General features: G+C 40.7%; 1 protein-coding gene across 4 annotated transcripts; it reads right to left on the bottom strand.

Moving 5' to 3' along the window:
- Positions 1–5,562: 5,562 nt before the first annotated feature.
- TRAF3IP1 (TRAF3 interacting protein 1) lies at positions 5,563–52,323 on the bottom strand. 4 transcript variants are annotated; one of them, XM_075710702.1, is made up of 15 exons: positions 52,186–52,323; positions 51,260–51,328; positions 47,259–47,420; positions 45,253–45,393; positions 44,629–45,099; positions 43,357–43,434; positions 36,423–36,498; positions 30,913–31,011; positions 24,961–25,051; positions 24,134–24,217; positions 23,371–23,491; positions 23,185–23,221; positions 22,261–22,337; positions 11,052–11,275; positions 5,563–5,960 (listed from the first exon to the last, which is right to left on the bottom strand). In XM_075710702.1, exons 1-15 carry the CDS (start codon positions 52,306–52,308, stop codon positions 5,795–5,797), a joined length of 2,019 nt encoding a protein of 672 aa, XP_075566817.1. In that variant the 5' UTR covers positions 52,309–52,323; the 3' UTR covers positions 5,563–5,794. The 4 variants fall into 4 exon arrangements, with proteins under 4 accessions (XP_075566817.1, XP_075566813.1, XP_075566815.1 ...); XM_075710698.1 differs by lacking the exon at positions 43,357–43,434 and having other exon boundaries at positions 52,186–52,308; XM_075710700.1 differs by lacking the exon at positions 11,052–11,275 and having other exon boundaries at positions 5,888–5,960; positions 52,186–52,308.
- Between the last annotated feature and the right edge of the window lie 898 nt (positions 52,324–53,221).

The following is a 53,221-nucleotide window of genomic DNA, read 5'->3' as shown; positions in this document are numbered from 1 at the left end:
TTGGCACAACTATGACGTTATCCAGTGCTGTAAGTCTTCCTGGTTCTGCTGAAGTCCTGAGATGTCCAAGGATTCCCCAGAGGTCATTTCAGGGCAAAAACACCAGGGCTGGGAGGGTGCAGAAAGCTACCTTGCATCAGGCTGCACCATGAGCCTGACAGATCCTGAAGGAAGAAGCCACATCTGGGTTCTTCCTCTGAACAGCAGATGTTTGCTTTGGAAAGTCTATGATAGAGAAGGGCTGGAGCAGGGGTCACCAGGCAGAGCATTTCTCCTGTGCACCAGAACTTGCCACCCAACTGGCTTGAGCACAGTGCAGGGGAAACCCTTTGATGACAAAGTCCCTGGGGGCAAACCCCTCCCATTCATTTCTGCCTGATGCCCCTAATTACTGTCACTAGCCAAAAAAAATGCCCAAAAGGGGAAACTGCCTGGGAGGGTAAAAACCCACCTTGCAGGGACAAGCGCATGCTCCCCACATATCAGAACACACACTTAGCCATGTACACACAACCAAGAGCCTCAGTGGCCCAAAATAGCACCTGAGCACACAAATGACCTGCAAAAGCAGCCAAAAAAACCCAGTTTTCAGCCTATGCCTGGGTACACAACAAAGTCGAGTCTGTGGGACCCAGCGCGACATAAAATAAGGCTAACCCATGCAACCTCTGCTTCGCAAGTCGTAAATCTGGGGTAGAATTTCTCTCCCTTTTCTTTTTGGTAAGCATTTCCCTTCTGTGGCTGTCAGATGCAAGTGGAGGCCAGGCTGCCATCAACTTAGGCTGGGATTTGGGTAGGAGGGGGAGGGAGCTAATCCTTTTTTCATCACATTAAATTAAACTATAAACTATACCTTTTAATTCCTTCTAATTAAATTTCTCACTGGAAAACAGAAATATTATTTCTTAATATTTTTTCACAAAGCTTGGTAGGAAGCGTTTCAGAAGAGACGTGCCTCAGCATTGCAGGCAGCTATTCGGGGTGTCATGGGACAGACCTGGGGCTCTCCAAGAGATGAAGATCACTCCATGGCTGGCAGCTAGTGAGTCCACCACGTGTACTAGACTGGCTCTTCTCCACACATGCATTCAGACTCTGGGAAGAGTGCAAATTCAGCTGAGACAGGGTCCAGCCATCCAAGATATGCAAGGTCCCAGAGCTAGCCCACCCCCTTGGACTCTTCTGGCAGAGAAGGATGCATTCCCAAAAGCCCTTGATACACCCAAGCAGCCCTACACTTGCTGGGCTTTTCACAGCCATGGTCCTGCCCTCTTTTGCAACCACAGCAGCAATATCAGGCTGCATGGTTGCCTCCTTAGTGGATGCTTTGGGGAAAAAAAATAAAAAAAATCACTGGGGCTTTTTAATTTTTAAAGCAAAGCTGTTTGGAAGCCCAGTTTCTATTAGCTTTCAATGGGCTGCATCCCCTAAATCACCAAGGGGCTGGCTGGCTTACCAATGCCAGGCTTTTCTCTACCAAGACAGAAATATAGCTAGAGCTTTGCAATTCTAAAGCATTTAAAAGTAATTGGCATTTTCCCCTTTATGTTCCAAGATGTGCTCTAGGGAAGTAACCCAATAGGCAGAAGACTGTCTCTGAGGCCTCTGAACTATTCTGGCTTCATGAAGGAAATCGAATACAGCAAATTGCAGCGAGGAATCAGCTGAAAGCAAGGGCAGGCCATGAAGGAAGCAACGTGTCCCTCTCAGTCCTTGCTGGCTTAGCAAGCAGAAGGAATTTCCATCTGCTCTTCAGATCTGCAGCAGCACAGCAACCCAGTATCGCTGAGCCAGATCAGAGGGAGCTACAGCAAGATCAGGCACCAGCTCAACGGAGTGGAGAAACCCAATCTGACTTGGGGACATGTGCATCACGGCTGTGTTGGAGGTGGTATGTCCTGGGTTGCACACACGTGATCAGGAATTTCAGATTTCAAGGTAAAAATAACGATGCTGGTGTTCCTTTTGCCCAGCTGGTGAGGATAATGAGATGTGAACACCAGTGGTAGCGCTGTCGTCCCAGGTCAGCAGGCAGCCTGGAGCCACAGTTTGGGAAGAGACTAACCACACAGCATGTACCCCCAAGGCTGAAACACAAACACTCAAGTGCCAGCTCTGGCAAGAGCTGCTCTTTTGCAAAACCGTTAATTCCACATCTACATGCCTCCAAGCAGGACCATGTCCCATCAGGACCAAAACAAGAGTGAGCTCTGCCCCTGAGAAATCTTGTTGAATTAGAGAAGCTGTCTCCATCTGGAGGGTACCAGTGGGAAGTGAGAATTGGGAGGAGAAGGGGTGTGCAGAGCCTGCTACCCCAGAGCATCTACCTTTGTGATAGGTGAGGAACCCTGGCAGATATCCTCCATGAGATGGGAAGAGACACCTGATCTTGTAGCTAAGGTGTGGGGTCTGAGACTGAAAGACTCATAAACTCATAGATGGGTGAGACAAAATCTCACAACTTCAGACACTGGCAAAGTAAACAGCCTTACCTGAGCTTTCTTGCCCAAGGCTACTCTTGCAGACAAGGCAGAGAAATGGGCTTTTCTAGGGAGACCTATTTTTGAGTTCAGGCTGGCAATGAGGTGAACTGAAGAATGCTCAAGAAATGGGCTCAATCTAGAAGCAACCTACACAGGCAGCGCATCTGGACTTGGGACACGCTGGCACTGGTGTCTCTGAAATGGAGGGTTGAGGTTCCAGGTGAGCGGAGGTCCCTCACAACCACAGTTGGACTGTCTGGTACCTAAACTCCATCTGAGTCCCATTACACACACCTCAACCCTTCAGGCTTCTTTCAGTGCACCACTGAACACAGAATTAAGTCTCTTCCATTTCCACCCTAGGGAACCATCTCCAACACCCAGAGCACTCACTGATATCCACAGATGGAGACCTCTGAGCTCACTCCACTGTCCCCTTCCAGCTTCCTCTGCCCCTGGACCTGAGTCCTCCTGATCTGGGGAGGTCCCGTCATCCCACGGGTGTCCCTCACTGGCTAACCACTGCGTTTCAAGATCCTGCCAGCAGCTCTACCTTTTCAGCTGAGAAATATTCCCCAGCCCTAACCCAGAAGGGCTGGCAGCCACCTCCTGACCTGCACAAGAGAGGAATGTCAGGCATGTCGTGAAATACAAGTCCTGCTTCCCGGAACTGTCAGGCTCCATTAGCGCCAGAGGGGCCTGACAATGTAAGGGTTTTAAACCCCAAACCACCGCACTAGCAAAGTTCCCCTTGCTAATGAACCACCCACAAGGTGAAACACAAGCCCAAGGCACGAGCAAGGCGTGTGCAAGGGAGACACAGGCAGACGTGCGCACACAGACGTTCTTCTCTATCTATTTTCAGAGAGGCTCCTTCCCCCTTTGTGAGGCACAGCTCTTTGTTTGCTTTTTCGGTGCTGCATCCTCAGCCTGCCTTTAAAATTAAACCAAGCCTCAACTCCAAGGCACTACCTTTGTTCCATCATACTGGAAAACAAAGCAAACCTAGTCAGAGAGCCAACTAAGACTGTGGGAGATGTTAGATGTTATTAAACCCTAACACTAACCGATTCTTGTTTAAAGTGGTATTTGATGCAGAAAGCATAAGAAAATGAGTGCATAAAGATGCAAGAAGTCATCCCTAAGGTCTCCCAGGAACTAAGTCAGTGCCTCCAAGCCCCAGGTTTATGAGAGCCCTAGGCTTTCCACCCCAACTCAGGGGTCAGTCACTTATAACGCAAGGACAGATGAATGCATGGGTCATATCACCACATGAAGTGCACGCAGTGCACATGAGCAGGGGGAAGACAAGGAGAGAGGGTCTGGTGAAGAGGACTTTGTGGAGTAGCTGAGGGAAAGGAAAAGTCATGATTTAAATCCTCTTTAACCTAGGGCAGAGCTGAAATCACTTCATATCCCTGGAGAACACTTGAAAGACCCTGCTACTGGTCTCCTCTTACTGCTTTCCTGCCAGCCCTGTGCTCCAGCAGCACCACGTTGGTCTTATCTGTGGATGCAGAATGGGTGTGGGAGAGGGGTGACAAAGGTTGGGGGACTGGTAACAAATCTCTCCATGCATTTAAAGGGTGGCTTCTAGCAGTGGCAACAGAAGCACTGAGGGACCAGGGGCTCACGGGGTCAAACACCATTGAAGCAGGGGTCTAAGCTATCTGACCAAACCCCGTATTTTTTGATGCAAGTATTTAAAGGGAGAAGGAAAGGAGCATTCAAACCACTGTGAAGTTATATATTGACCATGCAGGCTTTCACCATCAGTTCTGGGCTCTGGGGATTCTGGTGACCATCCTGAACCCCTTCTTTTCCTTTGTGTGATGAGACCCAGGATGCAGTGGACAGGCTCCAACCCTGGGTGAGAAGCAATGCACAATAGGAGAGGGCAGCAATGCAGGGCTGGGTCACTGCAGGAGTCCTGCCTCTCTGGACCCTACCCACAGCATTGCTTCACCATGTAAGTTCACGTATTGAAATAAAAAAAATGAAGTGGCAATTCAAAAGCAAACACCATAGTGTCATATGCTGTTAAGAACGTATCAGAATATTTCTCCTATTCCTTCACCAGTCCCCTACTTCCTCTCCACCCCCACCAAAACCCCATGCAGCAAAGCATCCTGCCCTTTAAAATGTCTGTATTTATCTTACTAAATACTCACACTATTTGGTGATAATCCATTTGGTAGCTTTTTCGAGGTCCAGATACCAGAAAAAGAAACCAAGAAGAAAAAAAATACCCACAGATTTACCAATCAAAGATGGGAAAAAAAAGGACACTAGCACTTCATATACAATCCAAACAACATGGGAGGAGATGTGCTCACACATTACACAAATCTTGAGAGAACAGCCTTGCAGGAGACTAAAGCTTTCTGTGCTCAGTGTAGTGTCATATAGTTGTGTCTACACTAATACGCTTTGCAGATTTAGGAATAAGCAAAGCTGGACTCTAATGTGCAGTACACTCAAGAGGTCATTAGGAAAACAGTACAGGCATCTGCAGTTAACTAAAAAAATCAGTGGAATTATTCATGTACAAAAAGTTTCAGGAATGTGCATTTGGGAGGAAACAGGTACTTAAATTAATCCTTTCCAAATGAACATATGCAATAAAAATGGAATTAACACCTGTGAAGATAAAATACTTCTGCTCCCTTACATGATGATGCTTGTATTGCATTTTCAGTTGTTCCTAATAAGATTCCTGATAGCTCTGAAAACATGACATCATTTCTGTAATGGTGCAAAGAACTGCAAGTTAGACAAGGCTTTACTTCTTGATCTTGTGGCATTGTTTTGTACATCATTTTCCCAGTTAATAACAAACAGGATTCAGGAACCTTCTGACCTCCAGGAGTTTGGAACACTTTTTTAAGGAGGCAAAAGAAATATCTAATACCCATTTTTCATGACAGCATGTTCAAAAGTAACCTTAGTAGAAATGAGGAGAAGAAGGAGATGTAGAGAGAAGTGGCTCAGAAATTGTGTGCTCAACAGGCCAGGGAGGGAAAGAGGGCTGTGAAGACCTGGTAAGTGAGTAACAGCAGTTCACATCTAAACAAACAAGTTATTTTAATAGCTCTGCAACTTGAGCATTCACATTAATATAATTTTATCCTGGATAATATCAACATCTAAAGATCAATGCAATAATGGGATTTTATATAATTTTTAGACTTCTGGTCCCTACACATTTTATATCTAAACGAGGCATATCTTATTTTTTTCTGCTATTTTGCTTTTATTTGGTAGGAATGTCAGTCAGTCCTAAGGCTTTTTTTCCCTGCATCCCCTCCTCTTCACCTTCTTGAAGACAGGTTTATGCTAAGAACCATCCTCCGGATTTTTTCTTCGTTCTTTAAAATATTAGCTTTTACAGCACAGATCTTGTCTTGCTGGTCTTTAATCAACTGTTCCAGTTCAGCCAGATCAGCTTTTAATGGTTCTACAGCACTGTCTGTGATGCTGAAAGAGACACAAAGAGCATAACGTTATTGAAAACATTATGCTGCTTCAGGTTACTTAAGCCTCCAAGAAAGTATATTCAATACTTGAAAGTTTGCAAAGAATTTAATTGCAACCACCCTTCCTGAAAGAAAGTTTAGAATAAGAAGCACAAAGGGAAAGCTAACAACATGGACAGAGTAGAATATTGTGCAAGAGAGATCACCCACAATTCAACAGTAAACAGTCACTTCTTGTCTAATCTAGTTTTTCTGCTAAAATCCTGCTTTCTGCTAAAATTCTGCTAAAAACTGCTTTGTGGTTATTTCACCCCACACTATGCATACATGAAGCACTTCTTTCACTTTACCCAGCTAAAAGCTGCAACCACCTGGCACAGGGATGAAGCAGCACCTGACTCTGTGGGACATAACAAGGACCAGAGATGATGTGGATGCCCCATCTTTGGAAGTGTTCAAAGTCAGGTTGGGTGGGGCTCTGAGCAACCTGATCTAATTCAAGATGTCCCTGCCTATGGCAGGAGGTTTGGACTAGATGATCTTTAAAGGTCCCTTCCAACCCAAACCATTCTATGATTTTAAGGACATGCACCTTTTACAGGGGCCCCTGGGTCCTACCATGATACACATGGTAACAGCCATCCCTGTGGGCCTCACCACAAGAGCTTAAATTAGAGAAGCACGTGGCAGAGAGGGACAAATACCACTGCTGTGGAGATTGCTGGTCTGCTACCAGCTATTTTCTACAATAAACCAGCAAGCCAGTAGCAAGACACCAGCAGCACCAAGCTACAGCAGGTAGACATCTGAGAAGAGGCAAGGTATATGAAAACTGGCCCATCACTAGCTGCTGACAAGGGCAGGCAATCCCACACTAATAGGAAGTTTAATAAATCCTATGCTAATAAACCACAAGTACATTGACACATCTTAAGCGAATGGGGCTGTTTGGCTTTAAAACAAATGTGCCCCTTTCTGTAATGCTTTGCTGATCTTCAGAAACACTGATCAGCCAGGGAAATGACAGACTGAACTAGCCTGCTGTCATTCTGAATTTACCCAGTCACTTTGAGAACTCATTAACTAAAGTCCGCATCTCAAAATCATTTAGTTTTCCCCTCCTTTCTACCACATTAGCATAAATCACAAAAAGCATCGCTACAAATTGCACTAACATTTCCCCAATGGGATCCTTCAATTGTCTTTCACAGAAGCAAAGAAAGCAAAGACATGCATCCAAATTTGAGTACATATGGGAAGCATTGTCTTCTTGATGCCTGATACTCTGTAATTCTTTCCTGAAGGATTGGACATGCCTTAGCACTACACTGATCTGATCAGCATCTCATACGAAACCTTGTGAAGTGCTGTGGCAATCTTAGCTCATGAAAGGGAACCGAGTGGCTCTGCTGAGGGGATGCTAGCCTGCCCACAGTCTTGCACGAACAGCTGGCCATTGTAAAGCTTGGTTTGACATAAATCTGCAAACAAAATCAGCTGAGCCGCTCCTTCTTCCCGCTCCCTCTCTCCTTCTGCACCAACATCAAGGAGACTGTCTTATCCTCAGTACACTTTGCCTGGAAACTCAGAGGACATACGAGTCCAGTGAAGCATGTACAGTCACTGTGCTGGGAAAACAGCTGAAGTACAAATGACTTGTTTGGCAAGGCCCAAGTGGACCCACTGAGTAAACACATGCATGGAGAAAGGCCTGAGACTTGCTCCCTATCGCTAGGTGTGGTGGAAAGATGAGTGAGTCAATGCCTCAGTTTCTCCAGGCATAAAATAAAGCCAAACACCATTTCCTTTCTCTTTACAGGTGTGGTGCATTCTGAGGCCAATCACAGTTTTAAAGCTTGTCAAGGTTTTGGGATAGAAGGTGCTATGTAAGTGCAAGGAATTAACATCATTCCACTTTATATGCAAACCAAAGCCTTAATTCCCACTCCAGCCAGTGGACTAAGCCAGCAGCTGTAAATTTCCAACATTTAACACATTGCTACCTACCTAGGTAGGACTTAGCTAAGAATACCACACATACTTGCTTCTGCATGACTGAAGCATGTGGATTCAGAGAGCAGCAAATCTATCTGGGCTGACTGTGAATCCAAGAAGATCGATATATAGATATGACAGAGTTCTCAATTCTTGGCCAAGTAAGGAGGGGGGCCAGCAAAACCACTACCATGGACTTCCGGAGGGCAGACTTTGGCCTGTTCAGGACACTGGTTGGGAGAGTCCCTTGGGAGGCAGTCCTGAGGGGCAAAGGGGTCCAGGAAGGCTGGGCCTTCTTCAAGAAGGAAGTCTTAAAGGCGCGGGAGCAGGCTGTCCTCATGTGCCATAAGATGAACACCAGGGAAGATGACCGGCCTGCCTGAACAGGGAGCTTTTGCTGGGACTCAGGGAAAAGAGGAGAGTCTACCACTTTTGGAAGAAGGGGCAGGCAACTCAGGAAGAGTACAGGGATCTCGTTAGGTCATGTAGAGAGAAAATTAGAAAGGCAAAAGCCCAGCTAGAACTCAATCTGGCCACTGTTGTGAGAGAGAATAAAAAATGTTTTTACAAGTACATCAACAACAAAAAGAGAGCCAAGGAGAATCTCCATCCTTTGCTGGATGCAGGGGGGAACATTACCACCAAGGATGAAGAAAAGGCTGAGGTACTTAATGACTTCTTTGCCTCAGTCTTTAATAGCCAGACCAGTTATCCCCAGGGTTTTCAGCCCCCTGAGCTGGAAGACAGGGACGGGGAGCAGAATGAAGCCCCCATAATCCAGGAGGAAGCAGTTAACGACCTGCTACACCACCTGGACACTCACAAGTCTATGGGGCTGGATGGGATCCACCCAAGAGTACTGAGGGAGCTGGCAGAGGAGCTTGCCAAGCCACTCTCCATCATCTATCAGCAGTCCTGGTTAACAGACGACTGGAGGCTTGTCAATGTGATGCCCATCTACACGAAGGGCTGGAAGGAGGATCCGGGGAACTACAGGCCTGTCAGCCTGACCTCGGTACCGGGGAAGATTATGGAGCAGTTCCTCTTGAGTGCGCTCAACAGGCATGTGCAGGTCAACCAGGGGATCAGGCCCAGCCAGCATGGGTTCATGAAAGGCAGGTCCTGCTTGACCAACCTGATCTCCTTCTATGACCTGGTGACCCACCTAGAGGATGAGGGAAAGGCTGTGGATGTCATCTACCTGGACTTCAGTAAAGCCTTTGACACCATCCCCCACAGCATTCTCCTAAAGAAGCTGGCGGCTCATGGCTTAGGCACGTGTACTCTTCACTGGGTTAAAAACCGGCTGGATGGCCGAGCCCAGAGAATGGAGTTAAATCCAGTTGGCGACCGGTCACAAGCCGTGTTCCCCAGGGCTCTGTTTTAGGGCCAGTCTTGTTCAATATCTTTATCAATGATCTGGATGAGGTAATTGGGGGAAAAGTGCCCTCAGTAAGTTTGCAGATGACACCAAGTTGGGCGGGAGTGTCGATGTGCTCGAGGGTAGGATGGCCCTGCAGAGGGACCTGGACAGGCTGGACCGATGGGCTGAGGCCAATTGTATGAGGTTCAACAAGACCAAGTGCCGGGTCCTGCACTTGGGTCACAACAACCCCAAGCAACCTACAGGCTTGGGGAAGAGTGGCTGGAAAGCTGCCCGGCAGAAAAGGACCTGGGGGTGTTGGTTGACAGCCGGCTGAACATGAGCCAGCAGTGTGCCCAGGTGGCCAAGAAGGCCAACAGCATCCTGGCTTGTATCAGGAATAGTGTGGCCAGCAGGAGCTGGGAAGGGATTGTCCCCCTGTACTCAGCGCTGGTGAGGCTGCACCTGGAATACTGTGTCCAGTTTTGGGCCCGTCAATACAAGAAAGACATTGAGGTGCTGGAGTGTGTCCAGAGAAGGCCAACAAAGCTGGTGAAGGGTCTAGAGCACAAGTCTTATGAGGAGCAGCTGAGGGAACTGGGGTTGTTTAGCCTGGAGAAGAGGAGGCTGAGGGGAGACCTTATTGCTCTCTACAACTACCTGAAAGGAGTTGTAGTGAGGTGGGTGTTGGTCTCTTCTCCCAAGTAACTAGTGATAGGACGAGAGGAAATGGGCTCAAGTTGCGTCAGGGGAGGTTTAGATTGGATATTAGGAAAAAAATTCTTTACGGAAAGAGTGGTCAAGCATTGGAACAGGCTGCCCAGAGAGGTGGTGGAGTCACCATCCCTGGAAGCGTTCAAAAAATGGGTAGACGTGGCACTTTGGGATATGGTTTAGTAGGCATTGTGCTGTCAGGTTGATGGTTGGACTGATGATCTTAGAGATCCTTTCCAACCTTAATGATTCCTAGTTTTACTTTCATTAAAAAAAAAATCCAGCTACCAAGCCAGGAAACATGAAATTAATTATTAGTCTACCCTTAACTGGTTTAGTGGTGGACTTGGTAGTGTTAGGTTAATGGTTGGACTGGATGATCTTAAACGTCTTTTCCAACCTAAATGATTCTATGATTCTATGATATCTAGTTCATGTTTAAGATCAGAGACACAACTGGAAGGGAAGTTCAGTTTTTAAGGAGCATAAAGACACATTGGTGAGACAAGTAAGGCCAAAGAAACTGTTTCTAGGCTTGACCTCCTTGTTTCTATTATGCACACCACCTTCACCCTCATGGCTTTCCAATGTTGTTTTTTAACCTTGCACAGACAACTGTCATTAACACCACTGCAGAACACACTGAATTCAATGGCACAAAGAGAGCAGGTTGTGATTCAGGAATCCACTCCTAGTCCCAATTCAAAAATCTACTTTGTTTACTAAGCATTTCCCCCATTGCTCCTTATATATTTGTGAGAACAAGAAAACAAAACATCAAGCCCTCTCACCTCACATAAACATTTGCATCTCTGCTGTCATGTACATCATATGAAATTGAGCTGAAAAGACCTTAAGACTTTAACACTTCAAAAAACAATTCAGACTGCAAAAAAATTCCCCAAACCACAAAAATGACTGATGACAAATTTGCTTTGAAAATTAAGCAAAACTCTCCTCTCTCCTAAAAACAGAAATCTGTCTTGAGAGATAAATCAAACTTTCCCTGACCACACTCACCTTTGCTCTTTCTGTAGAGCTTCTGCATGCTGTTTGTTCTCGTGCCGCCACATCTGCAACTCGTTCTTCATGGCATCCATGTCTTCTTGAATGTAATCCATGATCCTGCCAAGTGTAAGGGCACTCCGGCACAGAGTCTGAATAGAGACCTGAAACTTCTCAATTTCTTTGGCTACCAAGTCTCTCTCTTTCTTCCTAGCTGCTTCTGATACAAACGGCTTCTCCTAATACAAAGGATGAAGAAGGAAAGCATGAAAACTAGGAAAAATGTTCGTTGCACATGAGGTATTGAATGAAGAATGTTTTAGAGACCATTAACTGTGAAGTATCTGGAGAAATGTTTATGACAGTCTGCAATGAAAGAGAAGAAACAAAGCAATAGTCTAGAAACAGATAAGCAGAAAGCATGCCATACCAAAGTCACCACTGCTACAGAGGACTGCTACAGAACTGTGCAATAGCATCAGCAATATTAAATTGCTTTTCAGACGACAAGTGCACAGAAGTAAAATTAGTATTTGATCCCATAAATGATCTCATTGATGTTCTCATTCTTGACATGATCTTTCCCAAAGCAGTGGGAAAACCTCCTTTGCATTCAGTCATGGTTTACTTCAACCTATTTCTATATATCGAAAGGGAAATTTCTGTGGCTTTAATGTGGTATCATTGAACAGAAGCTCTCAACAGATACGTAATCCTCAACAACACTTTTGTTATCAATCTGCTGCTGCCACTGGCTGCCATGCATTTGCCGTGTAAATCACACATACATACATACATCCTCCCCCTGCGCACTCTATGGGGCAAGGCTGGACTGTCACCGTGTCACTCCAGAGCCCTGCACCAGGACTTGGTGGATTGGCATTTACTCAATATTGGTGCAACTCACAGTGCATAACAACACTAAAAAAAAGGCCATGTTAAACTCTGGAGGAAGATGATTACAAAATCTGAAAGGCAGTAATTTGGAGAAGCAGGCATCCCCGCTCATGATGTTATAGGCTACTACACCATAAACATTCATTGGACCTGCTTGCCACAGTGTTTTGCTGCTACTTAGGAGCTACAGTGGATGCTGAAGGGCACAGCCTCCTTCTAATTCTCTACATCAGTCCCTTCAAGATGCCTCTCTCCTTCCACTGTCTGTATCTGGATTTCCAGCTCCTAATGCTGGCCCTAATAATAGCACTTCATGCTGCACAGCTAAAATAGATGGCGGTTATTCCATGCCTTGTACTTCTGTTAACAGTGGTTGTAAAATCATGCAGGCTGCAGATGTGGCCTCAATAAACTCCACTACTCAAAAATAATTTGGTCTTGTGCACACTTCCCTCATGTGCAGCCAGCAGAGTCTCTGCGGTCAATCTCCTGAAGCCTCCTAGCTTACTGCAAGTTAAATACAGAGAAAGTGTTTGCTAAAGCAGCGAAGTCACAAAGAGCAAAAGGATGCCATAAAAAGAGCAAAGTGATGCCACATTGATAACAGTGTAATAATCTTATTCCAGGAAAGCCTTCCCTGAAAACAACAATCATCATTAAAGAAAAGTCTGCTGGGTTTTTTCTCCCCCATCAAGAAAAACAACCTAATTTTTCTTTCTTTCCAAGAGCCCTACAGGTCGAATTCCCAAACCGAGTTTTTTCTTTAAGACACACAAAGCTTTAAGTAAAGTTTATTTAAAGTCATTTTGGTCATTTAATGTATGCTGGAAAACTAGAAAGGTCTTTCTCTACCACCCCAACCGCAGGATCAACCAATTCCTAAGCACAGTTCCTAGCGGCTATATAAACACAGAGGTGGCAGCGTGCTTCTCTCTCATGCTGGGACACCAAATCTACCATGCTGTCCCCTCCTGCCCTCCTACCCAATTGGCCTGTCTTCCTGTGTGAGCTGTGGGCTGTTTGTTCAGCTGCATTTGGAGGCAGCAGGGACTACTGCCAAACACATTTCAGCAGCCCTTGGCTTACTGATGAACTCATATATATATATATTTTAGAAAAATACTTCTAAAGATTTGAAGGCTGAGATTTACTTACGTCTGATGCTTGTGTTTTACCACACACGCAGCGCATGAAAACTGTGGGACTTCTGAGTTTACTGCGATTTTATAATGTTAAAATTGTTTAATTAGGAACTGAGCTGAAGTGACAAATGCTGCTGAACTTGTGACCTTTGCTTCCTAAGTCAATCCATGAGTGCTGGCTAAACTGTTAAAAATAACACTCATCTTAATTCCTTCTCACTCGACCCATACCTCTCTCACAGAAGCAGGTGTTTCATTATACTACATTACACAAAACACGTTATTTAGATACTTTCTGGAACCATCCATGTGTTTGCTATCCTTTATGATGCAAAGATGAAAGAGCTGCTTCTTGACCCATTTCATCCCCCAAGAGCTGGTGAGCACCCCCATTCCAAGCACAGCTGCTTAAGGTTGAGCAGATCTTCTCCCCTGGGTCTCCTCCTTGGCCAGCCTCTGAGCACAATGGCCAACAGTGTTCCCATCAGTGTCATCCAGCTTCTTTCCCTGTTGATCTTGCAGCTCCCCAGAGAAAAGAGCTTTTGTCTGAGTGCCCCTGAAGGCACAGATCACAGGACTGGGTCCTGCACACCATCCATTTCCTAGGGCTCAGCACACATCTCAGGTTGACAAGAGTTTCTCTCCTGGAAATATTTTTTTGCCCCACTGCCTTGCTGCAGCTAGTAAAGATGTATGAACAGATCTGCACTCTCACAGTGTTTCAAAACCCTTGGGCTCTCTATTCTAACTGTTTTCCTAGTCCTTGCTACATGTTGTGCTCCACCAAAGCCACAGGCAAGGCTTAATCCATGGCACCATACTTTCCACATGTAATTGGGAAGTTACCTATAAAGACATCACCCTCAGTTCAGCAGCAGAGCAGACTTGTATCAGATCCAACAGCTTCCCAGGAAGAAGTCCCATTGCCTTGTTTTCCCTCTCCTCCTAAGTGCACCAAACCCTTACCACTTTCCTCCCCGCCATCCATTATAAGAAACCACAGCCAAGAGATAAGAAATTTGTTTCAAATACAGCTATCTCAGAAGCGAGAAGACTCAGCCAGTCTATTATCTGAGGATATAGTTGGGTGTGTGAAAATCTGAAGAATGGTTCATTTTTGTTTTCCAAATGCCAGGTTCAATGTTTTACGTTCTTGTAATGCTGGCATGACCTCTCTGATACCTAGACAGTCCAAGCAGTCACACTTCTCAACATCAGCACGTATGGTATGAAAATAAAAAATAAAAAAGAAGTGAAAATCCCACAATTCAGTAAACAAGCAAACCAGAATTGTATACTTTAAAACATAGATCGAGCTAACAATTTGAAATATTCCATGCTAAAATACACAGCTGCTTGAAAAGCTCAGGTGGAAATAAAACACTGTGGAATATTTTCTATGAATCAGGAACATGCCCTTAAAGTGTATTAGTAAATATTCAAAAATAATTTTAGTGTCCCTGTAACTCCAGCAGACTCTTTGTGTAGTTCTGTTCTTCAAACCTGACGTAAAAAGGACAAAATATTATCCCATCCAAAGTTATTTCAAGTACTGAAACATACTACCACTAAAAATCTATTAAATACTATTCAGACTTAAACAGGTACATCAACAGGCTTGTTAAAAAACCCCATGTCTTTGAAACACATCCTATATATCTAAGCAGTGTAAGAACATGCAAGAGTTTTTCAGTATCTCTCTGTTTAAAAGAGAAGCACTTAAATTTCAAGCTTCCAAGAAAAATTTCCCAACACCTGAAGGTGCAGTAGCTCAGCTGGCACATTGTTGTCCCTCCTCACACAAGTTAAAAAATAACTATCAATTCTTTCTTTCCTTTCACTGACACTTGTGCTGCCAAGATGCCATGTTACATTTCCTGCAGTCTACAGAATGCCGAGGTCAGGACAGAGAATTATCACCATGAAGCACTCAAGCTTTGCCAGCTATTGCTGATTATAAGTAATTAAAGGGGAGTAAAAAGCCATACTGTCTGTTCTCAGTTTCATAGTTACAGTTATGGGTTAACATCTATGTGGGACACTCTTTTAAATCACTAAGAATTATGGCAGATGCTTTATTACAACACGCAACATGGGTGGTAAGAGTCCTGAATGCCACCTTTGCTCACTTTGCACAAACATGTAACAGGATATATTCAGTTTTAAGAAAAATGCCAGAATCAGAATTGTTCCAGTCTATTTAATTAGGCCGTACACCTCAATGAAGTCTCCTTTCACAAAAGCCCAAGAATCAATAAATTATCCCCATATAAAATCCTATATCACTTCTGTAGGCCCAACAAGCTTCCTTTCCTTCGTGTTTTTCATAAGGCACCAAGATAAACATTTATTTTGGATTCCTGGGAAAAAGTCTGCCTTTCCCATTACCTCAATGCGAACAGAACACAACACGGACTTGGATGCAGGGACCTGAGAAATTAAAAAACTGGAATTTTCTTTTTCTTCAATGAAGGAGAAATTATCAACAGGGCTCCAGAACCCACCAGAATTTACTTGTGTTTAATTTACCCTCACTAAAGCAATTAGTATAAATATTGCAGCATGCACAGCTCCATAAAATGGATCATTCACAAGACATCCATTTCTGATAGCTGGGCTGTTGAGGGCATTTGAAATGCCTAAGCTAAAGAGGTGGCATTTTTTTCCTCACTGTTTGAAAAGTTTATTTCTAGAAACAGTATTTGATTAGTTTTATATAGCTTCTCCTTTGTTTCCAATATTTAAATTAACAGTTTTTAAATATGAATCAAATTAGAACAAACATCCATCAAGCACTTAATAGTTTCTACAGCCCCTTTTAACTATTGTATTATGTCCCATTATGAACACAGACCCAAGTAATCATAGTTTTATTGAGCTATACCATTTCCCCCCTACCTCTTTCTATAGGACAGGACAGAAACTTCATTTTGGACAAGTAATTTTGATACATTCAATGCAAAAACAACAAGGTGGGTTTTTTTATTGTACAAAATATTTTTTGATCATAAAGGCTGTTTTCTTTTCCTGGTTTTTACAGAGTCTGCATTTTAAGTAGATTGTAACTATCCACTAGGGATCACCATAAGAAACTCTTTCACAGAAACACAGGGAAAACAGTAAATGTTAAATCATTTCAAATGAACAGGATGCTTTTTCTCCTTATGCCAGGTACCGAGTTCAGTAACAGGCCAAGGAATCAGAGACACAATGTTCTTTACCATTAGATTTACCAGAGTTAGTCTGACCTGCTTCTGAGTTGGAAGGCACCAAAAGAACATAAAAGGATAGCTCTCTAAAGGGGCTTTTTTATCTTTTTTTTTGGGGGGGGGGGGGGCGGGGGGGGGGTCCTCCCAGTTCACATCTGATACCTATAAAAAGAGCTGGACTTTTCAGACATACGTACACACCCCACCTCAGCCCCCAGAGCCAGTCTGCCTTACTTCACATTCAGTCCATGTTGGGGAGAAGTCAGTTCATAAAGCCTCGCATATTTGGTGCAGTATTCAGCATGCTAAGCAGAATCCTATGAGTCTGGCCACACACATGCCAAGAGACAACTCCAGCGGTAATTAACTATAGCAGATAGTATTAATTCAGCCATAATGGCATATTGGGTGCCAGTCCTGCCCAGCTTTCCTTTTCTGCTCACACTGCTGAAACTCTGGGTCTACAACCTCCTTCTCTTGAAACAGCAGCCTCTTCCCTGTTCAAAAAGAATTTGCAATAAAACATGTTCAGGTAGATGTGGCACTTCGGGACATGGTTTAGTCTAGTCTACCCTTGATTGGTTTAGTGTGGACTTGGTAGTGTAGGTTAATGGTTGGACTGGATGATATTAAAGGTCTTTCCCAACCTAAATGATTCTGTGATTCTATGTTCCTTGTGTTAACCAACTGCTTTCACACCAGTCTATGCCCCAGAAGAATATCCCAGGCAAACCCATTGATAAGCTTCTTGAAATACGTGAAAGTCACCTGTACCGTGTCCTACAACACAGTGCTGCTACACAGGTTATGCACTGCATCCTCTCCTAGGGATGGAAATCACAGCTGTCCCACTGCGCTTTTATATATCCTTTCTGTTTAACATAGCCATCCGCTGTCTCATGTTGTATTTATACTGTACCCACAGGAGAAAACATTCTGTGTTTTCATGTGCAAAGGCCACAGCAAAGGAACCATGATACCAGGAATATCACAGGAGTGACACAAATCCTGTTCCTGTGTTCACAGCTTGTAACACCATTACTTGGGGACCACAGTTTTTTTCTGAGAGTTGGTAGCAGTGTAACAAGGACATTCAAGCATATACTCATTCAATTTAAGCTCCTATGGTGCTTGTCCATAACCAGACTGCTGGGTACAGTTGTTCTTTTTTAGAAATTGCATTCTTGCACCAAAAATTTCTCACTGCGGCTTTATTCAGATCACTGCGTTAACGTCACATCATCATGAACAGAGCTGTCACACAAAGATGAAAGCCCTTCTGCAGGTAACTCCTATTCAACTTTACTGTCAAAATTACTTATGACATATTAAGCTGGCAGGATGCTGAGAAGCTGTGGTCTTGAATGGTGAGCCTCTTCAAAATACTTAAATGGTGGGACATATGAATACATCTGGTTAACATGACAAGTTACTAATTGCATTGACTAGAGGGGACACCCAATGTCGTGCAGCTGATGGATTAATGTAAAAATCAATGACCTGAAGAACTTTAATCAAACAGAATCAGCAATGATTGTATTTGTTCTAAGCTTAGAAGTACATACTTAATTTATCACATTTGTAATTAAAGTTAATATTATCCAGGTGCTAAGCTATTTAATATCACTCGTTCCTAGCACAAACCTCAAAGCTGTTTCTTTTCTGAAGCCTGTGAACTGTATTTGGTAGTGCAAAGATGGGAATTCTGTGATCCCACTTGCTTAAACTATTTAATAACCTGCCTACATTTTCCACACATCAAATAAATGAAGTGGAATACAAAATGTAACATCTGTTTCTTTCTCTGTTTAACATTAGACAGTTAGATTCTAAACAAATACATTTAGGAAGTCTTTTTAGGAATTTGTTAGGCTGAACACAGCTAATCAAGGCAGCAAAAATCTTGTGTATTTCCAGAATGACCTCTTTGTTTGACCTGAAAATTGTGTATATTATTTTAAGTTTCTGCACATGCAAAACCTAGATGATGAAAGTCCCAGTCTTCTTTCCTTTTCTCTTCCTTTTCTTTATTAGAACTTCTTAAAAAGCAAATGCATGTTTGGGAAATGCAGCACATAAAAGGTTTCAGAGCATTGCTTTTAACACAAATAAATGCTCATCAGCAATCAGCAGTTAGAAGTAAAGGTGTGAAACATCCCCAAGAGTTCACCAGTGTTACATTTGGATTAAGTATTAATTCACCAGCCTCACCTAATTTCTAGTTGATTAATCCACAATAAATCAGGTAGACCCATTGATCATTTCTTTTCTGAATATTGGACTTAATAAAGTATTAGCCAAAAGTTCCAGCAATCAGACTACAAATATATTTTTTTCTCCCTTCATTTTCCCAACTGGCAGAAGAACAAAGCTTTAAAGACTAATGAATATAACTGGGAAAATATTTAATTTATTTTGTATGTATTGAATAGTTTAACAAGACCAGGTAAGATGAACATTCTTACTGACAGACACAAGGATAACCTTCATTTCATCAGATTTGATTTCCCAAAGCAAGTATTCTTTCAAATTTTCACTGGACTTTTGGTTACCTTACTCCAAAATACAGAAGTACAACTACATTTTACTCTCCAATGCATAATACATTTTGGAATACAGTTGCATACTGATGTAGAAGATATTTCTTCTGGAGAGTTTGATGGAAAACAAATTAAACAAAAGAGCTGACAGTCTGGGGAGAAATGGTCAAATCCCAGACTGATACTGCTTCCCAGCAGACTGCAGAGCTAGACCTGGCACAAAACCTATGGCCATTTGAACACAGCACACTGGCCAGACTTCATTGACCCATTCTTGCAGTCCCATCAACATAACAGGACGTGGTTCCACTTGCCTGCCTAGACCACTTGGCAGGAATAAACCACTTGAAACTCTTCCTTCTTTTTAATTACTTTTGCTGCCTCTCTCCAAAGAGATTCCACAGACCAGCAACTATTCCTCCCAAAACTGCTGGTCTGCAGTCTCACAAGAATAAATCTTGCTACTGCCTTCCTCGTGATGTTAGGAACATCCCTCGGAGATGAGACATGCTTGTGATGCTAGGGCCACACAAGCATGCCAGACCCCCACCTGCTAACCTCTGCATATCTGGTCCCTGAAATATTCCCAGAGGGAGCGCCACGTTGGAAATTTACTTTTTACTTTTACTGTCTCCTGCGTCACAGTGTCTCTGTCCTCTAAAATAAATTCCCAGGATTCAGTAATGCCTCCAGCTCATGTTTTCTGAACTACATCTGTCAAATCCCAGTCACTAACTGAGCATTTTTAATCGTCTTTTCCATTGATTTTTTCCTCTGCTGTCAGAACTACGCTACTCCTCTCTGGATCGCAATGACTTCAACAACATAATTCGAAAAGCAGTAGCAGCAAAGAAACCTACTGCAGTAGCAGCCAGCTGCTTGGATATGAGATCAGATGATATTCCAGAAGCTTAGCGTTGTATGCAAGTTTTCACGTGATGGACTAGGAAGTCAGCACGTTTTTTTCCAGAATTAGTTGTCTATTATCAGCCCTGCTAACAGAGATCAGTGCTTCAAAAGATGTAACAAAAGACAAACAAGGACTGAATGAATGTTTTAGAGGCTGAAAACAGGCAATGGGACTAAATGGTTATTGTAGAAGGACACAATTGTCCACGTGCATTTAAAAAAATCTAAGGGGTTAAAAGGGAATCGTTTTACTTAGTTAGTTACTCTTATTCAGAAAAAAACCCAGAAAATTTAGCACAAACACCAGGGGAAGCTTCCTGAGTATGAAATCCATGAGGTTTTGTAAACCCTCCCCCATTGTCCCTTTCTATGTCCAGTGCTTAAGTTGACAGGACACAAGACCGAACAGTACAGCTTACAACACAATTATGTACTGGTAGAAGACACTATTAAATGTACTACTGAAACTTAGTCTCTAGACTCATGATTCAACAGCACCACCTAGTTACAAAACCAGGAACAGGAACAGCTGTCTCTCTTGTTCTTGCAAGTGCCAGCTCAACATGCACTCCAGTAATGAGCTTTGGAGCTACTGCATAAACAGAGCAGTATCAACTTTTACTCCTTCTTTTCTCCAAACAGTTATATAAAGACAGAACTTATTCAAGCAGGCAAATTTTCTCATCAGACATTTTCATTAGAAACAGCCAACAGTGTTTCAATTATCAGTACACAGACACTACAAGCTGCACATTTACAATAAATGGTATGTGATTCAGCAAGTTGGATAAAGCTTTAACTACTCATAACGGATTATGAGCAGGAAATTAAAGGTGTTTTCCTATTTTAAGGAGGATTAATTTTCTTCATTAACCTCAGCCCTTGCAATACATGAAAGGAATTTTCTTCCAGCCAAGCAGGCCTGGATCTCAGACAGTCCCAAACTTCAGACAGGAAGATACTCCCTCAAGGGTCTGATCTGCCTTCCCAACTTTCTCAGCTTGCTGGGGAAGAAATCAAAAGGCTGGTCTGTATGGCAGCACAACCCATCACCACTGGACACAAAAGCATATGGGAGTATCTCTGTTTAAGAGGAGAGAATTGTTGATTTTACCCTCCCAAAATTCCGATCCTTAAAGTTAACACTATGTCACTTTTACTGCAGATTGTACAGGCGATTATAAAGTCATACAGGTTCTAGATAAGACCAGGCTTTTAAAACAGTCTACTGTCTCCCATGTCTACCATGGGGTTTTTTCCATTGTACACTTTGCTCATAACCTGTCATAATATCATTACTCATTGCCAAATTACTATAGCTGATAAAGCCAAAAGAGGCAGTCAAGTGGTCAAGGCTTCAAAAGTCACTACTGATTTCAGAGAGCTATTTGAAAGAGCTTGATGCTCTGTTAAAAGCTGGACTCTTGAGGTCTGAGTTGCAGCATCTTAAAACAGTATGCCAAACTACAGGTCATTCCTGAAAAAGAATATAGGTAGTAAAAACCTACAATACTGAATTAACATTAGAAAAAAAAAAGAAGATGTGATTGGAGTTGAAGATTTAAGAGTTCATGAAAAGCACTCACCTTTCCAAAACATTACATACCTGTCTGTATTTTTATAACAGCACTCTGCACTGCATTCCTCAGTGTCTCCTCACCAGCACATCAAACTAGATCAGTGATTTAGAAACTTTCCAAAGTGCCAATGGATCAGAAAAGTCAATCTAAATGCTCTGCCTTTTGCTGCTGCTTATAACATGAGCTTTGCAAGGCTGAAAAAGCAAGAGCTCTCCAGCTGTAACAGGAAGACACTGAAATCACGGGGGTTCAACCTTTTGCTTTTGTTTTGTGAACACTGCTAGACCCTTTCTAGACCCTTCATAAGCTGTCAAAACCAAAAAAAAACCACCGACAAAAACCCCAGCAACAACAAAAACAACTTTCCCTTTTCCCAACTACTGATCGTGGAAAAAAATCAAATCAAATCACTTCATAGATTCAGACCTGAATGCTGAGGTATGCTAGGACGTTACTAGGGAAACATTTGGTAATACAAAAATACTTTATATGGTTAACTGCACCAGAGATCCCATTATTTTTTAGACAATGATAATGATTGCTGGGCAGTAGGATACTGCTCTTCAAATGCCCAGAGGACAGCTAAGATTGAAACAATAATGGTCCAGCTGTACAAATGCAGTGTGCCCTACTACATCTAGGGCAAGGCCGAAATCAGCAGACTTTGTTTTGAAAAACAAAAGAATAGGCTAAAGAAGTCTCCCTGAAAAATTGTACTGAAATACTGAAAAAAAAAAAACCTAATCACAAAAATTAAAGGTGAGAAAGAAAAAGCACTACATAGACAAGTAACAATATCTGACAGACTAATGGAGAAAAAAGAGCAGCATAACACATCAAGGAGGAAAGCTTGATCATAAATGGAAAAAACACATTTAAGGCAGAGAAAAAGATCATGATTACAATATTTAATATTCAGAGTTCTTGGAAGGCCATTACCATCTTACCCTCTCTGTTGTCTTTGATGATTTCTGTGATGCCTCATAATCTTTCTTTGTTTCTAGGATTCTTTTTACAAGCCCACCTGTTGAAAAATCAGTATATTTCTCAGCATTGGTTGGCAATAAAATGTTTATTTTAAACATTCAGACAATAAAATCAAAACCAATTGCTTAATTTTTTTTTTAACAAACAGTTTTTAGAGCAACATGAACAGCATTCTATTATGTATTTTAATTACTGAGATACAAGGTATTTGTTATTTGATCTATTTTCTCCAGTGTCCACTAAATCAAACTGTATCATCCGTATCATTTACTGAACAACTCTTGGTACAGAACCAGATCCTTGAGCTGTATTAACACAAAGGCTTTTCCTCTGCACCCCTGTTTTGGAAGAATTCAAGAACTGCACATGATAGGTATGTAGATAGATATATATTTTCCTTTGCTAGGAATTTTTGGATATATACCTGCCTAAATCACATCCAGTGTAACAATAATGGAAGCCCCTGAATCAGAGATCTGAGGTCACGAGTAAGCATAAATGTTGTTAAGAACTGGTCCATCAATTTCCCTAAAAGCTTTTCTATAACTTGCCTTGGACAGCCAATACCATCTCATATCTCAGAGCTGACAAGCTGTACCCGACACTCAAAGAAACATTAATTTATGACTTTTATGCAGAATTTTAAATCCTGCTGACATCAAAGATGTATAGAAAATCTGTACTTAACATCAGTTGCAAATCCAGCTGCTCAACTAAACAAGGCTGTATTTGATAAATAATTTCTGTTTTTCTTGCAAAAGTTGCAAGCTCCTACCCTCAGGAGGTATTTTGCTGTTTTATTCAGCATTTTAAGTGTTCAGCATTTGGTTTAAACCTGTGGTTTTATTCTATATATACATAAATATATGTAAAAGCAAACATACCATGGTTTTCATCCTCAACCAGCTCCACTTCTGGCTCCTACACATGCAGGAAGAGAGCTTTAGTTGCAATAAGTTGACATTGCTATAATATACAACTACTCAAAAATATTCAACTAGAAGCTACGTAAACAAGTAAGTTACAAACAAGTATGGAAAAAGGTTCTGTAATTTGCAACATGAACAGACCATTTCCATCTCTGGCATTTCTGGCAGTGGCAGTGATGCCTCCACCACGAACTGGTCATCATCATCATCAGGAATCTGCTGGTCTATGATCACATTTGAGACTGTTTTACCACTACCACTCCTGAAAGAGACACAATGAAAATTAAAACCTATTAAGATTATGTCCAAACCTATTAAGATCTATCCAGAATAGAAGAGACAGCAGTTCCCTCCCTCCCTCCCATAAAATCAAGCAGCACCAACTAAAAGTACATCCAGTTCTGTCATTTCCATTCACTGCCCAACTCTGAAAACAGTTAGCCATTCTTCTCTCACAAAAGGACATATATTTTCCTTCTAAACACACTACTTCAGTGAATGGCACTTATCAGAGATCAAGCAAGCCATTTTGTCCGTAGTTTCAAATGGCTGTTTCAGTCTTTTTTTGAAGATGGGATATTCACTGCATGTTCTATAGATCTCTTCTAGTGGTAGTTTAGATTAATGTTCTAGGGTTATCTGTTTCAGAGTTCCCAAAGGCAAAAAAATTAAATCATATTTTTGGACTTCCAGAGGTGACTACCAACCATAACTTTTACGTAATGCACTGGATTTGCAGAAACAGTAAAACAAATAAAGCAGGCTTGAATTTTCCAGTCTGAATCAATGAGCAGTGGGATGATCCATCCTAAAGCTGTTGAGCAGCAGGTGAGGCACAGAAGATCTGAGAATACTGTGGCACAAGAGCTAGAAACATCTGCTCTGCATCTCCCATGTTCCTTACCTTTCCGGAAGTAAGACCTCTGTGCTTTCTTGACGTTTTACTCGGGGCGGTGCTGGTCTTGCACTGCTAGGACGAGGAATGCGTCTGCAGTAACAAAGAGGCTTTTTCATTTATACTATAAAAGGAAGCCTCACACGTCCTCTAAAGGAGCAGACATACGCACACGTGAGCTGAGTAAATTAGCCAATGTATAACAACACTGAAAACATCCCCAGTGTACAATCCAATATCACAATACTTGCCATCCTTGTAGGAGTCTAGGAAAAACTAGAAAATATGTCCTAAAACAAAAAAACTATGATTCTGTGTAAAACCACCTCTTGATTTGTCTCACTAAAAAATAACTTGTATACAACACAGTTATTTACTATTAACAACAAATTTAGCATTAACAATACACACTGCAATGTAAATGAAAAAAAAAATTATTTCCACAAGTGATGCAATTACACAAGCATTTACTGGGCAAAGAAAAAGTAAATTGGGACTTAAAAGGCAAGTTCATCTTAGCCATAACACCATGCTTATGAAAGTTGTAATGCAATGTTCTCATTAGACTCTCGACACATCCCTCATATTTCAATAACATTACATCAAAGCACTTTATGGATTAAGAAAATAAGTCCAAAACACTTCACTATGTTAAACTTTTCTTTATAGAAGGACATGAAAGTGAATAAAGGGAACCATACATTGGATAACATTTATTATTCGGTACCGCTAGCAAAAACATACTGCTCCACGTTTCCTTGTTGTTTTCAAATGGACTGTATTACCTCCAGATGCATCATAGTTTGATTCAAACAGAATAAAGGATAGAAACAAACCTTTGGATGGGCTGAGGTGGAAGATCATTAGGTACTTCTCCATTTTCAGATACTGCAGGCTTTTCAGGAGCCATGTTCTCTGCTTCTCCTTCTATTAAATGAATCAAACATACAATTTTGGCTTAGCTGGCAATGCAAATCTAACTTTTCTTACGACAGTACTTTGAATCTTATCAGCACTATACTTGAATGTGTACTCATGAAATACATCACAAGACAAACTTTTTAAATAGAAATAAAATTCTATAAGCTTATATAAAAGTTAAATATCTTGTGAACTTCCAGTTTTTAAACATCTCGGAGCATTCACAATTCAAAAGGGACACTGAAAAAACATTTAAATTTGCTTCATTTTTTGTTTCTTAATATTGTGAAATTCCCTCATGTGTGAAAATGACATCATCTCACTCAATTCTTCCACAGTTGCATGGTAACATTTGCAATATTTCAAGTTGCTCATTATACAAAATCGTAAGAGGAAAAACTGTATTAAAAGAACCCTATATTCTCTATGCTGAGGTTTTTTTAAACCTTTCTTTTATTCACCTTAACTTCTTATTCTCCTGTACTGGTATTCTTAGTTGACCCAGATTTGAACAGGTGGTTGGACTGGCTGACCTCCATTTCTTTGTCCCTTTCAACGTCAAGCATTCTATGATTTGAGGATGAGGGCTTCTTCTGTAATCCCACCATAGTTATGCTCTCCATAGGGTTGACCCCATTTACAATTTAAATCAGATAGAACCAGTTAAACCACTCCTTCCCAGTTGATAGGTTTCCCACCAAGTTACTGTGACCAGTCCAGTGCAGTTAACAGCATGAACCCACACCTGCAAAGCTCAGATTAGACCATTCTCTATAATGGCAGAGAACAAGATGACGTCTTTGCCTTGACAATCTAACTGCGCAGGATTATGGATATCATTCGCCACTTTCTGCTTTAGCGTTTCTACAAATAATTTTGGTAGGTAAAAAGCATTTGATGTTCTTGGATTCCATGTAGAAAGCTTGCTCAGATTAATGATCTGTCAGTGAGTATTTCTTCCATGTAACACCACATGCAGAAAGGACTCCTCTAACACTACTGTCCACTGCAGTGTCCCTCTGCTCTGAAATCACCAAGAACGGCACCACTGAAGAAAAAGACCAAGGCAGCTGGGCTTTTACCAGCCCAAATTTAGGCAAAGAAATAAAAGTATCTTTCCCAGAGTCTACTGAATTCCACTTTCCTAATGGGTTTGTGCGTATTCTCCGGACAGCCATTTCACAGGTTAGACCTTCTCATTTAAAACTACTGAACAGTACAGGTACTACATTTTTATACAGTGTATTAATTCTACATACGGTCCACTGGAGAACATATGGAAGATATGTAAATACACTCAACAATCATAAGCTCTATATTAAGTTTTCCCTCAGTCTTACTGGTACAGGAACAACCATTGTGCATCAACCAATCGTATGGTCACTGGCACACCAGCTGGAGTGGTCCCTATGTTAAGACTGAGCCAGGCCCAAGTCAGAAAGTTGTGCTTTGTTGCTGGCTGTACCATGAGCTTCCTGCACTTCCCCGGGTACCTAATTTAGCATCCCTGCCTAACAGATGCAATAGGGATTTCAAAATTCCCCTCCCACACAGCAAAAGGCATTTTCCCACATGATGGAGATCACAAAGGTATGGAGAGATAAAAACCAGAGGTCTCTTCCTTAATAAAATATTTGATTTTGCATAAAGGATCTGCTTGGAGCCTGCACATGCAATCATAGGAGCTGAGACAGCCCACTGGTGACTGTGAGTACCCTGAGTAAGTCAGACTGAATGAAGAACTCTTTGGCAGTCCTTATGCAGACAGGCTTGGGGAGAGGCGTGAGCATGTCCAGGATTTTTAATTTTTTTGTGTGTTACATTCAGTCTGTTAATAGTACAGCTTCACTTTTCATACTGGAAAGCCATCACTGACCTTTGGCACAACAGATTTCTGCAGGTTTGTGGGAAACAAGTACAGTCCTCCCTTGCCTCTATATAAACTCAGCTCCCAGGAAACACCACCTGCAAGAACCACTATTTTTGTTTTCAAAGAAACAGCTACCATTAAGCAAGGAGGGCAGTCTGCTAAAGGAATTAGCTTTTGGAGCAGTTATCGGCCATAGTCAAGGTCTCAACTGATTTCTTGCTCTTGCTACGTCCTGACATGCATCACGCTGACGTAACAGCTGCTCACAAGATAGAAAGTCAACAGTTGCAAGGAGTCCTGCAAGCGTTCATTTACTCTGTGTGAAAAATGAGCATCTCTAAAATCTCACTTCCCCACAGCACCAGTGGAGACAGAGCAGTGACGGCACCACAGAACAGCGCCTGTGACACCTGCACAGAGGAAACTAAGGGATGCTTCAGGGATCTCCTATATACCGATTTCCAGATTCACTGTCTATTACTGGCCCAGTTATCCAGTTATTTGAGGAAAGGTTTTGTGGATCACTTTCACTTTTAATATGAACAGAAGCCACAAACGCAACAAGTAATAGGAGAAAGGAAACCAAGTCATGTACTGACATTAAGACAATGGAAGAAGTATGTTTTATTAATCTGTTTGTTGCAATAACTACCTGTAATATATTGCAAAAAGTTCCCCACAAGTTCTGCTTATTTTCAAGTTAGAACGCATAAAGTGCTCATAAACTATTACTTCTTTTTTTTCTTCTTCTTTTTTTTTTTTTTTTTTTTTTTTGTTTAAACACTTAACCCAAAGCACAAAGCACTTTCATAGATGGCTTTTTGGTATTCTTTTAAGTAGAAACTACTTGGATAAACACAACTAAATTATGTTTTGTTACTGTTTAAAAAATCTTTAATACATAGCATAAAACAAAAAGAAGTACTAAATTAGAGAAGTGCTTTATTCATTAAAAACACTGTTTTTTCTATTAGAAGTTTTTAACTATCATTGGTATGTTCGGTGCTGGTCTTTTGTCACTATAATGTTCCTGAGTCGCTGGCAAATTCACCTGGAAATAACAAATACACTGATTTTTCAGATTAGTATTAAAGAATTTATGTAACTTATCTGACCAAATTAGGCATGAAACACACAACAAGAACTGCAGCCAGCTTCCTACATAGGAACTACTACCAGGGCTGGGAGAATAGGGACAAACACATTAGGAAGTGTTTCCAACAAGCTCACACTTCTCTGCTAAAGACATCAATATTCTGTCATTAAGCAGAACACACTCATCAGAAATGAGACATTTTTTAAAAGTCAGAAGACATTGGAGGATCAAAATGTTTGTCTTGATAGAATATCTGAGTAGACACTCCTGAAAGTTAAATGAGATGTGCAAAAGGGGAATTGTATAAATCTGTACAACAGATTTGAGAGCCAAAGCTGTGCCAATCTACTTTGAACTGTGAAAGCATGGGGACTGCTCACCCCTCAAAGTAAGTTTACACAGTCCAGAAATACAAAAATTAAAAGTCCAAAGGAAATTCAGAAGCAGTTCACAGAATGTAATACTTTTTTCAAAGTAGTCCCAAGCACCCTCTAAACCCTTGAAAACCTTGTGGAAGAACTATCTTCAGCTCGTCTCTGACTAACCTACTCCAAAGGTAGGTTTGGAGTTGCAGAAGGGCAGCGACTGTGATTTTCAAGCAGTTTCAACACCCAGTTTCCATTTAATTCCACTAGTGTTAGCTGGAGTATAAATCTTAATATGCAATTAGCCAACCAAATGGTATCATGGACCAACTACATAAGCAAACAAGACAGTGCCTAAGCATCCTGCAAGGACTGTGATTTCTAGGATGCTTCAGAGAGCACTGGCAAACTAAGCAGAGTTTCCTAAACCTTCCCACTAGTGTAAACTGGCACTGCCATCAAATAAGCCTTTCTGCCTTCACACTTGCCGTTCCCTCCTGTTAGCACATGCATTCACACACTGCCTGAAGAACTGGATCAGTGTGACTTGGTTTAAGACACTGCCCTCCCAGCCCCTCTGCCAAGCTGGTAGAAAAGACGTTCATATTTTACGTATAATGCCAGCTCTCTGCGGGATGGGTGGTAGGTGGCTGTGATGGCTCAGCTGAATGAGTGACAACATCTTGAGGTTACTTGGAGATAAACTTTTGAAAGGAGCCTGGCATTACTCCTTGCAGAGAAGTGTACCCCAGTGTAATTACCAAAACTGTGAGAGAGAAACTGCACCAGTGAAACCCCCGCAAAAAGCTTATTTTAGAATTTAACAAGGTTCAGAAAAATCTTATCATCAGCTTCTGAAAAAGCCTCATACAGGCCTACACTTTATGGAGTGACCATGAAGTGCAACTGTTCCTCCCTTCTTGCCACAGTGGGTGCATTTATGTGCACATGTCTAAAGAAAGTAGAACCTAAGTAACTTCAGGGGTGTATGAGCAAATACCTGAGGCAGGCCAAAACACCCTTTTGCCAGAAAGTTTTAAACATATACTTCTTATTTAAAAGGCTGCCATGAACTAGCCAGTGAGGATTTCTAATGGAGGACACCAAGGGAGAATAACTGATATGCTGACAAATCCTCATTTATAAAGGAAAACAAAAAAAACAAATAAACCAAAAAAAAACCATCACACAAGAGAAAGGTTCAGAGCCTCAATGCTCAGAAACAGAATATAACACTGAAGCAGAATGCAGAAGTAAAACTCCAAAAGATCCAGGAAAATAAGTTTATTTCAGCCAGTAAATAATGTTTTTAAAATCCTATAAATGAGTCTTCCTTTGGAAACTTTTGTAACTTTCATTTGCAGTTAAAGACACAAGAACACAGCAAGAAAGAACAGGTCATCACGGACTTATGATTACTGCCAAATATGCATCCAACTTAGCTATCTGCAATGACTGTTCTTATCGACTGTTATAGTTGATTTTACATTCCAACTATGAAAACAGTTACATGTATGAATGACAATTTCATCTCTATAAGAACATGCGGAAAATTAAGGTTCAGTAATGCACTAATACATTACATTATCTTATTGGATAAAGCTGAAAATAAAGAACAGTCAACACAATAGTTGGTTCTTATACCACCTGAGAATCGAATCCAAATCAATAATGAACCTGGGGGTGGTACTCTTACATACAGTCAAATTAGAAATAGAGGAATATAAAGTTATATTCCATAACAGATACATTCCAATAGACAAGACAGCTCCAACAGATTAAAAGGAATTAGTGTGGAAGCTCTCCCAGTTGTGTAAGGTCACACAAATGTCTTGGCCAACCATCTACATTTCATTAGACTGACACAGCTATGAGACCCTGAAGGCCACAGGTGGACTGGGAAACAGCCTTTGATCTCCCACATACATGGTATCAACTCTCCCAACTAGGTCAAGCATCTGGATCTGGAGAAAACAAAAATGCAGCTTTTTGCTTAAAACTCAGTTCTTTCTCCTACATTTTGCTTCTATGGCTCCATGTATACTGTAGCTGGATACAAATACCTCATTAACAACATATGTCTTGGGAGCTATATACCACTTGGAAAAAAAATGGAGAACAAAGAATGCAGAGATGCAATTTTCCTCTAAAATCTTGTAAAATGCAAACACAAAGTGAGACTCCCAAATACTTGTACAAAAAGGCAACATGCAATGATTCAGTTCTTACACAAAACAAGTCACCAAGGGATTCAGGTGCAGCAGCCCTGCATTTTCCTTGGGACACTGTAGGCACTGGCCTCTTTGAAAACTTGCATAAGAGTAAGGAAGGACAGAATATAAAAGTAACTGTTTTATCGGGGAACATACATTTTTCAAACCAGGACATTAATCACAAGATGTGATTAAAACACAATGCAGCAGTTGGATTAAATGTAAATCACCCTCCTTAAATCATTTAGCTGCATGGATTCAAGTTCGACCCCGAAGCACTCAAGTTAGACTTTCCAAGGCAGTCAAGTTTTTATTCTCTCTACCTTTCTGTTTTACTGCAAGTCCTGGTTCAGCTTGCTCTTGCACTTTAGCAACATTGTCCTCTGAAATCCTATCTGCCATGCTCTTCATTTCCACAGTTCCTATAACAAAACAGTTTATAGTCAAATGAAACCAAAGATACAATAAGAATTTAAAATAAAAAAACATGCTAAATACCTGTTACACTTACTATTTCTTTAACTATCCTAGTTTAATAATCTTGAGTGTAAATAAGTAACATTCAAAGTTCACAAAGACTTTTTACATGACCTCTGATTAAACTTCTTATGTTACTGCAAACTAAGGGCAACTTCTTCAATTCAGAAACAATTTACAGATATTATTTGTTAGCCTGATAGCTAGTGAAACAACACAATATTTTTCTAATAAAGTCTAAGTAATTGCTAAAATACACAATATTGTTTGTATACTACTTGGAATGCATAATGCACTTTGGTTTGTTTCAAAGGCTTTAGCTTTAAACACATTTCATACTAAAGCCATTAAGAAATTTTAAGCAAGAAAAGCTGATTTCTGATAGCTGAACTCCACGACTGGCTGGTAATGCCATAGAAGAGCCAAGTCCACAAATGCTGTTCGCTTTTGATGCTACCTAAACCAGTTTTATTTTTGCAAAAAAATCAAAGACCATTTAATCTACCAATTATCTTAAATTAATTCCCCCAGTTACAATATGACAATGTTGACAAAAGCAAATTAACACACAGTGGAAGAAAGCTGAAATATTCAGGTATACATCTGATTTCTAAATTATCTGCTAAGGGAGAAGAGACATTCAGGCCGGAGGAACGCAAAGGAGAAATGATTCAGCACCATTTGTACATCATCCCAGAAAATATACTTGTGCATTGAACACACGTGGTCAAGAAAAGTTGAACTATTCATACAATTTGTCAAGATATGTACAGAATGGGTAGATTATTTAGTTTTAGTCTTACCATTAAAAATATATATACATACACACACCCCACCCCTCCTTCACTTGGAGTAATATGTTCAGTTCTCACATTCCTCAAAATGCAGCAGAAGCAGAATGAATTCAGAACTAGGCAAGATTACAGATACAGAAAGAGCACGCATGTTTAAAACAGAGGTACCCAAAGCACTGCCCAGGAACTGAACCCAGCCCTTCCAAATATCCTTATCTGCAAAAAGGTAACTGTAATGCAAAGGTAAAAAGCAGGTTCACAGGGCCCCTATCTACAGCCAGGACACCTCAGGTAACATTTCTACCACCAGCACAAATGAGCAAACAGTTTTGATAGCATGGGAAAAGATTTACTAGATAAAGACAAGCCCTGCCTAATGCTTGGGTTGAAACATCCAACACTTCCAAAACCAGCAATGAAACTACTGCATGCAGCATAAAGCTGAATCTTTCAGGACATAGAGATCAAAAGCGGAGGACCTACTCCTCCACCCCTGCCACAGGAAGCATACACAAAGATACACAGTCCATTGCAGTAGAAATACTGAGTTCTACTAGTTTACAAGGAGATTAACATGCAGTAGAGAAAGGTCAACCAGCACTTTCATTTACCTGTGCTGGCTAAGGCCAGGATGAGTTGTAATTTAATAAAACTGAAACAAGCATTGAAACATTCATTACCAACCTATAGAGCAGTGCTACAAGTTTCCCATAAGGTCTGGAGCTTAGCAGAAAAGCCAAAACAACAGTGGAAAGTTAAGCACTTTACTCCATTGTTTTCATTTAGAAACTAATTCAGTGTCTGAAAGGAAACCTGTTCAGATCTCAATTAAGATCAACTGCAAGTTTAAAAACTATAAAAGCAGTCATTGACTGAGTAGTAATAAATGTAACATTATATAAAAAACATTTGCTCCAATACCATTAGGAATTTGTTTGTAACAGAGGTGAGCAAATATTGGTATAACGTGTTTTAATTATTAGGATAGCAAATATACCCGGTTTTGCTTAACTAGTCCTCCATTCACCACTTCAGTTTTATTTATTACAAATTTAGTCATGACACTAGCCCTTGCGTGTTCTCCTGTTGTGCATTTATTTGTATCCAGTTAATAATAGAAAATAAAGAAAGCTCTGACCATCATCACCAGTAACTACAGAGACCAGTGTGCAACAGGCATCAGCGTAGCTCCATAAGGTTCTTGCTACCCTCTGGATGACTTAGTGGAGCCTCTGGGCCTTACTCACCTGTTGTAGCTCTGCTGTGTTAGAACAAAAAGAGGCCTAATGCCCTAAAGTATTTATCACTTAGGTAAACTGAAATTTGAGTGCACTGGCCTGCTGTATCATGAAAAGAGGAGCATTTAAAAATATTTACCTTAAAGCGAAAACACAGGATAAGTTGGTAACCATACTTCATTTATCAGAAAAACTGGATCCTGATTTTAAAGAAGGGATGATCCTATAAAATGGGGCATGTCTGGTCACTGTAGTTTAGTGCCAGTTCAGGCTATAAAACAAACATTTAAATCTTGGGAAATAAAAAAGTTATAGGATCAGCTAAGGATCACTAAGTAGTAAAATAAGACTACACTTAATGGAATCCAGATGGTATTTTTCATCTACAAAATTATTAAAACCTCACATCACATAAGTACATGAGATGTGACATAAAATTTTCAATTTTTGAGCACCAACTTGAATTAAGCTCCTAAGTCAACAGACGTTCATATCCAAAGTGCCAGATCTCTCTCAAAGTATTTAAGGTACCTAAACATAATTTTAATTTTTTCCCCAAGTCCTTTTGAAAACATGGCTATTGGTTGATAACACTAGCCAAGCTCTAATATAACTTCAGTATTTTGCCTCAGACACATGGAAACCTACTAAAACACAAACCCAAAGAAAAAGTGGATGCTTGCAAAAACACAGCAACATACAATCTCTTTACATAGATTAAAAATAGTGACACTGGCAGATTAAGTGCATGAAGATCTTCATGCTTCATTAGTCTGAACAGTATGTCTTTAGCCAGAGTTAGCTATTTAACAGTTAGCAATTCACAGGTGTTATTATATCTTCTGAACTGAGATGTTAAAACTGATTTATGTACAGTGACTTCCTCATTAGAAATAAAATATCAGCTCCTGGGGCACAAAACCATTGAAAGAAAACTTGAATCAGAGTAAATAATCAGGTCACCAAAATAGGAGTAGGAGGGAAAAGGTCACTTAAATACAGACAGAAATTGCATTTACACTGTCATTAGATGAGCTCCAATTAGCAGCTGGTTTTATTCCTTACCTACAGGTTTCTCTAGGCTCTTCCTCTTGGCTTTCTTACACTAAGGGCTAGCAGTACTAAGTTTAGATTCTTTTCTTCCTGATGTGAAAGTATTAAATACTTGGGATATTCTGAAGAGAATCTAGTTTTCATTTAGTGTGCAAATACAATATTCAATACACTTACATACAAAAGCTGGTGACGTAAACAATTGCAATGAAGCACCTTAACAGATAAAATAAAATTACTTACTTATTTGTAAAGCTTGGCACAACTGTCTATTATACTTAGTTAAAACTATCTCAGGACTAAAATCTTCACTTAAATCTGTTCTAAAGAGACAAAGAGAAATGACTAATGCAGGTGTAAGGCAGAGGAGGAGGGATGTTTATTGACAACTGTACAATTTGTTAAATAGCTTCGGTCAACAAAGAATCAGAAGAGGTTATCATCCAAAGGCTGGTAAAATGGCCTGAAATCAATACAATTCCAGTTTATATCAATCCAGTTCCTAATGGGCAAGCACAGATACCACAGATCTATTATCACAAGTGACAGTCTTGACACACTTAGCACCGAAGCAAGGACGAGATGATTACACAGCTACCTCCTCACCTGCTGTCTAGACTCACATGGCCAGGATTCACTCCAGAGACCTGGCACTGCTCACCCATCAGGGGCGGTGGCCACACCGCTACCGGGGGCAACTCCTGGCCAGCACAAAGAGATGGGCCTTTTACAGATTCTCATTTCCTGCTGATAATCCCTCAGTAACAAATAAACATCTGGCCTTCCTTCCCCAGCACTCTCAGCAGAAATGTCACAGGCCTTGGTCCCTTACACATGGTTGAGCTACTGTGGAAGATCATAGAATCATAGAATGCTTTGGGTTGGAAGGGACCTTTAGAGATCATCTAGCCCAACCCCCCTGCAGTGAGCAGGGACAGCTTCAACTAGATCAGGTTGCTCCGGAGGATGACGTGGGAGAGGATTCAGTATTGATGCTACCCAGACCACTTTCCCTGTTCCAACTCACATCACAAGGTCCTAGCCTGACACCAGCCCAGGTGCAATACAGTTGACCACAGCTGTAATGACAGACATTAGAGAGTCAAAGATGGACAAACACGTGCCATTGTTTCAATACTGAGAGGAATCTTCTCTAGTCATTGAATGCCAGAGGTTTTGTTTAACATTTCATCTTCACCTGTTCTCCAGCTTATGCCTGGAGTATTGTGTCTCAAGCTATGGAAGCCACTCAGAAAGGTTTGGCTAGTCTTGAATTCACCAACCGTCTTTTCATTGAAGAAACCCCACAAAGGTTAACACAAATGTGGATGGTTTAATGTACTGCTTTTCAAACAAATACCCAGGGAAATTCCTTTTTGCACTGGCCAGTACTCAGTTAATCTCAGGGAACACTCCTCTTTTTTTGTTTGTTTGGTTGTTTTTTGTTTTGTTTATTGTGTTTTTTTGACAAACAAGATCTTTTCATTTATAAACCCAAAATTGCTAAAGACCAAACACTAGGACTTCAGATCCTTGAGAAGTGATTGAAAAATTCAGAAAATAAATGAAGTTTGGATTCCCTAGCCAAATTTAGGAAGAGCGCTCTTCCCAAATATTAGTAAGTGATAAAGTTACAAATTCGGCGTTCATAGCTGTATGATTTATCCCTACAGGAAAGCACATCTTGCCTCACAAATGTCTTTCATCTTCCTAAAACAACCTTAGAAAACATATCTTAAGTCTTACTAAATCAAAAATACTGTGCTGAATATTGCTCTGCTGTAAACATTTAACAAACCTTTACGTGTGACTTTACGTAAAGGTAACATGCAATAATTTTATCAACTCAGACATACTGTCCACTAATCCTCAGTGATAAGGAAAAAGAAAAAAAAAGCCAAAGTTTTGCAAGGCATATTTGTCTAAACTTGCTAGATTATCAAGCAAAGAAACATTTCTTGTGAAACTAATAGAAAAATAAATAGTTGTAGACCAACTAAAAAGCGCATGCAGAGAGAACACAATAAATATCAAGAGCAGGCTGAATTTATACCTGCAATTGTGCATGAGGAACATGAGCAAACTGAACTGAGTATCATTTTCTATGTATCAAATCCATGCAGAAAAATTGCCTGTTGGATTCATAAATGCAGACTGGGAGTATAAAACAAGCACTGAAAATAATAAACACAGATATTTAAGTATTTATGCTATTCCTATGCAGTAGCCCTCCAGCATATTTAATAGAAATAATATCCTCCCTCTAGTTACCTTCTCCTCCGGGTCTGGCGCGTTGCCTTGATCCTTTTGTTGAAGGCTGCCTTGATATTCCTGCAGGACTTTCACTCTTTAAAAAAAAAAAAAAGCCCACAAATGTATATAATTGTATAGAAAAAAATATATTTATAAACAAAACTTACATGTGTTGCTTTTTTATCTATACGTATTATACATAAAAAATATCCATTTACAAACTGACCCACACATATAAGATTAAGAATATGTCAAGTCTATTTTCCTCAAAGTCTGCAGGTATTTTTTCCTGGATGCATGCTAGCTATTTTCTTTTAAATGAACCTATATGATTCGCACTAATTATTGTAAAGATGACTTCCAAATGTGAACTAAAAGTATCCAAAGCAGAGCAATCTTGTGAAACCTATACAGCATCTATGATGCCACTGCTGGTCTTGAGACACAATGCTTAGCTACCAGCGAGCTACCGAAAGGATTATGATGCTTACAATCACTTATATGTTTCAGCTACATCAGATACACAGTTCCTCTTTAACCTTCTGGGATGTCTTCTAAATTTCAATTAAAATTCCAAAATAGAAGCAAAGACTAAAAAACTGTGCCACTAGACTTGTGCAGTCCTTTCCTCAAATGGCAACTTTCCTGGACAAAGACTCTGGACAAACTAAGAAATGGGTCCTGCCAGAAAGTCCAGCAAACGAGCAATGGATGATCTGAAGGTGCAACTGGTACAGGAAGGAGGATTAGAGTTCAAAAGTGGAAAAGATCAAACTGGAGGAAAATTCAGGACACTTCTGAGGACTCTGACCTTAGTCTGAAAGTGATTCAGAGAGGCCAGGAAATGAAAGCAGGCAAGCACACACAAGAATTATTTTGTTTTCTCTGGATATAGCTTACACTGCCTGAAGTCAAGAACACCTGACTGACAATACTTTCTGCAAAGACACTATGTTGCAGGGGGGCAGGTCTGTGAGAGCTGCCATTACTATAGGCAGGGTATACTACAGATTTACTACTACCTGAAGCACAGCCAGGGCCCAAATGCCTCCAGAGAAGGTGCAAAGTGTAAAGAAGGACTCCTGCCAGCCCAACAAAACTCCTGGGCATGGGATCAGGGTGGGAAGGAGGCAGTTCACCCTTTTACACCAATGTTGGCTAGCAGAAGGGGCAGACTTTTGCTTACATGTAGACTGGAAGATGGAGCCAGTAATGGGATCTGGCCTACTATGCATGCATGGATGGCTTCCTGCTTCTTATGGGACTGTACATACTAAGAAACGAGTAGCTTCCAACAAAGCCATTCATGCTTCTAATAACTTTCCTGTCCTTTTACCTAATTCCCTGATTTCATTAACAACATTTGTTGCTAAATGCCTTAACATTTGTTGCTAAAGAGGAAGCAACAAACTGAACACAAACAGATGAAGTACAGGTGATTTATAGAATACCATTTTATGTTTCTATGCTTTCTATCCTTATAGTATCTCACTGCATCTTGTTCAAAATCCTGAAATATGTTTAGCACCTCACAGGATTTCCTCCTTATCTGCTTTTTTGTAGTCTGTGTGAATTAACAGTCCATGCAGTTTGCATCCAAGATTTATTGCCAGCCGTGCTGATAATGTCCATATTGATAACATAAATGAGAATTACAGATTCTTCCATTTCTATGCAAATGTTAACATTGTATGTTCCAATAACGTGTAAGAGAAAATTGTCAAATTACACAACGTAAAACATTCATTTTCCATAATATCTTGCATATAGGATAATGGACCATACCTGTCGTAATGGAAAATAACACTACAAGATGTTTAAAAATACAGGATATTGGTAAGTATTTTTACTCAAACTACTTCAGGTGACCATGCAAGAGAAATGTCCCACCTCTACAAGCTTACAACAATGTATCCACTGGCTGTGGAGACACAGCTACATGAAGGAGGGGAATGAAGCCGACATGTCAGGAACATGCTGATTAAGTTTGCTTTGAAGGCAAATCTTGCGGTTTTTATATGCTATAATGCACAACGAGCTCAACAGAAGTTCTTGACAAACAAAGGGGAAATGCTTATTAACAACAGATTATCACAGTATCCAACTGTGATAAACTGAGAAGTTGAACTGTTTGGAGGTGCTTTATGGGAAAGCGAGCAGTCTATGCAAGCGTCAGCTTCAACAGTTAGTTTAGGTCCTTTAGAAACTACACCTCCTTCACCTCCATGATTGTAATATAACACATATGCTCAGAATTTCAGATATTTAGCCAAAAGAAAGCCCTACATCCTACGCTTTGCAAAAATCTAGCCAAATGGACAGTACATGGTCCTTCTTTGCCATAACCTAGTTTTCACTTGCACCATGTTCACTGGATTATTACAATTATTATTTGACCCACAACCAGAGCTACCAATACTTTTGTTTCACTCTTTAGAAAATGCTGGCATATTATAAAGAAAAATAGACAGAAGTCCAAAATGCATAGCTAGTACTGAAGTGGTTAGTCTTAATCTTAGTTCATCTTAATTACTACCATCTTTCACAATCACAGCCTATGCAAGGAGCAAAAGTAATGCTTACATACCATCAGAGTCTGGCTCTATGGGCCCGCAAGCCACATCTGGTACACTCAAACTTCAGCAGCTCTTGGGGTGATGTAATTATTAGCACAGGTGGGGAGGGAGTTGAGAATAGGTGCTGAGGCTTCTGGAGGAGTGGATGCAGTCATTTATTTATGTCAGGTAGTGACTACAAACGCCACTTAACATTTTTGTAGAGCCACATGTGCACACTGGCAACAGGTGCAAAGTAAAAGCTAAAATTTAATCACTATGGTAGCACACAAAAACACAAATCCCACAATATTTATGATTTTAGTCTTTCCAAAGGGAGATAAAATAGGTCATTCTTCTCACAAATTCATAGGCTCCAAGACTTTGAGAAGCAGTGACTGGAGACATTAAAAAGAAATCTTACACTTCATTTCAAGAAAAAATATATTTAAGTGGAATCCTAGATGGACATATGCACACTTCCCAGTTTTGAGTAATTACATTTCTATTTGGAAAGGATACAGCAGCCTGCTGTAAACCATCCAGTCTGCTGCTTTGTACTCATTATTGACCTTTAAATAGGTTGCCTTACTTTAAGACATAAGACGACAATGATTTCCAATGTTTCAGCAGGTCAAGAAGAGGAACATGCTTTGAAAAGACATCTTGCCCAACTGCTAATTCCTCCCCCTTTCCATGCAACAACCTCTATATTCATGAAAGGATGTCATCAACAGTTTCTATCAGCGACTTTTATACTGCTCTCATAACTAATTCTGCAAATGCTTAACATACATCTCCTCTAGCCACAGGCACTCCATGCATCAACAGTCAAAGGCAGGAAAAACACTCCCACCCAAGCAAGGGAGGAGGACAACTCATTATATAAATACAGCACTGGGATTTTCCTGCTCTAATTCATCAGATCCACTGATAGTTCACTAATAATAAACAATAATTAAATCTGTGAATAGGAATCCAACTCAATCATCCCTCCACAATGTTTTGGATGACTTCTAATTAGATCCACAGTGCTAGGAGATATATTTGCACATGTAATGTAAATAGTATGTATATAAATATAGAAGTTTTATATAAATAAAACTACATATACAAATACACTTTTTAGTTTTGTGCAACAGACTATTCCTCAGCAAACACACACAGCTCATTTCTAATGCTTTTACTACAAGCTATGCATCCCTCAAAGACTTTCTTTGCTCTTTCCCTCAAACTGTCTTTATTTCCAGTATTTATTCCTAAAACGGCTATCATTATTAAAAGGCATAATTTATTAGTGTGCAACAGCAACAAGGAAAGACCTCTATTTGCTAAGGTCACTTTGACTGCTGTGGTAATAAAACTTACTAGGAAAATATTGATCAATTATCTTTTCCTCAAATGAAGGCTCACAAGGTGGTGTTCTACTGGTGGTAGCTTCTGCTAATCAAAACCTTTCAAATGCAAGAACTATTCGAAAAATCATGCCTTTTAAAAAACGTAAGTTTTAATGATGGATTTCTATTACATGAGACAGTTATGAATAACTGACACCAAAAAGAGAGAACATTCACAACACATTTGAGCCATGTCCAGCAGACTTCCATGGAACGATTCTCTCTGCTGCTTCTGGGGACAGTTACGTCTTTTTTTCATTCAGTAGTTGTTTTATTATATAGTCGAGATGAGTTCCAAGAGAAATAGAAGTTCATTAGATATGACTTAGAGGCTGATTCAAGTGACCAGTTCCAGAGCAATACAGTTTGTAGGGCAAAAATAAAAGTCATTATAGAAGTGGCCAAAAGTGACAGGATATTACAAAAAGCTTTTGCCAAGAGTTTCAGCAGCCATCTGTAAAATGGAAGAGACTTTTCCAATGCGTTTGGCCTTAGGGGTAAAGGACATACCTGTTCTGCAGCCACTTTCATATAAACAGCACCATACGCTCAGAATCTCTACAACCTCAATCACCTTTTGTCAAAAGACAAAGTTATCATTATTATTTAGAAGGTAAATCAGTCATGACAAAAAGCATCCATTTTAAACAAGACTTCTACCTGAGATGGACTGAGAGCTAACAGCATACAACTCAACGCACTCTGATCACAAACAACGTGGTATGCAGCAGCTAGCCTTGAAGCAGCAAGTAGCCTTCTTCTGATTGCCATGTGTTAGCCAAATGTCTCTTCTTGATTCCTACTTACACTTGCTTTCTTTTAGTTCCAGAAAAGTATAGATACTCATGTGATGACTGTTACATGCTGGGTAACATACAGAGTTTCTTTAGTACCAGAAAAATATATTTTAAAAAAATAAAGTCAACCTGTCAAAATTTAAGTAGCATTTTAAAGCTGGTCCCTGATAATTAGCAGCAAGAAAAATTAAGACTTGCATGAATACAGATAGAATCTTATTTAGACTTCTAATCTCAAAGGAGCAAAGCCAGGAACTAAGCTTTAAGTGATAGCTTTGCTCTACATGTTGAATATGAAAAAAAATATATAAATTAATTTGTTCTCTAAAGTAAATGCAGCACAGAAGCCACTCAGCCTGAAATTCCACAGACATCTCAAATGAAATAAAAGTTCCCATTTCCCCACTGTTTTTTCCCCCACTGTTTCCATGTTCTTATGCTGCCAAGCAGCATGTCTGAAGAAAGGGCCTGATTCAATATGGAAGAAGCAAGATGAAAATCAAGTGGAAGACACATAGCTCATAATGCCATGAAGCCACGTAAGACTAGGCTTGGAAAGAAAGAGAAGCTGTGGCTAGGATTGTGAGGATAAAGTGAGCAGGACTAGGAGCCAGGGTAAGTGAGCGCAACATGAACAAACCACAAAAGATTACATTAATCCTCAGGGCAGAAAAGAGTGGGTGACATGTTAGGTACTGGCATATCAGCCATTGCTTGAGAGGGGCTGCTTCAAATTGTTTCACTTGTATTATATTTACAAAAGCTAAAGACAGATGCTGAAAAGTTGTTAATTATGCAGCAGAGACTACAAACCATGATTTAATATTCTTCATGTGCCTAAAGACATAAACTGTTTCCCTTCTTTTTAATACACTTGTTTCACTGCCACATGACTTAAATGGAGTTGCAGTAGTTTAAATCAGGGTAAATCCCTGGAAATAAAGGCATTACCCTGCTGTGAAACTACTGTGAGGACAGGATGATCAACCCCAGTCCATAAGAATCCATTTCATGCTGGAATCTCCTCTAAATCACTTTGTGCAGCTACCTTAGCTCTCCAGCTCTAAAAATTCATTGGGAACATTTTCATTTCATTCCTCTCTTCCACAGTCTTAAGAAGATGACCATCTGTCATGCACTGGTCTAAAGTGTGTGTTTTCATCACATAAAAACTAAGCAGCATCTACTGTTATGCAAGCAAGTAGACGAAAAGCATGTCATCTAGATTTAAGGTAATAAACCCACAGGCCTTGGAATCACTCCCAAAAGCACTTAAGACAGGAAATGAAACTTTACTGCCCCAGTGTATTATTGTGGTGCCCAAGAGCACTACGATAGTTTGGGATGAGGCTCAGAATTTCCATTAGAGACCCAATTTGCAGGAAGTTTAGCTTGGCCACGAACATTTGCTTCAGGCTAAAAACTATTTTATAAGCTCTCCCTCCAAGTGCCAATAATTTAAAAAGTTTGGTTGGATTTCAGTCAACGAATAGCAATAAATTTGTCATCTCATGTAGAAGACATGATGATGTCAGTGGCCCATAGACTCTCAACAGAGACTCCTGCTAGACTTGGGATCCTGCCTATTTTTTCCTAGCCTGAGCTGCTTTAGGTTAATTTATTGACATCTCACTCTTTAAACATTTAGTCATATGGCTCCATAATTCCCCAAATTGCCTCAGGTCATCAAGAAGCAGCAGATGCAGACACAATGGTATCACAAGCAACAGCTACTGTTCAGAGGCAATCGTTGAGTTGCTGTTCTGCCCCACCATCACCCAGCTGCAAAACACAGGCCCAGACACAACATTGGACTCATTTTCTTTCCAAAACAGGAACTTCTATTACAGTACAAAAAAAACCCAAACAAACAAACAAAAAAAACCCACCAAAAAACCTAACAGCTTTCCAGGAAAGATTCAGAGGAATAAACAGAAAACTTTGAACAAATAAATATTTTTTCTGAAGTACCCAACATATCAATACACAGAAATAAAATCTGGAAACTGCAGTAAACTGAGTAGACTTTTTTGTCCAAGCTCAGAGAAATTAAAAAGGAAAAAAAAAAAACCCAGACACGCATCTATTTTACAGCCCTAAAACTTGTCACCTACCTACCTTTCAATCCTCCATTCCTTTCATGCAGACTCCCAAAATGCAATACTTTCAATATTCACCTTCCCAGATCTTCTATACTACTAACCTCATTATCTGGCTGGCACTTGCTGTCTTTAGTGGGCCTCTCCATTTTTCTAAGCATGGATTCCTCAGAATCTCCAGACTGAAAAGAAATTAATTGCTTTAGATTCAGTGTGCTGAGAAGCGAGCTACTTACCTGAATAAGGTGAGAGGAGAAATGAGCATAGAGTAGAACTGAGCACATTACAACAGTATGCTTATCCCTCTACCTGCACTCTTTACCTTGCCTCCCCTGCGCAGCAGACCAACCGAGCAAAATCGTCAGGTAAACATTGTTCTTTCTGAGTAATACCAGGAAGGTAAGAATCCTTAAGGCCAGCAGGCAGGTACTGACAGAATTGGTTTCTCACATCTAACAAAATTAAACTACTCCCTAATAGAAGCACCTTTGATGCCCATTAATCCCAAATTTCTATCATGAACCAGCACGCAACAGGAGAATAGGAAATATTTAGAGGAGGAAGAGAGAAGATAAAAAGAACAACAAAATGAAAGGCAATGAAGAGATGGCTTTTAAGGCAGCTTAGGGCCTTACACTGAGAAGGTCTCAAGTATGGGGAAACAGTGGGTGTTTTCCTTCTCAAAGATGCAACACGATGTGAAGAGTCCACTGCAAATAGAACACCCTTGCAAGAATCTAGATGGGCTTCCCAACAGTTCTTTCAAGGAAAAAGAAAAAAAAATCAAGCTAGAAGCAAAGAGCTTAATCTAGAAAGCAAGGAAAAAAAAACCACAGATGTACAACTCCATCCCGTGTGTCCTGCTACAGAAGAAGTAAGCTCAAGAGAGATATTAACTACTGGTTATGGCCCAAAGGAACTCTCTTCAGTCCCATCTTCCCCAAAAGTTGGCTATGGCTGCAACAACAGCATGCATTACTGGGAAGACACATGAGGATATAAGTACACAGTTCCAACAGTCACTGCCACCCATTTCTGCCAAACGTAATGTAATGTGATCAGGAACATTCAGACATGCAGAGGTTCAGAAAAGAAACTGCTTATTAGATGTTCAGGAAGTACAGTCAGATGAGTCTGATGGCTCAAGTCAAGATATATCATGAGAGACATGAAGTTACACACATGGCCTCAGTCACACTCTTACCAGATCAAATCCACACCGACACTTTAAATTCATGAGAGTAATTGCTGTTAAAGAAAGTACTTAATTGTTAAATGAGAAGAGAATACAAACATACAAGGTCGTTTTAACAAATGTTCAGTCCCTACCACAGCATGCCAAAAGTTACTGTTCTCTGAAATAAGATTTCAATTACCTTCTTCTCTGCTTTATCCGTTCCATGTTCTCTTAAATGCTCCCCTTCTTCTTCTCTGTCCCTTTGTCTATCCCTTTCCTGATCTTTTCCTCTATCTCTGTCTTTCTCTCGTTCTCTGTCCCTAGCCTTATCTTTGTCTCTTCCTTTCAGTCTGTCCTTTTCTCTTCCTCCTTCATTTTTTTTCTCTCTTTCCTGTCCTTTATTAAGCCTAAGATCATCTTCTCGTTCTATGTCTCCTTTTCCCTTGTTTTTTTCTGTTTCTCTTCCTTGCTCGGTTGTTCTGCTTTTGTTTCTTTCCCTTTCTTGTTTTTCTCCTTCCTTAAAGGTGTCTCTTTCAGGGTCTTTGTGCCTGTCTTCATTATCCTTGTGTTTATCACTTTGCTTTTCTCTTTCTTCACTCTCTTTCAAATCTCCTTTGGGTTTTCTGTCTCTGCTTGAGCTTCTGTCTTTAATTTCAGTGTCTCTTCTACCCTAAAAAGAAAGTAAAAACTAAAAATTAATTCCAAAACATGCCAACTCTGTCACGCAGTTACTTTCCACAGACAACAATGCAAGCTAAAAAAAACCCCCATAAACCGTAAAGAGCGGTAGCCCCTGTAGCCCACTAAAGTTGCAAATGCCTACCTCTTTATCTCTATGGCTTTTTCGTTCTTCTGTTTTGGATTCTCTGCTTTCTTTATCTCGAGATTTAGAGGATGGAGGTTTCCCTTTAGCATCAGCTCTTTCCCCAGACAAGATCCTTTTTACAGCAACATCACTGGACAGCTGCAAGGAATAGAAAAACATCATAGAAATGAGTCAAGTATTTTATTAAATATCGCCTTTCTTCCTATCTCTGTAATCAACATGACTCGGGTTTTTTAAATAAAGCTTATATTTCTGCTCTTTTGGAAACATTCTTTCACAGGAGTATTAATGCTCTTTTATGTCAAACACCTCCTTGTAATTCTTGTAATAATTTGATTATATGTGCCAGAGCTATATAAATACATGGTGCTTTTTATGTATTATAGCACAATAGCAATTCTCAACAACCTAAATATTTTTTCAAAATGGTAAGGTAAATGACTGTCAAATCCTTATACCATGACTGCTAGACTGGTTAAACACTCTTAAAAACCACACTATGTTGTATTTGCATCCACTTTTAGGCCACTCCACTTTAACCTAATACTTGTTCAATGAGCAACAGTCATTAAAGGAAAGAAAACTACATTAAGAATGACTTTCAATAAGCTGCAGTTACAGTGTTTAAAAAGCTTCTGCATCTAGTTCATTTGTTAAGATGACAAACAATTATTATTAGATCATTTAGACAGCAAGTGAACATCACATTTTCATGTCCAAGTGGCAAAGAGTTTGACTACATTAACAAAAAAAAAGAAAAAAATCATCACGCTGCCAGGGAATTCTTCCTGAAACAGGAGCAGCTTTTAGATCACTAAAACTGATATTGCCCTGGGGGTTGACTCCTGATTCTCTCCTGGTTTGTAAATGCAAAACTATGAATTTTTGTGGGTTTTCACATTTGGACACTAACTTCCGCATATTAGCAACACTTGCCTGAACTAAGTAACTCCAAGCAGCGTGCGCAGCTCAGCACTAAAAGTATCAAGCTAGAGACTGAAGGAAATTTTTTTCCCAGTGCACATAAAGCTTATGTTTCACAATAAAAGCCAAGGGGCTAATTATCTTAGCTCAAATGGGTAGACTATATCCTCTGAATATTAAATCTCACCACAGCATTCTACAAAGCTGTTCCACCAAGCACATTTTCAAACTCATCCAGTCTCTGTGCATATATTTATCAACTTCCTCCTTCCTGATCTCAAGCAATTCATAAGAAGCTCATAGCACTCAGCTAATTAAAACAAAATAACATAAATTTAAATGAGTAGGTTAAAGATAATCCAAACTAAACTTGCAGACAGCCTGTAAACACTGTAGTATTTCACAGTTAATTATATACAATTTCTTCATGCTCATTAATTCAAGGGGTTTTGATAATACCTTTGTATTTCAAAAATCTCTGTAACACCTATAAGCAAAGAATCCTCATTACTTTTAATGCAGCAATTATTTTAAGAACTGCCCCTGCAGTTACTTTTAACAGGTTATCAAATTTCTCTTTTGCTGCATTTCCATATTCAAAAAAGTAAAAAAAAAAAAAAAAAAAAACCAAAACAGCACATTGGAAAAATTACTTTCATTACAGAATTAGAGATTTGACTGAAATTTTAATGGAGATAAAGTCAAAGGTGGCAGCATCTGGTCATATAATTAACGTGTCTGCATCCTAAAGTTTTAAAAGTTCTGAAGCTTCATATTGTCCCTCAAACCTAATAAATGTTATCAAATGACCAGTGAATAAGGTGAAAAATAAAAAATAGTATACACTAAAAGCGCTAAAATATCCAGAACGTATTTGAATGGGGACCTGGCTCAAACTCTGCTAAGGTTCATATACCACCTATCTGTTGTTATTAAGCGGTGACCCAACATGTATCTTGTGTAATTAAAAATAGCAGATGAGTGTCAATAAAATCTCTTACAAATAAGCTCTGATAATATATCACTACGTGTATAAAATATATCACTATGTGTATAATATATATATAGTCATGTCATACTTTATTTAAGCAACACTTCCCAATTGCTTGAAGAAATTCATTGGTTTTTTCAGGTTCATGTCCAGCCACAACACGCGCTGGTTTTACTGACAGTGGCTCTCCTGTTACCATTACAACAGCATCAATTGCTTTCTGAAGGAAGCTGATTTTGGCATCTTTATCCTGGTAAAAGAGCAATTAAGAAATAATACTGAGACTCCAAAACAATTCCACACACTACCTAAAGACAAGAAAACCTCTGATGAGAGGAATAGTTGCAGAAAGCATCTGTACAACAAGAGCAGCATGTGGTTTGTAAGGTCAGGAAAGAGGGCTGCCCCTGATTTATAGTTAGCTATTTATTTCTGATTAAGAAATGACAGCTTTGATAATGGATGAACATTGAACTGGAATGACCAAAGTGAAAGTATAACTTTGTCTTTTTTAATATGTTTACCATTTAGCTCCAGTGCATTTTAAGACTGCTATAAGGCCCTTGGCACTCTATTTTCAAGCATTACATGTTGAAGATAAAAGTTTCGTTTAAGAAATGATTGCAAGTATTACCAAAAGAATCACTAAAGAGTTATAACAGGTCTGTTACAGCACATATTGCTCAGAAGGACAGTTCTTGCCCTGAATATTTTTCAGCACAGAAGTCACAAAGTTATGGGACTTCTATGAGTCCAAATTGAGGGACTTGCATGCTTGTATGCATAATTTACAAACCAGACTTAATAGTGAGTAAAGAAAACATAGGAAAGATGATGGGAAAGGGATACAGGCACAGATTTTTATCTCTACAATTACCAGATGTGTTTTAGTTTTATAATTATACTTTATAAACAACTTTCCCCAAGTGCCCTTCAGTAGAGATGATGGCTTTTGGTGATTATACAAAATCATAAGAAAAAAAATAAAGACTAAATAAACCAGCCCCCACCAAGTAGAATTTTATTGGAGGGTTCCTGGCCCAGAGAATGAAATCATGGTGCGAAGTCTCTGCAGCTGCAGCATACTCAAGGGGAGAAAAAAAAAAGGGTTTTATTAATAAAAACATTATAAAATTCAAGGAATATTTACCAGACCCAGCACAGAAGTCTACTCACTCATCCTTCACAGTCATGAGTGGAGATAAAGAAAGTATTTTATTAGCCTGTTAAAAAGTAAACCCACATGAGAAGAATTCTGTATACGTGTTTTAATAGGCATCGGTTCAAAAGAATATAAACTACAGCATTCAGACTGATAATTGCAAAGCAGACCACTGCCATTTCATTTAATTCAGAAAAGAAGCAGTTGTAATTATCCAGTAAAACACCTGATTGCACTGCACTTACTGTCTGAGTATCTCAGGTGCAGAGATCCAGAATGACCTGGATCTAATTTGACAGACATACCAATACAGAGGAAAGCAACAGAAGCCAGTATTTCCTCAGCTGAGCAAGGCCGACACTCTTTACAGGCCACCTGGTAGTACTATCTGTCCCTGTGGCACTGGAGCTTAATAGAGCTGTTCATGTGTTATCTCAAATCCTAGAGCCACTCTCGATAAACAAGAACTGGGTTCTTCTGCAAGCACATGAATGAAACGAAGACAGTTGCTGCACATATGTGTGCATGATATTGTGTAACATGCAAGGGGATGTCCAGACCAGGAGCCGGCCCTAACCGCCACAGAGGCTGGACCACAAGCTTTGGGCTTTCCTAATTTCATTCTGTGCACCTTGTGATCTGCAACAGCACAGCACAGCCAGCTTGCAAAGAGCAACTGTCAATTTTTCCCAGCCCACAGCAAGCAGACTGTGGACTACAGCACTGGGACTATTTCACAGTGAGTACAAAGCTTTTCTCTTTTCTGAAAGCATCCTGCCCATTCCAAGTCTGTGCATCTACTGCCAGATCATCACACCAGATGAGTGTCATTCCCTAGAGCAGATCACCCTTGCACAGAAATATATACAGCTATTCCTAACATGGACTTTGGCTGCTGCTCTCAGACTCTAGCTCTCTGTGGTAGTTTTGGTCTCTGCATAAAGATTACTTTCCCAGTTTTCTACAACTCCAATAGAAATGACAGTAATGAAGCATCCTGTGACAGCCACGTCTTTCTCCTGACCAGTGTCTTGAAAAGAGGAACACAAGCTAGAGACGTTTTCCCCCACATTACAGCATTTTCATCTCCTCTGCCTGAACTCTTGAAAACCATGATCTCATGGACTGTGAAATAAATTCTCAGAGAGGTACTCAAGACTGGTGCAACTTCACAGCTATCACAGTATGTAGGTACAAACAAAGACCTACTCAGGAGTTGCTAGGAAATCTGCTTTTTCAATCCACAAATAAAATGCACAGTGCTCTCCAAAGAAGAGACAGCATGTGCTAAGCTACTCTTTGTCATAGAAACTATTGACCAGCTTCAACAGGGACAGTACCAACAAAAACAACATCTTGTATAACTAATTTAGATTTTAGTTATCCCAACAACAATAAGAGCTGTCACAGAGATAAACGTACATATCAGATCAATAATTAGCTGCAAGAAATACATAAAACATCCATGCAACTGGCTGTATGTGTGAGAAGCCAGGCTCATAGACCTCACACTTTCAGTTGCTATGTTAAACAATCACCAACGGATGTAGCTGTCCAACTAGCAACAAACACTGCCTTATTTGCCATGAATAAGCAACCAAAGTTTCCAATCAAGTCAATAGCTGAAGACAGCATCAGCTCAGCAAAGAGGCAGACAATAGAAGAGCAGCAAACAGAGACTAAAGTCACCCTTGTAGTTATGAAAAGCATTTTTCAATAACATTAACCTTCTCCTTCAGTAATTAGCCATTTGTATACTGCAATAAACCTACTGTAGAATGCATGTAACAGATGAATGTCTCAGCAAGTCCTGGGATATTAAGCAAGAATATTTACTGTATATTATGTATACAGTATATACAGATGTGTATATACACACACACATATATAAAGCAATAAATATAAACCCATACATTCCATTGAGACATGTGCTGGTTTTGACTGGGATAGAGCTAATTTTCTTCACAGCAGCTAGCATGGGGCGATGTTTTGGATTTGTGCTGAAAACAATGTTGATAATACAGGGGTGTTTTAGTTACTGCTGAGCAGTGCTTACACAGAGTCAAGGCCTTTTGTGCTCCTCACCCCACCAGCAAGTAGGCTGGGGGTGCACAAGAAGTTGGGAGGGGACACAGCTGGGACAGCTGACCCCAAATGACCAAAGGGATACCTCACAAAATTTGATGTCATGCTCAGCATAGAAAGCTGGTGGAAGAAAAAGGAAGGGGGGGACGTCCAGAGTGATGGCGTTGGTCTTCCCAAGTAACAGTTACGTGTGATTGAGCCCTGCTTTCCTGGAGATGGGTGAACACCTGTCTGCCAATGGGGAGTAGTGAATGAATTCCTTGTTTTGCTTTGCTTGTGTGCACGGTTTTTCCTTTACCTATTAAATTGTCTTTATCTCAACCCATGAGTTTTCTCACTTTTACCCTTCCAATTCTCTCCCCCATCCCACCGGGGCAGGAGTGAGCAAGCAGCTGTGTGGTGCTTAGCTCCTGGCTGGGGTTAAACCATGACAAGAGGCCACAAGACTCTTTAAAAAGCTGTGTGTAGATGTCTAGTGTTTGGGATTTATCATCAATGTCTAACTACTTCAAGGCAATCTTGCTACATAATGATTCTTTTCATCTGTAACACAACAGGATTTTGGAAACCTAGGCCTGGTCGTAGATCAACCTTCAGTTTCAAGGTCTTCACAGAAACAGTTCTTTACACACAACAGCTTGTTTGTGTCACATCCACAAACACAATCTACAGGTGTTCACCCCATGCATAATAAAACCAACAGTCAATAGCTTTTACAGTTTCTTCACAAAACTAAAGACAGGTCTTTGACATTGAACACAGAAAAGATCAAAAGTACCTTGTGGCAAGTTTCAAAGAATACTAATAGCACAGCTAAATAAATAAGGAAGTTTCATACCCACCTTAACGTTATCTGATTTCAATTCAAAATCTGTGTAAAGTCCTTTCATAAAACCTGTCACTCTAATTACCTTCAAAACAGGAGAAAAGGAGTAAGTTAAGAACACTTGAAGGCCTCTGTTCAACAAAGCTTCTGTGGCAATAGGAAATATGTTGGCCTTACTTGCTTTCAGAGATGATACCTCATTTAGAACTATTTCTAGAGCAGGTTCAGAGGTATGCTGTGTCTCTGAACACGCTCTGGAACAACGAGACTTAATCATTGCTTAAGGCTCAGGCATCCCTTCCTGTTTAATTCCACCTTTAACCTTGATGGTTGGTGTATGTGGGAGATTTACAACATAAAAACCAGCATATGCATTTTAAACGTGGCTTTGCATTATTCCCTTATTGACTTCTTTACATGTGACTATATATAAAAGCAGCAGCTTAGTGAATATAAAAATTAAGACTTTATTTTTTAAATGGGAGGTGGAAAAACAACCTACTAGCAGGTTTCACAAAAGATCAAATCCATGCCAGCCTGAGGGAAGGAGTCTGACCCCGCGTCTGGTCTTAACCACCAGCAGCCACCCTAAAAACCCTGAGATTTACTTACTACCCTAAGAACCCTGAGATTTACTCACTACCCTAAAACCCCCCGAGATTCACTTGCCACTCCGAGCGTAACCCCTGCAGCGATGACCTGCGTGCGCCGCCCAGCCCTGCGCAGGTCCCGGGGCCCCGGAAAGGTGACGGGGTCCCCCCTCCCCGGCGAGGAAGTGCTCAGGGCCCACGTGTCCCCCCCGGTAGAGCCCCCCCACAGCCCCGCGCCTCCCCCCACCCCGCGGCAGCCACACCCCCGCCCGCCAGGGGGAGGCCGAGCCCGCAGTCAGGCCCTGTTGCATAGCAACAGCGGAGCGGGCCCGCAGGCCGGTTCCGGGCCCACCTCGGTGATCACGTCGTGCAGGTAGCGGAAGGGCGGCTTACTCAGCAGCCGGTCCGTCAGCGGCGGCTTGCGAATCACTCGGCCCAAGGACTCCTGCGTCCGCCGCACCACCGCCTCGTTCATAGCGGCGGCGGGACCGCGCCGCCGCCGCCGCGACCGGCGGCTGCGAGCATTCCCGGCCTGCCCCGCGGCGCAGAGCGCCGCACTGCGCAAGCGCAGAGCCGGTGTAGGCGGTTGCTAGGCTCAGAGCGGCCCCAGCAACCGGCCCGGCGGCCTCGGTTAGGCCCTGCCCTCCCCCGCCCGGGGCCTGAGGGAAGAGTGCCTGGAATCAGCCCCAAAGCCTCTTGTCCCACTAGTCACACGCCAGCCCCTTGTTTGAATAATCAGCACATAAACAGTGCTCAGAAATTTAAATTGTATCTTTTGTCTAGGGTTTATTTATTTATTTACTTTTCTTGAAATAAAGAAGTAGAAAGTAAGAGTGACGGATGGGGGAGAGGGAGCCAACGTCAGGACTGCCTGATCCCACGTCACGCTCCCTAGCAAAGCCAGGCCACAGCCATTAAAGAACAGCACAGGGCCCCCAGCACCGTTCTCGTCTCCTACAGGCCCTTTCCCACCAGGCAGTGTACTACAGCCTCCTTGCAGCGCACTTCATCCTCGCCCCATCGCAACCCTCACCAACAACCAAAAACTTGGCTGTGCCCCAGCCTCCATGTCGCTGCCAATCTCCTTGACCAGGGGTGGGGACCTGAGAAAGAAAACACTGCTTTTCTGCTTGGCCAGTTGTGACCATTAATGTTTGAAAGCTGAACTTCAACAGGGTCGCATGCAGGCTTCAACTTACACCTCCATCTTGCCTGCCTTGCTAAACAACCTTAGAAAAATGAATCAGATTTAGGAGCAAAAGGAGACACGTTACAAAGCACATTTATCTGGTATTAGTTCAGGCAAGGAAAGAGGTTATTTTTTCAGCAGAGGAAGGGAAATGGACTGCTTCCACGCTGACAGGGTAATTATACCTGGGCTCCTGAGA

This window comes from Pelecanus crispus, chromosome 5 (assembly GCF_030463565.1).
Source record: "Pelecanus crispus isolate bPelCri1 chromosome 5, bPelCri1.pri, whole genome shotgun sequence".
Taxonomy (NCBI): Eukaryota; Metazoa; Chordata; class Aves; order Pelecaniformes; family Pelecanidae; genus Pelecanus; species Pelecanus crispus.
The sequence above is the reverse complement of the archived record's forward strand: the minus strand, read 5'-3'. Positions and strand labels throughout refer to the sequence as shown.

Bases quoted from the DNA above. Each gene is read 5' to 3' on its own strand.
- TRAF3IP1 (XM_075710702.1), bottom strand. From the start codon at position 52,308: ATGAACGAGGCGGTGGTGCGGCGGACGCAGGAGTCCTTGGGCCGAGTG. The intron at 45,394-47,258 runs GTATGACATGAC...TATTCCTTGCAG, and splicing joins GGAAGTGTTGCTTAAATAAA to CTGTCCAGTGATGTTGCTGT. The intron at 45,100-45,252 runs GTAGGCATTTGC...CTTTCTTTTTAG, and splicing joins AAAGCCATAGAGATAAAGAG to GGTAGAAGAGACACTGAAAT.